This window comes from Nomascus leucogenys, chromosome 6 (genome assembly GCF_006542625.1).
Source record: "Nomascus leucogenys isolate Asia chromosome 6, Asia_NLE_v1, whole genome shotgun sequence".
NCBI lineage: Eukaryota > Metazoa > Chordata > Mammalia > Primates > Hylobatidae > Nomascus > Nomascus leucogenys.
This window is the reverse complement of record NC_044386.1, coordinates 94611122-94680577: the sequence shown is the minus strand read 5'-3', so window position 1 is coordinate 94680577 and position 69456 is coordinate 94611122. Positions and strand designations below refer to the sequence as shown.

Below are 69456 nucleotides of genomic sequence, written 5' to 3'. Positions count from 1 at the left end.
GTGCGCCCGCCATGTCAAGCCATGTTGAGCCGAGACCAGCCAAGCCCCCAAGAGCCATGTCCCTTATGCACAACGTCAACAGGGCAGTTATACCTTTTACAGACAATAGCGGCATAAAGCCAAGTATGAACTTACACAAACAGGTTATATTACAAGTGGAGGTGTGCGTTTGCACACCAAACTCCTGAGTCACGCAGGCCTGGATATCCGCCTCAGCCTATTCCTTGACCAAAGCACATCCATGTACCTTACAATGTGGTTTTGCCATGTTAGCCAGGCTTGTCTCAAACTCCTGGCCTCAAGTGATCTGCCCACCTTAGCCTCCCAAAGTGCTGGGATTACAGGTGTGAGCCACTGCATCTGAACTGAAATGGTCTTTAATGTATTTTTGCTCAATTAGCAACACTTCTGGGTCTTTAATGTCCCTTTAATGGCTATTTGACATTCACTTTTTAGAGAATTAATGCCTGTATTGTTGGACATTTAGGTTGTTTCCAATTTTTCGCCATTATAATGGATAATTATAAAAGCAAATAGTTGGAAACAACCTAGACGTCCAACCCACTATGGGGATTGGTTGATGACATCCTGTTATGAATGCTGGAGACAGATTTTGCAATTCTCAAATTATAAATTGTGAAAATGCAGAGTCTGCCACACCCCAACTCCAAGATCTATTTTGGAAATAACTGTATTTGTGTGTATATATTATGTTATTGTCAGGTTGTAAGCTTTACTAGCAGAGAGCAATTTTTAAAGCTTTAAAAGAAAGGAACACTGAGCTAGATCTAGCTTCTGGCTCTGCGTGTTTATTGATTAGTGGTGTGCCTTGAGCAACCAGAACTCTCTGAATTTCAGTTTTGTCTCTGTGTAAAATGAAGAAGGTTGAAATAAAAAATTCTCAGGTTTCCTTCCAGGCTCTGGTCCTCTCCATGTGATTCTGATAGTTACCTTGTTTGCAGAAAGCCCTTAGGAGACTGAGAATCTCAGGGTTCTGAAAGGGGAGTTCCACGTGCCATCACCATTGATGGTTGTTTTGTGCAAAACATGGTTTGCTTGCCTCTATTGGTGTGTTGCTTTTAAGTATGGAATTTTTTTTAATCACACAAATAATATTAGTGGAAGTCAGAATTTCAGGAACTTCATATACAATTGGTGCCATTATAGCAACACTTTGTTTTGTTTTTGAGACAGGGTCTCACTCTGTTGCCCAGGCTGGAGTGCAGCGGTATGCATGAATGCCATCAGTTTTTAGCTAACACAACAGATCCCTGGAGGTCAAGGCATCCTGGCTACCACTCTAGCCTTCCTACCAATTAAGTTAATTACATCCACCTTGTTGATGACGGTGAAGTGCCACCACCTGGCATCCGCTGTTTTTGCCTTCCACCATTCCCACTGACACCATGAAGCCTGGTCTCATGGCAGCATCTCCTCTTGTCGATCCTGGCCTACCAAGGATAGTGCCACTGGGTCTCTCAAAGATTCAGGTGCCCTTCTCACTAGTGCCTTCCTTGTTTACCTAGAGAGGGGAGTTCCTGTGAGCCCTCCAAGGGCACATAGTCAAGTGGTGGATTCCGAATCTGCTGGCATATAACGAACCATTCCAACATTCCTACCTCCCTGTACTTTCCGGCTTCTTTGATGCTGTGCGAATGCAGTTCTATAATCTCCTCCTAATTCACTGCAGCAACTGTTCCATCCACATTTGAAGGAGCCACTCCAGCAGTGTGTTGGAGCCCCAGGTGTCCTTGCCAAGCCATTAAATCCTGAGAGTGCTCCCAGGTGAGTGTATTCTCGTGTATACAGCCTTTAGTTTCCCCCTGATCCAACACCCTTATGTCCACTCCTCCACCTCCTCTCCCGATTCTGCCAGTACTCACTCGGCAGATCCTGCAACATTTTTGGCAAAAAAAAAAAAAAAATCATTCTCCCAGAGCAGATTGTGCTTGTGACCTTGGGCCATGATGAGGAATGACCATAGCCTGGTGTCAATGCGGGGCAGCAATGATGACACATCTCATCCTGCTGTAAGGCCTTGTTGGAGGCTCTTTGCCCAGTCTCCAGGCAAGGGGCAGCTGCCCTTCTCTTAGCAGGGAAAGGGGGCTACTTCTTTTAGCCCAGAGCAGTTAGTGGAAACTGGTGGTTCAAAGTTCTCAGATGTATCCACTTAAGTTTCTCCATATCAGATATCAGGATCCCTTTTCTTTTCTTTTCTTTATTTTGAGATGGGATCTCACTCTGTCACCCAGGCTGGAGTGCAGTGGCGTGTTCTCAACTGACTACAACCTCCACCTCCCAGACTCAAGCGATCCTCCCACCTCAGCCTCTTGAATAGCTGGGACCACAGGTGCACAACACCATGCCTGGCTAATTTTTTGTATTTTTGGTAGAGATGGGGTTTTGCCATGTTGCCCAGTCTGGCCTCAAACTCCTGAACTCAAGAGATCCACCCACCTTGGCCTCCCAAAGTGTTGGGTTACCAGTGTGAGCCACTGTGCCCAGCCCTTTCTTTGTCTTCTTTTTTTTTTTTTTTTTTTTTTTTTGACATGAGGTCTCTCTCTGTTACCCCGGCTGGAGTGTAGTGGCGTGATCATGGCTTGCTGCAGCCTCAACCTCCTGGGCTCAAGCAATCCTCCCACCTCAGCCTCTTGAGTAGCTGGAACGACAGGCATGTGCCACCACACCTAGCTAATTTTTAAATATTTTGTGGACAGGGTCTACCTATGTTGCCCAGGCTGGTCTCCAACGCCAGGTCTCAAGTGATTCTCCCACCTTGGCATCCTCAAAATGTTGAGATTATAGGCATAAGCCACCATGCCTGGCCCCAGTACTTTTCTATCAGAGGCCCTGAATTTAGCATAAGTGGCCCATTACACTTGACCCTTTGCAGTTCTACCATCCTTACAGTTCAATTCCATGTCTGATTTTCAGCCTGTTCTGCTCTGGGCAGAAGAAGAGCGTTTCTGGCTTCCATAACATGCTCTGAGCTGACGGGTTTAAGCCTGTCATTCCCTTTCTTCAAGGTGTCTAAAGAAATCAACGTAAGTCAACAATTCCACAATCCTTATAATTACAGTTGCCCCCATACTGTTCAAGTGTGAGCACAGTGTTTTTCAAATTTTAGCATGTATAAGAATAATGTTGAGGGCTTGTTAAGACACAAATTGATGGCCTCACTCCTAGAATCTCTGATTGTAAGTCTAAGGTGGTGTTTGAGAATTTGCATTTCTAAGTTGATATGAAGTGCCAGCAGTGCTGCTGCTGATGATCCAGGAACCAGATTTGGAGAACTTTGTTCTAGCACTACTGCATCAGCCATGCCTGCCCTTCCACCTGTACCATATCCCAATCCACAGTAGGTGAGTTTCCTAGTGATGGTATTGCTATAGCACACCAGCACATCACTACCCCACTTACCACCAGCAATGGATCCTGTTGCCACCTGTTTAGTGACTTCCAGAATCCTGTTCTAAAAGTCTACTCTCTAGGGCTACTTTTTAAATTTTTTAAAATTTTTATTTTATTTTTATTATTATTTTTGAGATGGAGTCTCACTCTGTCACCCAGGCTGGAGTACAGTGGCATGATCTCAGCTCACTGCAACCTCCACCTCCCAGGTTCAAGTGATTCTCCTGCCTCAGCCTCCCGAGTAGCTGGGACTACACCACATGCCACCATGGCTGGCTAATTTTTGTATTTTTAGTAGAGATGGGGTTTCACCATATTGGTCAGGCTGGTCTCGAACTCCTGACATCAGGTGATTCACCCACCTCAGCCTCCCAAAGTGCTGGGATTACAGGCATAAGCCACCACACCTAGCCCGAATATCTTTATTTTGTCTTCTTATCTGACAGATGTTTTCACTAAGAATGGAACTTGAGGCTCGCAGTTATTTTCTTTTGGCACATTGAAGGTGTCATTCCATGGTCTTCTGGTTCCTGAGGTTTCTGTTGACTATCAGCCTAATTGTTGCTCCTTTGAAGGTAATCTGAATTTTTTCTCAGATACTTTTTTTTGGTAAGGGACCAAAAAAAGGGGTTATGCACTCCCAAAGTGCTAGATTACAGAGTCTCACTTTGTCAGCCAGGCTGAAGTGCAGTGGTGCAATCTCAGCTCACTGCAGCCCAGACCTCCTGGGCTCAAGCAATCCTTCAACCCCAGCACTTCAAGTAGCTGGGACTCCAGGCATGCACTGCCACACCTGACTAACTTTTTGTACTTTTTGTAGAGACAGGGTTTCACCATGTTGCCTAGGCCGGCCTTTAACTCCTGAGCTGAAGCAAACCACCCACTTCAGCCTCTCAAAGTGCTGGCATTACAGGCATGAGCCAGCATGCCTGTCTCAGATACTTTTAAGATTAAAAAATGTTTTTGCCTTTAGTTTTCTGCAATTCTACCATAATGTGTCTAGGTGTACTATTATTTTTATTGTCCTGCTTGGGGTTCATGAGGCTTCTTAAATCTGTGAACTATTGTTTTTCATAATTTAAAAAGTATTCTCTGTCATTATTTAAAAAAAATATTGCTTCTGCCTCATTATCTTTTCCATTCCTTTTTTTTTTTTTTTTATTTATTTTGAGACAGGGTCTTGCTCTGTTGCCCAGGCTGGAGTGCTCACTGCAGCCTAGAGCTCCCAGGCCCAAGTGATGCTCCCAATCAGCCTCTCTAGTAGCTGGGACCACAGGAGTGCCACACCTGGCTAATTTTCATATTTTTTGTAGAGTCGGGGTTACACCATGTTGCCCAGGCTAGTATTGAACTCCTGTGCTCAGGCGATCTGCCTGCTTTGGGCTCCCAAAGTGCTGGGATTGTGTGAGCCACTGTGCTTGGCCCCTCTTTCCTTTTTTTCTGGGATGCTGATTAAAGATATATTTGGCCTAGTCAAATATGTGGTGGTGTGCACCTGGAGTCCCAGCTACTTGAAGGGCTAAGGTGGAAGCATTGCTTCGGCCCAGGAGATCCAGGCTGCAGTGAGCCGAGATCGCACCACTACACTCCAGCCTGGGTGACAAAGTGAGACCCTGTAATCCAGCACTCTGGGAGTGTATGACCCCTTTTTTGTCCCCCCCCACCCCCACCCAAGAAGTATCTGAGAAAAAATTCAGGTTGCCTTCAAAGGAGCAATAATTAGGCTGACAGTCAACTTCTCAACAGAAACCTCAGGAACCAGAAGACCATGGAATGACACCTTCAATGTACCAAAAGAAAATAACTGCCAGCCTCAAGTTCCATTCTTAGCGAAAATATCTGTCAGATAAAAAGACAAAATAAAGATATTTGGACCATGTGTGATGGCTCATGCCTGTAATCTTAGTACTATTTTTTTTAAAATAATGACAGAATATTTTTTAAATTATGAAAATATACCTATAGAGGATCCCTAGTGTATCCTCTGTATCACTTACTTTCTCTTCTGTGTATTTTATTTTATTTTTTTGTCCCTTCATGTTTCATTCTGAATATTTTCTTCTGAATTACTAGGTTGGTGCAAAAGTAATTGCGGTTTTTGCCATTACTTTTATTCTATTTTTTTTTTTTTTTTTTTTTTGAGATAGAGTTTTACTCTGTTGCCCAGGCTGGAGTGCAGTGGCACAATCTCGGCTCACTGCAACCTCCACCTCCCGGGTTCCAGCGATTCTCCTGCCTCAGTCTCCTGAGTAGCTGTGAGTACAGGCTTGTGCCACCACTCCTGGCTAATTTTTGTATTTTTAGTAGAGATGGGGTTTCACCATGTTGGCCAGGCTGGTCTTGAACTTCCGACCTCAGGTGATCTGCCCACCTCTGTCTCTCAAAGTGCTGGGATTACAGGCATGAGCCACCGCTCCTGGCCAGCCATTACTTTTAATATCTTCCAGTTCATTAATTCTCTCTCAACTGTGTCTAACTGGCTCTGGAAACCATGAATGGAATTATTAATTTTGGTTATTGTATTTTGTCTTTCTTTCTTTTTCTAACAGACAGTCTTCTTCTGCCACCCAGGATGGAGTGTAGTGGTGCGATCATAGCTCAATGTAACCTCAAACTTCTGGTCTTAGGTGATCCTCCCGCCTCACCCTCCTGAGTGTCCAGACCTATAGGCAGACCACCAAACCTGACTAAGTCTTTGACTTTTGTAGAGATGGGGTCTCGCTGTGTTGCCCAGGCTGGTCTCAAATTCCTGGGCCTCAAGCAGTACCCCTGCCTCGGCCTCCCAAAGTATTGGGATTATAGGCATGAGCCACTGCACCCCAACTTAATGCTATTGTACTTTTCAATTTAGAATTTACTTTTTAAATACCTGTGGTGCTATTTTTTTTTTTGTAGTTTTCTAAACTCTTGCATCTTATATTTTACTTCCTTGAACATATTAACTATAGTTATTTTGTAGCCTGTGTCTGATTCCAATATCTGGAATCTCCGAGTATGTTTCTATCATTGCTTCTTTCTCATAGTTCTTGGTTCATGTTGTGTTGTGTCCTACTGAGTCTAGCTACCTTAGTTGTTTGCCAAACATTTTTAAAAAATCAGTTCGTAATGTTTTGAGGCTTACGATAATATCTTCCTCCAGAGACAATTCTGTTTTCCCATTCCACATACCTGAATGCACTAGCAATCCAAAAATTTTAAATTCAATTTTGGGGATTGAGGCCGGGTGCAGTGGCTCACACCTGTAATCTCAGCACTTTGGGAGGCCGAGGCAGGTGGATCACCTGAGGTCAGGAGTTCGAGACCAGTCTGGTCAATATGGTGAAACCCCGTCTCTACTAAAAATACCAAAAAATTAGCTGGGCATGGTGGCAAGTGCCTGTAGTCCCAGCTACTTGGGAGGCTGACGCAGGAGCATCACTTGAACTTGGGAGGTGGAGGTTGCAGTGAGCGGAGATTGTGTCACTACACTCCAGCCTGGGCAATAGAGTGAGACTCTGTCTCAAAAATAATAAAATAAACATAAAAAATTGGGGGAATTGAGACTCAAAGCTGGACTGCAGTCTCTGTGATGTTCAGTTTACTTTCAGAATACCCTAACTCTCAAGGTACAGCCTTTCATTGTCCCCACCTAATGGTCTGTGGGTTTATGAGAGCTACACACAATACCCCACCCCAGGGTTTGGCAGTCCCTGGACTCGAACTTTTGTCCCCGTTGCACCTAGAGGCTGTTCAACGTGTACTGCCCAGCTTCTCAGCCACCTTTTTAGAGGTGGGAAACATCCGCATGTGAAAAGTAGCTCCGAGTGCTGAGTTACCTCTCTGGATTGCTGTCTCTTCCTGTGTCTTAGTCTAGAAATTCTTCACTATTGTGTTAACTCTTTGATGTCTTCAAACAGATTTTGGGGTTTTTTTGTAGCCAGTTTTTATTAAAGGTAAAAATTGCACAGCTTTTCCCATTTTTTTCCTTGGTTAAGTCTATTCATACTGCCTGCTCCTTGAGTCAGAAGCAAAAGCATGGAGGTTGGAATGAGCCTGGGAAGAATGAGGGGTCCCCTCGTCTGGCGTGAAGGGTGTTCACTCCAGACATGGAGAAGGGTAAAGAAAAGAAAATCATGAAAGGCCAAGAAGGCTTGGAAGGGTAGGCTGACTGGAAGGGACTGCCTGCCCACTGACTGCCCTCTGCCTCCACTGAGTGAGTCCTACTTGCGTCGGCTGAGTTGGGTGCTGCCAAGCTGGGGCAGGGGTGTGCGTCAGGCATGACTTCTGCCCTGCATGGATGTATAAATCAGGTGAGGACAGGGAAGAACAGAAAGCCCCAAATAATAGTGGCTCAAATGAGAGAGAAGTTTATTTCTCTCTCACATCAAAACAAGTCTGAAGGTGGCAGTTCACAATTGGTAAGGTGACTTAACAACGATGTCTAGTGCACTTACAGCCTCATGACACTTTATCCTATTGGCCAGAACTGCGTCACACAGGCACACTCACCTACAAGGGAGGCTGGGGGACATAGTCTTTATTCTAGAGCACCATGTGCCCAGTTAAATGCAGGAACACTGTTACTAACTAAGGATGTGTTAAAAGATAAACATGGCCAGACACAGTGGCTCATGCCTATAATCCCAGCACTTTGGGAGGCCAAGGCAGGCAGATCACTTTGAGGTCAGGAGTTCAAGACCAGCCTGGCCAACATGGCGAAACCCCGCCTCTACTGAAAATATAAAAATTAGCTGGGCGTGGTGGCACATGCATGTAATCTCAGCTACTTGGGAGGCTGAGACAGGAGAATCGCTTGAACCCGGGAGGCGGAAGTTGCAGCGAGCCAAGATCGTGCCATTGCACTCCAGCCTGGGGGACAAGAGCGAAATTCTGTCTCAAAAAAAAAAAAAAAAGAAAGAAAGATAAACTTAAGCACTTAGAATTTTAGGAGTTTGAGCAGACAGTGATTCAAGAATCAGGCAGTGCCAGACGGCAAGTGGTTTGGAGCTCAAGGGGAAAGCTTGTCTAAGGTGCACACAAAAGCAAGGCAAAGAAAACATTTGATTAATTAAAGTGGAGCAGTGGCCTTAATGTCCTTAGAAGTCAGTAGGTGGTTTCTGATTGGTGAAGTCCGTAGTGATTAGTGGGTGATTTCTGATTGGTGAACTCCCCAGTTAGATGTTAGTTGGTGGTTTCTGATTGGTAAAATCCCTAGAGGATAGTTGGTGTTTTCTGATTGGTGAAGACCCTAGTGAGAGGTTAGTTGGCAGTTTCTGATTGGTGAAGTCCCTAGTTAGAGGTTAGTTGGTGGTTTCTGATTGGTGAAGTCCCTTGTTAGAGGTTAGTTGGTGGTTTCTGATTGGTGAAGTCCCTAGATAGAGGTTAGTTGGCAGTTTCTGATTTTGTAAAATTTTGTTTCCTAGGATATGGCGTTCATGATGAGTGGGGATTCAGTTTGCCTACAAAAGAACCTAGAGTATGGCCAGGCATGGTGGCTCATACCTGTAATCCTAGCACTTTGGAAAGCTGAGGCAGGAGGATCACTTGAGGCCAGGAGTTCAAGACCAGCCTGGGTGACAGAGTGAGACCCTGTTTCAATTTTTTTTAATAATAAAAAAAAAGAACTCAGAGTACTAGAGCCACCTTAGTCATCCTCCCAATTAATTATTTTAATGAACAAGAGGATTACTTGGGGACAATTAGTGATTCTGCTAGTCCCTCTCCTCTCCTCCCTTATCTTCCCTTCCTCGAGGAAGCCTGCCCTGACATCTCCAATACTAAGTCCCTCTTCCTCTGCCCCACAGCTCAGAGAGACAGACCACTCTAAGAAAATTTGGAATAAGAAAAAAACATTATTGGATGTCTCCAATGGAAAACTGCGTTGTTTTGATTAGAGCACACCCTTCTGACTAATGATTCTAGCCCTTCATTGCCTACAACTCTGTACCTTGCAGATGACAGATTGCAATGCAAAATAATTCATCTCTATAATCATGCAAATAAATGGTCCAGTGGAGGTTAAATTGACTCCCTCCCCCAAGTAAAAAAGCCAGCTTTACATCTATTTGTAAATTTATTTCAACATTTCTTGACTCCATATAAATATATGCTTCTTTGACTTCTCCTTTGAACCTGTTGTAACATCTCCAGGTTCCCTCATTAATAATGAGTTAAATACAATCTTTTACATATGTTCAATTTTTATCTATATGAGAATCAAGATTTTCCTTTCTAAAAAAAATGATCTTTCAACACCGTGCATAGAGGATCCAAGCAGAGGCTCTAGCAGGACAGATACCAGCCTGGCCTGAGAGCCCAGGAGGAGTGAGTGACATTGGGTGTCAGGCCCCTGACCAGGAAGAAGTGCCTTTGGAGATAAAGGGAAAGTCTTACTTTTGAGGCCAGGTTTCCTGCCTGGGACACCATTATTCCCAGGGAGAAGGGACAGGCAGCCAGTGGGACTAAGGCTGGGCAGGGAGGCAGGTCGTCTGCCTAGTTCAGCAGGGACATCCACTCATCTTGCCCCCCACAGCGGCTCACAGAACAATTCTGACCCTGTCAACCTGCCTGGAAGATGTGTGTGACATCCCTTCCGGATATCTGGGTGATGAGGCAGTGAGCAGAGCTGTAAACCCAAGACCCTTCCCAGGCCCTCAGAAGCCTTGGCTGGGTCCCTGGGTTAGGGAGGGAACTGGAGGGTCTGGCATGTGACCAGAGGGATGGGGCAGGGATGGGACTGTGAGCACTTCCTGGTCCACCCAGCCCCAGGACTGAGGTCAGCAAGGCAGGCTGCAGCTGAAGCATCGAGGCCTTGAATGCCACATGGAGAATTCAGAATTTGCAGACGATGTGCAGGGTCCCAGGTTCCCCAACTCTTTCCTCCCTGTTCTTCCTGTGAGCCCCAAGTTCTGTCCTGATCAAGGGAGGGGGGGGCCTGGGCCCCCAGACCTTCACAGCACTTCTTTCTGATGAGTAAGGTAACAGATAGGAGATTAAGGTCTGGATCTGGCAGGCACTTGCCAAGGGCCACACGGGAGAGTAAGATGGCATGCTGCACTGCCTCCACCGGAGCTGGGGCTGGGAGGCAGGAAAGAGCAGGCCAGCTTGGCCCCCCATCCCTGCAGCTAGGGAAGCCTGCCCTGGAAGGTACACAGGCAAAGTGCATCATCCGCTGGCCCCACTGCCTGTTTGTCTAGGCAAATGTCTTCCTGGCTCAGCCCCCGAGTGACCTGCCTCTGTCCTGCCCCTCCCCTTGGGGCCCCACCTTGCCCGCTGCCACCCCACTCTCCAGGACAATTTAGGGTTCCACACAGCCCCTCCTCCGGACCTGGAGGAGGGACACAGGATGACCCTCAGTGCAGCTCCCTCCTCCTGCCCCAGGGAGCCAAGTGGAATGGAGCAGCTGGGAAGCCAAGGCCCTGAACGGTCAGTGGAAGAAGGGTCCCCTCTGTGCTCAGCTGTGCAGGGAGGCACATGGAGGGGTGTGGAGAGGGGCAGGACTCTAGCATGGAACAGCAGGGTGTAACTGCAGCTGGACTGCAGGCCTGGCAAGGCTCTGGAGCTCAGAGGAGAAAGGGAATGCTGTCATGGACTAGAGGGCCAGGGAGGTCCTGGCCCAGGGGGCTGAAGCTGGCTCATGACAGGAGGAATATCACCCAACCCTCGCGGCCCAACCCCCATCCTGTCCTGGACACTGCGGCTGTTTTCAAAGTATTATTGTTGAAACATTTATCGATGTGAGGCCAGAGTTCCCATTCAATTCATTTCAGGTATCAGGATGGGTTATTTCAGGTCTTTAGATGCCCTCTGATGAGAGGCTAGGGCAGGGGAAGAACAGTGTGAGAGAGAGCCTAGGTCTAGCCTGGCACGCATTCAAATTCCAGACTTGCCTACCCCTGACCCCACACTGAGCCCTGACACTTGTCACAGACTCAGCCCTGATCCTGGCCGTTCTCTGAGCCCTGATCTTAGACATAGACTGAACCCTGACCCTGGCCCACAGAGAGCCCGGATCTCCAGTTCTTGGTTGAGTTTTCTCCAAAATTGTCCTTGGTCAGGAGAGGGTGTTGGTGGGGAGAGGGAGCATGTGCCTGGCTTCCTGCATCACCTCCCCACTCCTGGAGCCTGAGCCCTCTGCCTGATGGCATGGAATGGCCTTCAGGTGTGTTTCTGTCCCTTATCGCTCATCATGTCCCAGGGAGCTGCTGCTTTCCCCACTGTTGCCAGGCAGGCCTCAGCACCGACAGACTCTCAGCAGAGGCCCAGCAATGCCAGAGCCCTGCCCCCTAGCTTTGGCTCCAGCCAGCCTGACCTGGAGGGGACAGGAGATGAGGACCCAGTGTCCTAGGGTGTGGGCAGAGCCATCAGAGAGCAGATCTTCCTGGCCCTGAGTGTTCCAGGGAAAGGGGTGGCCTTTCCAGGCCCAGCAGGGGTTGGGCAGAGGGTGCTGATGCTCCTTTCACCCCTCCTCTGTGGGACACCAGCGCCTCCACAGACAGAGGCTTCTCAGCAGCACCAGGTCCACCAGGTGAGACCTGGGCATCCTAGGGGCACAGGGAAGGGAGGCAGAATGGGGGTGCTAGAGTGGGTTGGCTGGCCTGGAGATGGGGTCACGGGCCACTAGATGGGTGGCCCGTGGAAGGGCTTGGGAGAGAATAGGGGCCAATGAAACCAGGACTCGAGGTAGAAGTTGCCAAAGGCCCAAGCCTCCCTCCCTGTCCTTGGGAAGCCATCTGTCCGCACCCCGACCTGGCCAAGCTGGCCCCTTAACAGCTTCTCCCAGAGGAGCCAGGAAACAGCAGAGGATGCAAGGTTTCCAAACAGATGAGTTGTGGTGAACTGGAAGGAAGAAAGGCTGCTTTGGGAGGTGTGTACAGCCTGGGTTACAGGCCTTGCAGTAGAGGGGTGGGTTGTGGAGGATTGCTTTCCCCCATCCTTGGAAAATAGCTCCAACGGGGAGGTGAGACAGCCCTGCCTCCCAGCTTTGGCTCCAGCCAGCCTGATCTGGAGGGGACAGGAGGTGAGGACCCAGGAGATGAGGGAAGGGGTATCCAGGTAGAAGGAGCTGGGTGGGGAGGACGGGAGTCTGGCCAAGGCCCTCTCCAGGTCTGATTTCCTACTGAAGGTTTCCAGCCATTATCTTCCCACCAGAGGAGGCTCTGGTGACCTTGGACAAATCATGGCAGGGTCACACAGACACCAGGAGCCTGGTGGGAGAGGCTTTGGAAACTTCCCAGGACCCCAGCAGGTGGGGTGGGAGGCTAGGTCTGAGACCTGAGCCATCCCACGAGGCGCCAGCCTCCTGCCCTGCCTGTCCTTTGGCAGCTCTCTAAGCCTCTTAGGGCTGCCATGGCCCTCCTGTGTCAGAGGCTGGGGAGGGGGCAGGGGCACGAGAGGAATGTGCAGGGGACCCAGGAAGGATAGTTCTACCCAGGCGCGCCCACCTCCACACTCACCCTGCCCAGTCCAGGGCTCTGATCAGGATTCCACACGGGAAAAGCGCTGTGGGAGGGGGACTGTTCTCTCCTGATCTTCCCCTCTCCAAACCCCCACACAGCCTGATGGAATAGGAGCAGGACCAAACTGGGACAGGAGCTGGCCAGGGCATGGGACATGGACCAACCCCTTCCCAGTGAGCTCCATGCCACCTGGATACAAAGCTCCCACCACAGCCACAATTAGCACCTCCGGCATCCCTGCAGCCACCGTCCTCACAACTACACTCACCACAGTCATTCCACATCACACCCAAACCCACACTCATACCCCCAGCACCGGCATGGTCACCACCTCCATATGAAGACTGGATAGGACTCTGAACTCCTCCTCAATGTGTTTTCAGGCCCATAACCTCCCAGGCTGTGGGGCAGGCACAGGCCGCCCCCATTCAAGACTCTGCAGCCCCAGAGGTCAAGGGCTTTGCTGGAGACCACCTGGCAAGTTAGGGCAGCCAGGCTTGCACCCCCAGCCACAGGGGTGGAAATGTGGAAAAGGCTGGGCAACATCAGTCCTTTCTTGAAGGGAAATTCGAGAGTGTCTTCGTGTTTGCCACCTGCTTCTGAAGCCTTAGAAGCCTAGAGAGCCTTCAGCATGGGTGTGCAGTGGCTTCTGGCTGCTGGGATTCTCCTGGCTGGTAAGGGAGTAGGGTGGGGCGGGCTGGGCCTGGGCCAGGCGTCCTCCTTCTCAATCAATTTCCACATCTGGGTTGACCTTCATTGTCCTCATGTGGGTCTGGCCATGAACAGCCTGGGGGATACCAAGACATGGCCAGGGTCCACTCCTCAGTCCCCCAGGCTTGGAGCTCCCAGAGGGCACTCGGGGTGACCAGCTTTGGGGAGCCTGGCGCAGGGCAGACCCCGCATGGGTCTCAGTGTACACTTGTAGGTAGGTGTGGAATTAGCCCCCAAGACTTTCAGAGATGCCCCCTGCCCTCCCCACAAAATATTTTTAGGTCCAGCTGTCAGCTCCTGTGTTCTGAGGATGTGATAAGGCAACAGCCTTGTCCTATGATGAGGATTGGGCAGCACTTCCTGGCACCCTCAGGCTGGCCTGGACCTCACGGGTCATTCAAACAGAACAGTCCAGGGTCCTCAGCCTGGAGACAGCATCACCCTGGGGAGCTCTTAGGCCCTTGGGAAGGGACCCTGTGATGGGTGGTGTTGGGGTGGGAGGCACAGGGAGGGGTCCTTGAGGAGTGTCAGGCTCCCCTCCTGCATCCCTCAGCTCTGGTGGGTTAGGATCAGCACGTTTTCCTGGGGTAGCTCAGTGGTTTGGGGCTGGAGCTGGGCCAGGGTTTGGATCTCCGCAGGCCACTTCCCAAACGAGGGAGGTGGCAGGGAGGGTGTGGCGTTGGACAGGCTGTGGGCAGTCCCACCCCCCAGCCCCCTGGGTGGCAGGCAGAACAGGCCTCTCCTGTTTGCAGCTCTCTGGATGGTCTCGGCTTCGGCCCTGAACCTTCCTTCTGCTCACAAAGACCCCGGCTGGCCTCCCTCAGCCCCTGGCACATCTGCTTTGCAAGGCAACAGCAAGAAGACACTCCTGTCACTGAACATCCTGCCAGCCATCGTTGATGTAGTCTCTCTCTCAGCGGAGAGGAAAGGGGAGGCTCCTGGCACAAGGGCAGAAGCCCTCTCTCCTGAGGTATCTGGGGACCAGGAAGCTCCTCTCGCCTTGTCTTTGGATTCCTCCTTGGACCAGCCTGTCCCTTCAGGAACTGCTGGGGTCCCAGGCAGCGCCCCACCTGGACCAGCCCCATCAGCACTGGCTTGGCCTACGGCCCACAGAACCCCTGAATCCCAGCCAGTGTCCTCTGTGGCTGGACTCGTGGCTGGACCTGTGGCTGGACCTGCAGAGGAGACATTGGTCCCTGGATCTCCAGAGATTGCTGCCACATTACCACCACCAGCCTCTATTGGCCCAAGGCATCTCGGGTCTGCGCAAAAGTCCAGCGGGGCCCCTGGGTTGTCTGTGACAATTCATGCTCCTGCCCCTGCAACCCTGAGGACCTCTGGCACCCCCAGACCCACCCAGCAGCCAGCTGGAACATCTGCTGCCCCAACAATCTCTGCACCCATATCGGGATCCCCGCCGCGGATGCCCTGGCTCCCAAGCAGGCACACCTTCAGTCCCCATGCCTGGATGCTGTCTGCGTCAGGGGCTAGCAGCTTTGGCCCAGAAGCCTCCTCATCGCTGACATTGGCTCCAGGGACCACGGGGAAGGCTGTGTCCCCAGAACCCCGCAGCCCATTTGTGCTTGTGTCGATCGTTAACACATTGGCTGTCACAGAGCCTCTTACCCCTGTAGGTCCAGGGTGGTCAGGGTTGGCCATGACCTCCCCAGTCCTCATAGGGGATTCAGGGTCACCCAGAGAGACTGTGGCTTCCAGCCGGGGCCCGGGGCCCAGTGTTCCTTTGACGTTCTCCCCACACCTCTCACCTGTGTTGGCCCCGTCCTCATCCCCACTACCCATTGTTCCATCTTTGTCGCTGTCACTGTCACTTTCCCCACCACAATGGCCATTTCAGTCACCAACTGCATCACTATCCCCAATCCTGGCCCCAGTTTCCCCTGTAAGTACTAGAGCCAGAACCTCTGCAGACCCTTCTGTGTCTGTTCCCATGCACAAGCACACATTATCCCACTGATACCTCCAGCCTCCCACCCACCCTACCATCCTTGATGGTTGCAGAGCCAGCCACTCTTCAGGGGACAGTCCAACCTGGGCCAGGGGTCCCTGCCGGCCCAGCCACCACAGCCACCCTCCCTCTCAGATGTTCCTCCAGCCTTCCCTCTGCCCCACCTAGCCCCAGCTCCCCAAGGGTCCCTGGGGGTGCTGACCCCATCCAGTCGTCCGCCCTGCCTCATTGCAGCCAGACCTTCTCATTCCAGGACTCAGTCTCCTCTAGCCCAGGACCCAGTCACATGACCCGCTCCGTGACCTTCACAATCACCAATGAAGCCTTCTCGGCTGCACTCTTGAATCCTGCCTCCTGGAAGCACCAGCTGCTGCGTAAGATCATCTGCCACCAGGTGAGGGCCCCTCCTCCAGAGCGCAGGTGGCCAGTGAGGCAAAGTGAGGCAGAGTTCCTGCAGCCAAAACCAAATCCGTCTCCGCCTTGGTTCTGGAACCATGGGTGCCCTAGCCAGCAAGTACCATTTCTTGCCTGGCATCCAGGGGGAACTCTGAGTCTCTGCCCATTAATTTATTGGTTCATCCCTTCATTTATTCAACTAACTCATTTCTTCCTACCACTAACTGAGCACCTACTGTACCAGGTATGGTGCTAAGTGCTGGGAACACCACAGTAAGCAAAGCAAGCATGGCCCCTGCCCTCAGGGAGCTTGCAGTCTGGAGGAGAGGACAGCCCTACAAGAAGTGATCAAATGAATCCAGATGTCATCGTAGTTGTGATAAGCTATGGAAAGGGGAAGTGCAGACAGGATAGGCAGCGAGAGGGGGCTGCTGGGGAGAGGGGGCTGCCCAGACAACACCTTTCTGAGAACTGGGAATTTTAACTGGGACACAGAAGGTGGCCAGATAAGACACAGAGGGGCTTTCTAGGCAGAGAACAGCACCTGTGATGACCCTGAGGTGAAGAGGTGGTCAGAGGCAGCAGAGGCAGAGGGACACTGGGGACAGGGGCTGTAAGGAGAAGCATTTGGAACAGGGGTGGGAGAGGGAGAAGGAGAGGCCCGTTAGGAGCAGGGCAGTCGTCCAGGTGAGAGAGGTCTGGATGGCAGGCCAACATGGCAGCTGTCCAATGCAGAGCTGAGAATGACTGCATTGGAGCGCGATTTTCAAGAAAACGGCAGAGAGGAAAAAGCCTAGGAAGGCTGGGTGTTTGCTGCAGCCTCTGCCTCCTGGGCTCAAACCATCCTCCCACCTCAGCTTCCTGAGTAGCTGGGACTACAGGCACACACTACCATGCCTGGCTAATTTTGGTATTTTTGGTAGAGAAGGGATTTCGTCATGTTGCCCAGGCTGGTCTTGAACTCCTGGGCTCAAGCAATCCTCCCGCCTCAGCCTCCCAAAGTGTTGGGACTACAGGCATGAGCCACGACACCCAGACAGACCTTGAGGCTTTCAGCGGAGGATGACTGGCAGGTTATCTCTGGCCACTGTGTGAGGAACAGCTTGGGCGGGGCCTGGGAATCCCAGGTGGTCCATAAGGGACCATTGCAGGGACCATGCCAAGATGATGGAGGGTGGAGGAGGGTGGATGGTCGGGTCAGAGAGGGGGTGGGTTAGGGCAGGAGGGAAGGTGGGGGGTGACAAATGCCAGCCTTCCATGCCTCTGCCCATCCTCAGCTCCAGCCCCTCTACCACGAGGCCTTCCCCGGCTTCCAGGGCATCGGTGTCCTGGTCTTCAGGTGAGTGCACGTGGCTCTCAGGGCCCACCCATCACCCACCAGCTGCTCTGACCCTTCTCAGCCACAAGGGCACTGTCCCAGATGCCTAGCTCTGCCTGTCCCACCCCCTGTTCAGGAGCACCTGGGGGCAGAGGCAGGAAGAGCCCTGGACAGGCAGGGAGGAGGCCCACGTCTGATTCTGCCACTGGCTATGCTGTGTGACCTCAGATGCCCTTTGGCCTGCCCTGAGCCCTGATTCCAGCTGCAGGATTTGGGCAGGAACGTCAGGCATTGTCTGAGTGCAGTGGGGAAGGCCGGGGCAGCAAGGGCAGCAGGCGTGTAAATGACATGCAAAGGGATGCAAATCCCTTGGGCAGGGTCCTCCACTCTAAGCCTCTGGGGGAAGAGGATGTTGAGGGAGACCCGAGACCATATTTGCCAGCGGAGACCAGCCTTGCCATGTCATGAGAAAGGCTGAGAAGGTCCAAATCGCTGCACCCCAACTTGAGTGGTGAGCTCAGTGTGGGCTTTGAATCCTGTAAGTAATTTAAAGGCTCAAATGCTTCCAGTGACAGCAAGCTCACTCTCTCTCCAGGCCATGCTCCTGAGCTGCTCAGACAGTTTTCCCTTTTAATAAATGGAAGCCTTCTATGACTTCCCTGCCCTGGGCCTGAAGAGAAGTTTTCTCTCCCCACCCCCAAGATGCACAGCACGCAAGTGCTCAGGGGAAGGACAAAAGTTATTCTGCATTCTTGTTTCCTGCCCTCCCCTCAAAAGCTCCTTCAGCGCCCTACTGAGGCCAGGCTACCTCCTCAGGCCATGGGCAATTGGTCCATCTCCCACTGGCTTTCAGAGATTCTTCAGGCCTGTCACCTCCCTCTCTCCAGAGCCCCTGCTCCTTGTGATACAGCCAAAGATGTTTTTCTCAGTGTGACCCAGATTATCATCCTGAGAGCTCACAGCCAGCTGCAGCCTGGCTGAGTAACCCCGCCCTGGGCGCTCCCTGGGTGGGATTCATGGTATTCCCATGACAGCTGGCTTGTTGGGGTGTCCAAGGGAACTCAGTTTCACTGAGTGCCTGCTTTGGATGCTGGTGGCTGAGTCATTCAGTCCTCACAGCAATCCACTGGGAAAGGGATCATTATCCCCCTTTTACTGAGGAGGCAGCCGAGGCCCAGAGGGGTGAGGTGACTTGCCTTGAGTTACACAGGGAGGCTCTTCTCTGCCTGGCCCATGACTTCCCCTGTGGACTTCCCTCCCTTGGGATGCCAACTCGTGCACCAGTCAGGCCCCCACCGGGTGCACAGGACCCCTCATGCCCCCACTGGCCCTGGCTGAGGACGTGGCTCTGCCCCCACAGGCCTGGCTCTGTAGCAGTGAATGCCTCCCTTGTATTTGGGGGCCATGCCCCAGGCCCCTCTCCCTGTGAAGTTCTCTGGGCTTTGTATCGCAAAGTGAAGACCTCGGGGCACATGCTGGGGAACCTCTCATTGGCTGAGAACAGCCTCACCTCTGATGGTGAGTCCTATCCCCAGCTGCCCCTACCGCAGTGCCTTTTCACCTACCTAGGGGGAGCACTGGGTGGACTTTCTAGAGGGATCCAACTCCTGCCCTGATCCCAAAGCACCTGGTGGTGCGGTGCGTGAGGAGGGTCCTGGCGCCTCTAGAACTCCCACCCATGGCTCTACAGGGGCCGACCTGATCACCCTGGCCTGGGAGACCATCAGCATCCGCTTCACAGCCATGACGCCCTTCCTGCCGCAGCTCCTCGTACCGGGTTCTGTTTCCTTCGTCCTGCTGGAAAGGCAGATCCTCCAACAGGTGAGGTGGCATAGCGAGTGTCCTCACTATGCCTCCCTTGAAAGCAGGCCGCCCAGCATGGAGGCAGCACCCAGCCATGGCACTATAGGGGAAGGCAGTCACAGAGGGCACCACACCCTGGGGGAGAGGGTTCTCTGAAGGAGGAGGTGACTCTGTCCTAATGGGAACACAGCCAGGCTCTGTAAGCAGACACTCCTACCCAGGACGCCGTGTTTAAGGGGTGCGCTCCCTCCCAGGTCCTGCCTCCCACCTCACCTGGTCCCCATCCCACACTGGGTCTCAGGAGAGACAGCCCCCAGGCCCGCCCCAACCTCCAGAGTTTCCCACAGGTCACACAGGTGGTGTCAGGATTCTACAAGGCGAGTCCCCAGGAGAGGCCCCTGCTCCTCTTCAGGTGGGTCGAGTCCCCCTCCCGTCCACCCAGCCGGCCTTGCTGCTCTCTTGGGGGCTGCCCTGGGGCAGAAGGAGGCAGCTGTGTGACCCAGAACCAGGATGTAGGGGTGTAGGTTTGGGGCTAGCTGGGAAAGGACTTTGCCCCAGGTAGCTGTAGCTTGGCTGTGTAAGCTAGCTCTGCCTAGGAGGTAGGGAGCCCCCACGCCAGAGGGTGCGCATTTCGGGGGACTCTACCTGCTTCTAGAAATGTGCTGGCAAAGAGCTTGTGACCCCTGCACTCTCCCCTTGTGCTTCTCTAGCAATGCGGACCAGTGGGTGGGTGTTTATATCGAATACAAGTTCCAGACTCCCATCGCTACCCACCTCCAAGGCCTGGCTAATCACTTGGCCCAAAACATAACAGATCCCATCCTCCAGAAATCCAGCATCGTGGCCAATGGTGAGTCGGGGCTGCAATCCCTGTGTGTCTCTGGGCCAGCAGGCTCTTTCCCTCTCTAAACCTTGGTGTTGCCCTTCTAGAGAATGGGCAGAATTTCCTTCAGACAATACTTGCTCATGTGTTGGGGCCACAGAGAGGAATGGGGCATAGAGCTTTAGCAAGGAGCTGGACAGAGGTGAGAAGCAGTCAAGATCAGAGGGATGAGAGGGTCCCGTCACCTCCCTGATTGCCCAGGATCTCACCGAGTCCTCACATGCATGACAAGATCTGTCCCACCAAGTCAGGGGCAAAAGCCCTCAGCTCTGCCCCAGTGCAGGGCCTGTAAGAAGCCCATATCTCCTCTTGGGGCCTCCTGATAGGATGACTTCTGCAAGCTCGTGCCATTCAAACAGGGAGAGCCGTTCCACACCCAAGTTAGGAGACCACTGGGCCAAATCAGTCCCCTCCGGCCGCACACAGCCCGGAGCTGCTCTCCGAGGACCCCTCAGCCACAGAAGGCGCTGGTCCTCCTACAGTGCTGCCCCACCCCCACCCCCGCAGCCTCCTGGGGGTGCAGTCAGGGGTGCCCTCCTTCGGGCTCTGCCCTCGCACCCACTCCTTCCTACACAGCTACTCTCCCTGCCGGCAGTGCCAGAGACCAGATTGGTTTGAGCCTCTGCCTCCACAGGCCCGAACCACCATCTCTTCTGCTCCCCAGAAAGCCAGCTCCCAGCAGTCAGGCAGCGTTCCCTCTTCATTCCTCAACACAGAGGGCCCATCACAACCCTCTCAGCAGATGGTAGAGCTCCCCACACATCCTCTTAAAGAGGCTTCACCATCGATGGCCGCCAGCCCCACCATGACCTCCTCCCAGGGAGTGAATTTTCTTACATGTCTTCCCCCAGAGCAGGGACAAAATAAAACATAAAAGCAGCAGCTGTTAAATTATCAGCGACATTTCCTACTAGGATCAACTCTCGGAGTGGGCGGTGTATTCCATTAGATGGATCAGTGCAGGGGTTAGCAAGCGTTTTCTGTAAAGGGCCACATGGGAACTCTTTAAGGCTCTGCAGGCCACTGGGTCTCTGTCACCACCGACTCAAACCCTCCCCTGTAGCAAGAAAGCAGCCCTAGGCAACATGTCAACAAATGAGCATGGCCACGTTCCTGGAAACCTTTCTTTATGGACGTGGAAGTTTGCATCTCACATACTTCTCATGTGTCACAAGATACGATTCTACTTTCCATATTTTCAACCATTTAAACATGTAAAAGCCATTCTTAGCTCATGGGCCACACAAAAACAGGCAGCAAGAAATTTGGTTTTTATTTTTTTTTTAATTTATTATTATTATTTTTTTATTTATTTATTTATTTTTTTTTTTTTGAGACGGAGTCTTGCTCTGTCGCCCAGGCTGGAGTGCAGCGGCGCGATCTTGGCTCGCTGCAAGCTCCACCTCCCGGGGTCACGCCATTTTCCTGCCTCAGCCTCTCCAAGTAGCTGGGACTACAGGCGCCCGCCACCACGCCCAACTAATTTTTTTGTATTTTTAGTAGAGACGTGGTTTCACCGTGGTCTCGATCTCCTGACCTCGTGATCCGCCCGCCTCGGCCTCCCAAAGTGCTGGGATTACAAGCGTGAGCCACCGCGCCCGGCCAGAAATTTGGTTTTTAGACCAGCAGTGGCTGACCCCTGGATGGAGCATTAGAGCTTGAGTGTGTGTCCCACTCCAGGGCTTCCAGGAGAGGGGGCACAAGCTGCTGCCACCTCCACCCCCATTGCTCTAGGGGAGAAGCCAGAGCTGGTGCTGTATGAAGTTTGGCTGCAGATCCTGGGCCAGCCCTACACCAAGGCCTTGGAGGACAAAACCAGCCCTGAGTTCTGGGCACTTCAGGGGCAGCTGACGAGATGGGTGAAGTGATGGGACGAAGTGGGGGGTCGGGAAAGAGGCCTCGGGAAGATGGGGGATGACTGGACAAGACTTTGGTAGAGCTGTGACCCTCTTCATCCTCTCCTGACCCCCCAGCTGACCTTCATCCTCAGATCTCTGCAGAACTTTGACCAAGTGGTGGTGGAGGAATTCCGGTGGGTCCAGGGTGGCCCTGGGTGACCCAGGGATCAGACCTGGGTTCTGGGGTTGAGGGCAGGAGGCTGGAAGAGATGACTTCCCCTAGCTTCCAAGGCTGCCCAGGCCCCCTGAAGTCTGTGATGATCCTCCCACCAGGCCGGACCCACTGACCGCCAGAATGGGTGCCACCTTCTTCAGGGCGGCGCCAGCCCAGGCTCTCATGTGGGACCGTTTGCGCCAGGGTCTGCACACCCTGGGGGAGACAGAGGGCCTCTTGATAGAGATGGTCATCCCAGACCTTGGTCAGTACTTCCTTCCCTCTGCAGGCCCCCTCTCTCTGTCAATCTGCCTCCTCCCTTGGGCTTGCTGCCTCCACATGCCCTGATCTGAAACCTGCCTCCCCTCCTCATGGAGCCCTCCAAGGTGCTCCTAGCCCCAGCGCTCTGGTCCCGCAGCACCTTCTGGGCCCAGATTCTGCCTTCTCAGAAGTCTGGGAGGCAGGGCCCCACCTGGCCATGGCCTTCTTGCTCTGCTCCAGGCACCCCCAGCCCCGAAGTCTCCAGCCCACTGGACACCTCCATCCCTGGCTATGCCGTGGCTCTCCTCATCCTGGGCCTACTGCTCGTCACACTGGCCCTTGTCCTGGTGAGTGTCTGACTGGGCCTGGGCACCTTCCTGAGGGGCAGGCTAAATCTTTGACCTCTTGAGACTTTAAGCCAAGCTGAGGGGTGAGCAGGCCCCTTTACACCCCTGATTCCCCCACCCAAGCCCAGCATCTCCTCATCCTCCAGCTGGGGCTGCAGGGTTTGGGGCCAGGGGGCTGGGCCTGATCCCAGTGTCCCTACCCTTCTTGTCAAGGTGCTAAAGTGGAGGGCATGCCTCGGGGTGTTCAGCCTGGGTGTGTAGAAGCACACAGTGTGGTACAGAGGACCCTCTCCAGACAGGTAAGTGGAGGGCGGTTCTCTCTGACCCCACCCCAGGTGTTTGTTCTGGGTGGGGTCCACTGCTCCCCCTGCCAAGGCCTTCTGCAAACAGTCCCTGGGGGCTGTCGTTGGCAGCGCCTGGGTGGTGCAGTCAGTGAGCCAGAAAAGCTCCCCACTACTGTGGGCAGTGGCCCAGGCAGTCAATCAGATTCCCCCAGGCAGGCCCCACCTACCCCTCGCCTGTTCCCAGCTGCCTCCCACCAACCCCAGAAATGATGCTGGGGGCTGACAGAGACTGAACTTAGGAGCACAGGAGGCCAGGAGACCTGGGACAGAGAACAGGAGGTGTGGGGAGGGAGTCTTCCTTCCCCCACTTCCCACTGCATGAGGGCCAGACAGTGGCACCTCCAGGTCCTGGAAGGACATGTGTGGACCCAACTCAGTTGGCCCTTTGTCTCGTGGCCTTTCTTCTCCCTCCCCTGGGGCCAGGTGGATGTGGGAGGAGACGCAGCACCATCCTGGGTGCACTCAGACTCATTCCTCCCTCCTGGCCTTCACTCCCTTTCCTCTGCACACAGGTGACCCCTCACGCTGCTGCTCCCTCTGCTGAAACCCAAACTCCAAACCTCTCCTCTCCCCACCTTCACCTTGCCCCACGGCTTCCACAGACAGTGCCTCAACCCTGAGGAATGAATCCGGAGTTCCAACGACACTGACTTTCCCCGGAACTCAGAGCCAGAGAGGGCCAGGGTCCAGCCCGAGGTCACACAGCCAGGGCTTCTTCCCTCCGAAACCCCCAAGGACTGGACTTGCAGGGCTGGGACAGAGGTGGGGTGGGGGAAAGCAATGCCTTGTCAACCCACGCAGGGAGCCCCGCTCCCATCCCCAAGGTGCATAAAGTCGAGGAACACCCCTGCTCCCACGTCCATGCTCACTCAGGGCCCTGCTCCAAGTGCTTGGCACTCGCACCGGCCTCCCACCCTCCATGCCACAGGTATCGGTCTCGTTTACAGAGGGGGAAATGGTGGCCAAGAGCCTCCCCCAGCACACACAGCTAGACCACACAGAGGACTTAGGCACAGCTGGGGGGTCCGCAGTCTCTGCTGCCCCTCCTGCCACTCGTGCTGCCAGGGACCACACTTTGGAGAGGGAGGAACGAGAGTGAGCTGGGTGCTCACACACAGGGCATGGGGTTGGGGTAGGGAGATAGGGAAGGGTCAGACAGGAGGAAAGGGCAAGGTGTGATCCTGTACATACACGTCACAGAGCCCACGGAGGTGGGCGCACTCAGGCCGGCTCTGGGCATGGCCCAGCACGGCGGGCCTCAGACAGCAGAACACAGCAGCCCAGCAGCCCTCCCGTGGCGCTTTGCAGGGCACCTTCATCCCCACAGAGCTGGATTAAGTTTCTCTCCCTGTGGCAGGAACTCAGCTGCAGAGGCAGCAGGAAGGGAACAGAAGCCCGCCCCAAAGAGAGCTGGGGCAGGGGCACCCTTACGCCCGCCTGGTCTGGCCCAGTAGGGCTGGAGGGACTGTCAGTCCTAAGAGAAACGCTGACCCTTTGGGGGTATGGAAAAGTCAGGAAGCAATCCAAAGTTGGTATTTAAAAAATTGATTTCTAGATACTTAGACGGTCATATGGTATGAGGAGCTGGGAGGGCCCCAGGGTAGAGTCCACAAGAGGAGGAAGACTGAAAAGGGGTCGGAGTGGGAATGGGGGCTGCTGAGGGCAAGGCCCACCCCCCTCCTTGACCCCCCAAAGCCAGTCAGCCTCAGGCCAGAGGGTGTGAACAACGGGGGCCCTGGCTGCTCTACAGTGGATCACAGCCACTGGGTGTGGGGGGTCTTCCAGGGCAGGTGTGGGGCCGCCAGGGCAAGGCAAGGCAAGCTCCCAGGGCAGAGACTGAGGCTGACCCCTGCAGCCCCTCTACTGCAGGGGGGAACACTGGGATAGGCAAGGGTCTTAATCTAGAAAGCCCCAGCAGCTCCTGTGCCCATCAGGACACCACTGAGGCTTGGCGGTGGTGGAACCCAGGAATGGTCTTTGAACCCATGACCTGGAAGGGGGAGCCAAGGATAGTCCTGGCCCGAAGCCTCCTCTACCTGCAGGCAGTGGGCAGGCCCAGTGAGGGGACCCCAGGAGCCCAGATCATAAGCTTACCTGGCCAAAGACAGCAGCCAGCACCAAGACATCAAAGAGGGTGGGTAGAAAGATCATCACATCGGGGTTGACTGCGGCCGGCACCAGGTTCCTCTGTACTTCTGGAACACACAGTCCTCTCCTTCCTATCCCTGAAGCGCCTGTGCCCCCACCCCAGCACCCTAAAAACCAGCCTAATATATGTATTTGTCCTGGGTCAGCCCCACTCTCCAAGCAACTGCAATTTCTGACTAGAGAGCCATGGCAGGGCAGGGTGTAGGAGGGGTCCCTGGAAGACGCCCCCTAGAATGCCCTGATGCCTAAAACGTTCCCCGTTGGGCCTTTTAGGGAGGGAGGGTTATGGCAGCCTTGTTCTCTCCAGCTACCTCCATCACCACTGGAGCCCTTACAGGCGTCAAGGGAGAGAATTAGCTCACTGGAGCCAGGACCAGCATGGACGCAGCCCTGGGGCTGAGGCTAAGTGGACTCTGGGAGACCGTCACTCTGTCTTCAAGCTTTGGTCTCCTGGCCCTCTACAAGCCAGGCTGTTTCAGGCTTTGCATGAGGCCTTGCAGAGAGACAGAGTTCAAACACAGCCAGTGAACACAGCGGGCTTTAGGGAAGGGGCACATAGCTGGGGGTGGGGGCTGGGTAATAGGGAAAGGGGGCCCTGAGGCTATTGTGGTCTGTCTTGTGGTGGCGCAATGGGACCTGCACCACGTGAGGAGAGAGGGTCCACCTGGAAGAGTGGACCAGCCAGATGGCCAACAAGCTGGATGGCCACTGCCAGAGACTGCAGGACAGCAGAGGGGGCTGGAAAGGGACAGAGGACAGCTGGGGGGCAGGGAATGTGGGTTCCTCCATACAGACACGTGAGTCTTCCCTAAGTGGGTCTTCCCCATGGGGGCGAAGGGGCATTCAAGACACACCTCCAGCCCACCTCAAACCATCTCAGGAGGCCACCACCAACTCACACAGGCCAGCTGAATTGTCACAGTGACCCCAGAACAGCACAGCCCTATCCTTCAGATGAATAAATGGAAAGAGTGATGCATATCACAGCCAGGAGCTGGGACTCAGACCCAGGTCCAGCTGCAGTGCTGCCTCGATGGCTCCACCTGCACCTCCTCCGGGACTCAGTTCCTGCTAACAAGTGAGCACTTGAGTACAGGTGAAATAGGTGCTATTATCCCCATCTGGCTGCTGGGGAAAGGGAAGCAAGGCACAGATGACTTGCCCAAGGCCAAAGTGAGAGGGCTGGTTCAACCCCATCTGTTTCAGCCAGCACATCCCCATGGCAGAGGCTTTACTGTGATCCAACCCTGGAAGGTGGAATCCTTCCAATGTCCCACCCAGGGCACAGAGCATGCAGCCCCATGTTTGGGGAGGTGACAGTGTGGGGAGGGAAACAATCTGGCTAGACCAAGGCCTCATGGAGCCCAGGGTTCCCTAGGGCCAGGAGAGCTCTGGAGACCACCCTGACACCCATTGGAAACCTGGAATCCGCACCTGAAGGAGATCAGGAGCGGGGTTTGGCCTCCAACACACCTGCAGCAAGTTGAGACAGGCACACGTGGGCGCCCTGCTTCCAACCAGCTTCAGGTGGGCAGGAAGCAGATCTCCTGCCTGACCTTCCTCTCCTGCCTCCCACAAGCAGAGGGGAAGGGGCAGCCGCCCATCAGGCCATTGCCCAGATTGAAGCCGCTGAAGCCAGGTCCCAACAGGTGAGTGTGACCCCTGACTATCCCAGGCCCGGCCCAAGGCAGTCACGTCTCTGGTGAGGACCTTGTAGACAGATGTGATGTCCCCAAGTGGCTCTATAAACCTCTTATTGAGGATAATCAAGGAAACAGGCAAGACCATCACACTCAGCCAAGAACACGAGGGGGACCAGGGGCAGGCAAAAGTCAGTTTGGGCCTAGGCCTGGCCCCTGGAAGGATGGTGGACGAAGGGCCAGCCACGGTGAAGGGGAATGGATGGCCACGGGCTGGGTCGTCAGGGCTGTCAACTCCTGCAGCCCCTGCGGAACGTCCGCCCAGGCCTGGCTCTGCACTCAGCCTTCTGCCTGGAGCCACAGGTGCCTGGACACCAGCCTCAAGTAGGGATGGTGGTAGGAAAGGCACTTGTGGCCACATGTGGGCACCTAAGCATGGGGCAGAGGGGTATCATGCCCCAAAGAGACCACAGAGGCCAAGAATGTAAGCAGATGTGACACCATCAATAACCCCCCCTGTCCTGGGTCACATCAATTAAGTCAGAGCCTACCCTGACCCTGAAGCTGCAGCTCAGTCTGGTTGAGACTCACAAGATGTTAGTCCTGGGCAGGGGGACTGGCCCAGCCTGCAATGTCCAGCAAAGCTGTAGGCTGAACAAGAATCTCTGAAGCTTAGTCCAGGACAAGGACAGCTGTGTCTGGCAGGGAGTGGGGGCAATGCTCAGGGGGCAGGAGGCCTGAGGACCTTTAACTAGGTAGGGTGCCAGGTCAGGACGTGCAGAAGAGAAGGTGCATGGCAGCATCCTGCCCGAGGCCAGGCTATAAACCTAGGGGCCGCCTTGTCTAGCCTAAACCATGCTGCCACCCAGACGCCATCCTTCAAATGCAAGAGGCAGGGTTGGGAGAGCCCCCAGACCCCTCATCCCTCCCGCCCGAAGCTGGTTCCCGTCCCTCACCAGAAGGAAAGTGAACTCGTCTATGGGGCACAGACTGCCAGGTTCTCTGTCACCTGGTGGAAGGGGCTGTGGGGTGGGCGGGGGGAGCTGCCGCTGGGTGAGAAAGAACTCAGGTCCCACTCTGTTCCTTCCTGTCAGGTGACCTTGGGCAAGCTGCTTTCTTTGCCTGGGGCCAAGGAGAGTCACAGGGGAGGGGCCAGGTTAAGAGGGCTCCACCCTGGAGCCCAGAGCTACCCACAGAGAAAACCCCCCATCCTCTCAGTTCTGCTCCCAGCTCACGCTGCTGGGATAACATCCTCCCCATCAGAGAGGCCGTGGGAGGCAGAGGCTGACCCCTGCTCCTTCAGGCACCTCAGCGGGTTTGGTCCGCCTTCATCATGATCAGGGAGGGGGTCCCTGGGATCACAAAGGTGAGGGGCAGCTTCTCGGGCTCCAGGTGCTCCAAGGTAGACCCTGCAGGGCACCAGAGCTAGAAGGGCATTGGGGAAGATCTTGAACCAGGCCAGGACCTGACCTCTGCCTGGCCATGGTGACTCTGAGCCAGGTAACCCTACGTTAGTCTCAGTCTGTCACTCTGTTTCACGGGGGATGTCAGCATTGCCTTTGGAGTCAAAACTGGTAAGCCAGGGTAACCAGAGTTCCCAGTAGGGACCAAGACCAAAGGATGCAGGGGTTGGGCCTGTCCCAGAAGGTCAGGCCGGACAAGGGGCTGTGTCAAGCTGGGGCAGCCGAGGGCCTGCCCTTCAGGTTACAGGCATGTGGGTCCTGGTCTAGACCCTCATATGCCATCCAGAGACCCAACCCTAGGGACAATTCCTCCCAGGCTGGTAGCAGAGAGTCGATCCTTGTACTCACCTTCCCAAAAGCTGTGAAATAAGGGGGCCTGCCAGTGGGGAAAAGACTCTTCAGGAAAAGGTTCTCAGGGCCAGGGAAGGTTTGAGCTGGGCCTTAGGGTAGCCAGAGAGGTAGGTGAAAGGCCCCCTCACAAAGCCTGCCAGAGAATGCAGGAGGAACACAGGTGTAGTGATGAGAGTGTTCTGGAAGATAGCAGGCAGCCTCCCACTCACTGATGGGGCCAAGTGAGCTCAGGTCCACACACCAGGAGAAGCCGGTATCCACACACTGGTGCACTTTGTTTCTTGTTTCAGAGATAGGGTCTTGCTCTGTTGCCCAGGTTGGAGTGCGGTGGCACAATCCTAGCTCACTGCAGCCTTGACCTCCTAGGTTCATGCGATCTTCCCACCTCAGCCTCCTGAGTAGCTGGTGAGGGAAGAGAGAGACCCTCTCATATTGTTTTATACTCAGTACCTGTTTTAAGAGAAAAACAATGAACTGAAATCAAAGACAGGCAGCCCAGCACCAGGCCCAAAACCTGGCCTGGGCCTGCCTGGCCTAAACCTAGTAGTTAAAAATCAACTCATGATTTAGAAACCGATGTTACCCATAGATTTCAGGCATTGTATGGAAGAACATTGTGAAACTCCCTGCTCTGTTCTGTTTCACTCTGACCACCGGTGCATGCAGCCCCTGTCACGTACCCCTTGCTTGCTCAAATCAATCACGACCCTTTCATGTGAAATCTTTAGTGTTATGAGCCCCTAAAAAGGACAGAAATTGTGCACTCAGAGAGCTTGGATTTTAAGGCAGTAGCTTGCCCATGCTCCCAGCTGAATAAAGCCCTTCCTTCTACAACTCGGTGCTAAGAAGTTTTGTCGGCGGCTCGTCCTGCTACACTGGGACTACAGGCACACGCCACCGTGCCTAATTTTATTTTTTGTAGAGACAGGGTCTGGCTATGTTGCCTAGGCTGGTGTCAAGTGATCTTTCCATCTCAGCCTCCCCAAAACACTGGGATTACAGGGACAAGCCAGCACTCCAGGTCATGCTGGTGCATTTTGGCTGCCATGGTGCACAGGAGGTATGAGCTGGGGGGCAGAATCTGCTCCTGGACCTCTACCCAGGCCTGCACCCAGACCTACCCCTGGGCTACAGGGAGCACGTGTGGAGAGAACGCAGTGAGCAGAGCAGGCTAGCCAGTGATGGAGACCCAGGCTGGGACTAGGAGAGATAGGGCTCCAACCCTCGGCCTAGTGGCCCTGCCCAACCGCATGGGGCCAAGATGACTTCCTAGGAAGCCAGGCATGGAGGCCAGCATGCACCTGAACTGAGGATAGAAGATTCTGATGACAGGGAGGCCTCTGACATAGTTTGGATACTTGTCCCATCCACATCTTGTATTGAAATGTGATCCCCAATGCTGGAGGTGGGGCCTATAGTGTGAGGTGTTTGGGTCATGGTGGGAGATCCCTCATGAATGGCTTAGTGCCCTCCCAATGGTAATGAGTGAGTTTTCTAATTTCTAACTTTTTTTCTCTTTCTTTCTTCCCTTCTTTTTTTTTTTTTTTTGAGACAAGAGTCTCACTCACAGCCCCGGCTGGAGTGCAGTGGCGTGATCTTGGCTGACTGCAACCTCCACCTCCTGGGTTCGAGTGATTCAATGAGTGAGTTTTCTATTAGTTCACAGGAGAGCTTGATGCCTCCTCTCTCTTGCTTCCTCTCTCACCATGCGACGTGCCTGCTCCCTCTTTGCCTCCCGCCAGGAGTAAAAGCTTCCTGAGGCTTCACCAGAAGCCTAGCAGATGCTTGTACAGCCTGCAGAACCGTGAGGGCAAATAAACTTCTTTTATAAATTACCCAGTCTCAGGGCCAGGAGCAGTGCTCACGCCTGTAATCTCAGCACTTTGGGAGGCCAAGGCGAGTGAATTACTTGAGGTCAGGAGTTCAAGACTAGGCTGGCCAACCTGGTAAAACCCTGTCTCCACTAAAAATACAAAATTAGCCAGGCACGGTGGTGCACGCCTATAATCCCAGCTACTTGGGGGGCTGAGGCATGAAAATTGCTTGAACCCGGGAGGTGGAGGTTGCAGTGAGCCGATATTGCACCATTGCACTGTAGCCTGGGCTACAAGAGCGAAACTCTATCTCAAAACCCTGTCTCTACTAAAAATACAAAAAATTAGCCAGGCATGGTGGTCCATGCCTGTAATTCCAGCTACTCGGCAGGCTGAGGCAGGAGAATAGCCTGAACCCAGGAGGCAGAGGTTGCAGCGACCTGAGATCGTACCACTGCACTCCAGCCTGGGCGACAGAGCTAGACTTCGTCTCATAAATAAATAAACGAATAAATAACCCAGTCTCAGGTATTCCTCTAGAGCAACACAAAACGGGCTAATACAGCCTCCACGCTTGGTGTCCAGTGGACCTGGTGGTCCACTAGACACTCAGTGGTCTTGACTCTGCCATTAACAGCCAGACTATGACAGAGTTGTTCCCCTGCTCTGCCTCAGTTTGTCCTCTCTCAGCTGAGCAGAGCAGGGATAACTGCTTCTCATGTGGGCCACAGGACAAAACAAAGCCCTGAGTCCCACAGGAAGGTAGATGGGCTATGTCCAAGGAAAGACAGACCTGGGGCAGTATTTTATGTCTCCGGGGTGGCAGAGGGACATGGAGAAGATGCCTCCTTTGTGGGCCAGGGAGAAGGGAAGATAAGCAGAGAGGCACCAGGCACCTGCCTCACCCCCACCTCCCCCACCCCACACCAGGCCCATTCCCACTTAGCCCCCCACTCAGGCTGCACCGTTCTCCTTACTGTCAGCGTGACTTCCCAGCCAAGCTGATGGAAGCTGACAGCTTGGATTCATTAGGGACAGCACGTAGTGTAGGTGATGTGCAGGACGGAAGTGGAGAGGGGACACGGGAGCCGTGGTGTCAGGTCTGGGGCTGCAAACATGGTACCTGCCCTGGCTGTGGGCAGACCATGCTGGTCCACCCTGCCAGATGTGGCCTCTAATTCTAAGGTCTCCGTGTTCCAGGCCAGGGCTGGAGCCAGACTCCCCATGGGGACAGGGGACATGGTCCACACAGACATCACTTGTGCTTTGGGCAAAGCCAGCGGGACAAATGAATGGCAGAGGCCCTGCTGGAGGGTAAAACTGGGCCTGGACTACTCAGACCTGCCTCTGTGACAGGACGGTCCCATCCTTCCAGTAGACTCCTGAGCTGGAAGCCCACCCAGCCAGGGAGTGGGGAAGGGGTGGCCTGCAGTCTCCCTTGAGTCTGTAGCCCCTCCCACCCAAGGGAGCTCCATAAAAAAAGATGCAGAGGCTGGGCACGGTGGCTCACGCCTGTAATCCCAGCACTTTGGGAGGCCGAGGCAGGCGGATCACGAGGTCAAGAGATCGAGACCATCCTGGCTAACACAGTGAAGCCCCGTCTCTACTAAAAATACAAAAACAAAATTAGCGGGGCATGGTGGCAGGAACCTGTAGTCCCAGCTACTCAGGAGGCCGAGGCGGAGCTTGCAGTGAGCTGAGATCGCGCCACTGCACTCCAGCCTGGGTGACGCAGAAACACCAGGTGCTTCTTCCAGCTGCCGGCTTCTTCCTGGCGTGGCCTCCAGGACCCTGGATGAGTCAAGATGGGGCTGCCAGCAGCTGGGGGCAGGGGAAAAGCTGGGCAGATGTGGGAAAGCTGGGAAAGTGATGGGCCCTCAGGGCTGAGCCCCTTCTGCCCAGGGGGCGTTGGTGACACGCCTGCTGCTGAGCTCAGCCCAAGGAGTCAGGGCCTGGTGCCAAGTAGCCTCTCTGCTTGTGAAGACAGTCCTGGGATCGTTACCCCTCTGCCCAGGGCTCAAGTATCCAGGCTGTGGAAGGGCAAGCAGTCAGAAAGAAAGGGGCCGTGGGTGTGGGTCCCCCAGCAGTCAGGGGCGTTGGTGGACAGGGCCCCCTATGAGTGGTGTGAGGGGGAAGGGAGACTGAGCTGTACTCCCCGCCCTGCCGAAATCTGTGATGCCAGGCTCCAGAAGGGGACCCTGGGGGGAGACCAGCATGACAGGAACCGCTGCAGATGCCTTTGGGCACCTACTCTGCAGGGCTGGGCCAGCTGGAGGTTTAGGGGCCACATCAGAGGGGTGGGCTGGAAGCCACAAAGAATGAGGCTTCCTGCTGGGGTTGCAAGGAAAGCAAGTCTGGTGTGCAGAGGGGCACCCACTGAGCTGGCAGAGGTCTCCCCACCAGTCCCAGGAATGCTGGAAAATAGGCTGCCAGGGAATTAGGGCCAGAAGTGCCCAAGAGGCCAGGGGAGAGGTCTAAGCTAACTCCAGATGGGATCGCATTCACAGGTTTAGAAGAAAGCTCCAAGCTGGCAACACTCAGAAGGGGCTGGGCTACCAAGGGCTGGGGGCTGGGGATGCCCACTGGCCTCTGGGGAAGCACTGGGCAGATCTGGTGGGGACCAGTCCTTTAGTAGCTAGGGACTCTTGTGGCCTGCTGGGCTTAGAGATGCCGGGGTGGCAGCAGATGGCAGGGTGGGGCTGGGGAAGACCTGGCCTCAGGAAGCTGGGGTCCTGGTATGTCCACAGGGCCCGGAAGTGGCAAGCTGAAGGGTGGCAGCAAAGGCTGGACAGGGATGCCCCAGATCTAGCCCAAGGGAGGTACCAAGCCTTGTGGAAAGGCAGGCAGGCTCCCCAGGTCTGTTGGAGAACCCAGGCCTCCTTGAGTAGGGGCTGTCTCCAGGGTCTCTTGCCTACTTAAGGCAGCTGGGAGCCCCGGTTTCACTGAGGAGTCGTCAGGGCCTCAGCAGGAGGCAGAGAAGCCCTAGCTTTCTGGGTAGTAGGGCCCAAACTGAAGCCCCAGCCCCTCTTGAGGGTGTGGCAGGATTGGGTCTAAGAGGTTTACAGGGTTTGAGGAGGTGCAGCCACCAAGCTTGGGACCCCAAGTTCCAAATTATACATAGGAGGGGAGCTGGAGGATACAAGAAGGGCCTGCCTGGTCCCATCCTCCAGACCTGAGGAGGAAAAGGGTCTGCAGATGACTTATCGGAGGCTCTTGGAGAAGCAAGGGATCCCCTGCCAAACCCAGCAATCATAGAAGAGCCCCCTTGAGGTCATTCCAAGGGGCTCAGCACCCCTTCCTAGGACCCTGGGTTCCAATTGTCCCAAGAAATCACAGGGACCCGGAAGCTGGGCTCCTCTTGGACAAAGGCAGGGTGTGGGAGGAACAGTGGCCAGGCAGGCTGAGGCTAGGGGCTGTGGCAGGAGGGGTGGAGGGCTAATCGACACAGGCACCTGTGAGTGGGCCATAGCTAGAACATCCAGAGTTGGAGTCCCCATGGAGGCAGCAGTGTCCTCAAGAAGGCCCCCAGCTTCCCGCCACCCTGGAAAAGGGGTCCATGTGCAGCAGGAAAGAGAGACAGGAGGGGCTCGGCAGCACTCCCCCATTCCCATCTCCGGGGCAGACAGGGCTCCGAAAGAGCTGCACTGGGCGCTCCCCACTGAGGGGGTGTCTGGAGGTGGGGTCTTGGGGAGCTGCCCATGGAGAGAGCACAGCATAGAGCCAGCAGCAAGGCCGTGTCCACAGGCTAAAGCGCCCCCGCGGCCTGCCTCCCGCCACCAGCTGAGGCAGCAGGCTGGGATGGGGGTTCGGCCCTCCCATCTCCAGCACCGGAACTGCAGGGTGAGAAGAGTCACAGCCAGTCAGGTCAGAGTCGGGTCCTGCTCCCAGGATCCCCAAAGGAGGTCTGAGGGAAGACCCAGCTGGCTCAACTCAACCCCCTTAGTGAGAACAAACTCACGGGAAGAGGGACATCAATGAGGCCAGGAGTGACAGAGGGAAGGAGGTGTCTGGAGTCATGAACGGGCTTTGGGGTCTTGATAACACCCCCAGACATGGGCGTTGCCAGCAGTGACAGGGCAGAACGAGGCCTCAGGACAAGCAGGGCTCAGCACCAGGGTCCCTGCCGAGGCCGGGCTGGGGTGGTGTAGTGCTGAGTCTGGTTGGAGGTGCTGTTCCCTATGAGACGACGCTGTCCGGGGAGCCCCTCTCCCCCTCCCAGCTCCTACTCTCCGAGTCCTCCAAGACAGGGCTGTCGTCCTTCCCACTCACTTACCTTGCTGGCTCCACTCCCGTCAGCAAAGCCGGCTGCTCAGGCCCTTTGCCTTTTGTATTGGGCTAGAGTACCAGGTGGGGTGTGGGGAGGCTGGGCCTCACCTGAGCCCCATTCTTAGGTGGACCTGCTCGGGTCTCCTTTGGGGTGGGGGCAGGGCCAGCACACTCCGCTGCCCTCACTCCTTCCTTGCCCTAGGGGTGGCAGCCCTAGGTAGGGCGCTGCCTCCCTCAGACTAGGGAGTCCCGGGCAGAGTCCGGTTCCTGCCCCCACCACCTCAGACCGGGGGTCCCTGGGACATTGTCATATCTCCTCCCTTAGACTAGAACTCCCAAGTCTGGGTTAAGTCTCTCCCCTCAGACTGGAGCCGGAAGGGGAAGAGAGGGCCTCCCTGGATAGAGCTGTGTCGGAGAGCAGCACCTCACTACAGCCAGGCCTGGCTCTACACCACCCCAGCATGGCCTCTGCGGCCACAGGGGAACCCAGGTGCTAAGCCCTGCCTGTCCCGAGCCCTCACTCTGTCTGGTCACCATTGGCAAGATGTGTGTCAGGCATGCAGCAGGGGCACAGGTGTGAAGGGAGGGAGAGGAGAGGATGGAGGGAAGGGAGGACCGAAGGAAAAGGAATAAAGAGCTCACTCCATTAAGGTGCTGACGAGGTGCCCATGGCTGCCCAGGGCCTGGGGGCCCAGAGTTCAGAAAGTTCACCTCCACTGCAATTCTTTCCTCCCTGTACGAGTAGCCTCAAATGACTCCACGTAGCTCACACCCCCCATTCCTCAGGTTGTGGGACTGAGTCCCTGGATTTCTAGCCAGGCTTCCAAGCCCTACCCCTGCCCCTTCTGGTTCTGGGAGCTCCAGCCTCGCCTGGGGATTTTCCTGTTCCAGACTCACCAAGACGCTGCATGTGTGGTTCTCTCTACCCAAACCCCACTTTGCATGTGATTTCGTATTTGTCTTCAAGGTCCAATTCAGGTATCACCTCTTCTGGGACCCAAGCACCCTCTATCCAGGTTGTCACTGCAGCGGCCACAATATCCCAGCCTAGTGTTAAGGCCAGGCTGGCACAGGAGGGACAGCGCAGCTGGGCCCAGTGACCACCACCAGGATGCCACACAGGTCCAGCAAGCCCCAGTGGACTGGCCCCTGGCCCAGGGGGAGTGGGAAGACAGGCCCAGGAAGCTACCTTAGCTGCCCTGAGAACAAGCCTCTGGGGAAGCAGAGCCCAGCAGGGGCAGGGTCTCTAGAGGGTGGGCCCAGCACACTACCCCCCCCCGCCCCCAAGCTAAGGTCAGTGGGATGCATGGTCACTAGCAATGCGGAGGCTGTAACAGTTCTACCCGGACCATGAAAGACATGTTTGGCCCTGGGAGAGGGGAACGTGCTGGGGTCTAATGACCAGCATTTCTCACCAGGCTACTAGTAGCCCACGGACCAACAACCACCAGGACCCACAGGGTCTCAGGAGAGAGCTTTCCTAGAGCAAGCATGTGTGTGAGAGGGGTCCACAGAGTCACAGCCATCTGCATGAGGGTGCAGGAGCACCTTCTGGACTGGGAGCAGGGAGAGCAGCCTGTGAGCAAAGGCCTAGGCACACAGTGATGGAACATGAAACCCACCATCCCCAAACACACGGACAGGCCCCACTTCCAAAAACAAGCCAGACACTTTAATGGGCTGCCTCCAGGGCCCATTGGCTCATCGCAATCCCTTAAATAAGGCCCAGAACTTGCCAGCCTTTGGTTCAGCTCAGCACTCCGTAGGCACGTGGCTCACAGCAGGCCTGGCTGATGGGCTCTGGCTTGGGGAGCAGGAGGGTCCTCAGTCCAGATCTTCAGAGACCTTCTAGGACTGAGCTGCCACTCAGCCTACCTGCACCAGTCCCTGAGTCCCAGCAGCTGCTTAGCTTCTAGAAAACGTAAGTTTCCTGGGATAATGCCAGGGGTGGGGGAGGCAGTTCAGGGAAGCACTGATGTCAATTCAGGACAGGCCTGGGGCCTCCTGGGGTGGCAGCAGCAGGCCCAGAACAAGGACGCCAGCTCCAGGCTGCATCCCTGCACCAATAGCGGGGATTGGGAGCAGGGAGTGCAGGCTCCCTCAGGGAGCTCCAGGCTGGAGTGGGGCCAACCCAACCCCAAGTGCTGGGGGGTGACTCTTGAAAGTGTGAGTCACATCCACTGCCTAAGGTACCACTCTACGATAGCCAAGTCCTAGGACACACAAAGACTTTCTATAGGAAGCTTCTCTGCCTCCAATTCTAGGCCCTGTCCCAGAGAGGAAGCAGAGACCAAATGGTGACAGGGTATGTATCAGGCAGCATCCCCACAACAACCCTGTGAGGTAGGTTGCGTTGTCCCATTTTACACATGGGGAATGAGGGCTCAGCAGAGGTGTAGTTTCTTGCCCAGGTCCTGCAGCAAGAACACAAGTCAGGATTCAAGCCCAAGTCTGTCAGGCTCCAAAGCCCATGTGTGTTCTCTAGGCAAGAAATAGGGAGTAGTCCTATCCAATAAAGACCCTCACGTTAAAAGCTCAGGGGCTCTTCAGCCCACCCTGAGTGGGCCCCAGGGTCAGAGATGGAACCCCTCCAGGGGAGCAGCCACGGCCCCAGCATCCACTCGTGGCCCCGGGGCAGGCAGAAGGGAAGGGTGGAGAGTGACTGCTATACACACAGCACCGGCAACCAGTGCTACAGGTGATGGCTCTGGCTGTCCAGCAGCTGTGGGCAGGGTGAGGGCCGGTCTGGTCTTGAGGACTTGTGGCCCCAGGTGGGCAGAGCCAGGCCATTGAGCCAGGCGGTCTCCAGCAGACTGCGGAAGCGGGCCTTCAGTGTGGGGCCAGGTGGGCTGGCACTGGCAGCAGGGGTAGGGGAGGCACCACAGGACTCTTCCCCAGCAGCTGCCTCTGCTTTCTCCAGGCCAGGGGTTGGTGGCTTCCTGCCTGGCTTCCTGATCTTGGGGGCCGGTGACTTCCGAGCCAGGGCTAGGCTCTCTGGCTCATCTCTGGCCACAGCGGGCTCTGAGGAGGACACAGCTCCAGCCTCAGTGTCAAAGTCACCTGGAAAACGAACACATAGTCAGCCTGTAAATCCCATACCCTCAGGTCCCACCTCCTGGCTTCCAAAGCCATCCAAACAGTGGTTCTGCTCTGCCACAAGTCAGGTTGGCATCACAACTCTTCCCCACACATGCCCACTGGCCAGACCATCCAAGCAAAAAAGATGTGCTTCTCCCCAGGTGACACCAGAACTCTATCTGATGACGGCACCGCTCAGGAGAGGCTGTTTGGGTACAAGGATGAGAGCAAAGGGGCTCAGCAGGTCAGGAACCATTGGCCTGGTCCAATACCCATTGTCCAGATGGAAAACTGAGGCATGGGAACAGAGGACCCTGCCATATATAAGACAGCCATCATGTTTCTGCCATACCAGCCCCAGAGACCAAGCCCAAGCCCGAGGCTGAGCCCAGGTAGGGATTGCCCTAGGAGCCATGCTGGGGGAGCACAGGAACCCACCCACAAGAAAGAAAGGCAGGGATAACTGTCTAGGGGCACACAGAGACAAACGGCCCCCAAGGTGGGAGGGAGTGAGGACAGGGGCAACAAAATTCAGCCAGAGGCCAGAAGCCTGGTCTCAATCACTTCCTTCCCAGGCCCCTCCGATTGTTGCAAGCTCCAGTCAGAGCAGCCTCGGACTGTGTGGAGTGCCCAGACTCCACTGCCGATCAGGCAGCCCAGGAGAAACGGACCTGACCCTCTCTGGGCCCCAGACAGCCCAACTGTATGGGGAGAGGACTGAGCTGGGCAGCCCAGCCCTGAGGGATGTGGGACCCTCACTCAGTAACAGATCGCCTGAGTCTGGATTTCCTTTGCATCTCATTAAGGCATCTGCTCCAATTTTTAAGTATTCAGGGATCAGGGATTGTGGTCAGCCAGCCCCTAAGCTCATCTGCACCTCACTGCCACAGGCAGGTAAGGGCCCGTGGCAAGGCTGCCACTATGGGGATGGAACTAGGAACAGTTTCTACAGGGAAGAGGCTGGGCGGTGGAAATGGGAGAGGGTGGAGTTGGAGGCAGCAGGGAGAGAAAAACTAGAGGGGGCCTCAGGCTGCCATGATGCCAGGTGTACTGACGCAGGAGGGGCAATGACAGAATCTACTTGGTCCCATCACCAGATCCCTAGCCGAAGAAGTGTGGTCATACACGCCACACAACACTTCGGCAGTTGTGTGGTCCTCCAGGACATGAAAAGAAAACAAGCTGGAGAACAGCAGGCATGAGACATCATTTAGTAGAGGAAAAGCAAACCACAAAACAATGCGACGTATGGGCACACTTCTGTCTATGTAAGGGCTGGGGAGGACTGCAAAACTACACGTTCAAAAAAGCAACTGTGGCCCTCACCAGGTCTCCAGCATGAGAAACTCTGTGAAAGGGGGTGCCCTTCACTGACACGGAAAAGAACTGGGGGTGGGAAGTGAGCTGAGGGGAAGGCTCGGGAGTGTGATTTGGGATGAGTTCAGTGTGGGAGACAGACCCAGGGGCTGAGGCCCAGCATGCAGTGGGTTATTTAGGGCTAGAGCTCACAAAGGGGAGGCTAGGCTGGAGATCAGGGAAATGATCTCAGCTAGAAAACAGGGCCTAACCAGAGCGCCGGAAACACTGCACCAAAGATGGAGAAGGCACAGGCAGAGGAGGAGGGAATCCAAGAAGGTGCGGCACCAGGGGAGGCCGAGGAGTTTCCCTGGGGACAGAGCAGCTGGCATGTTCAGAAGCCTACAAAGGAGGCTATGAAGGTGCTCACTGATGTCTGGAGGGTCAAGGGGTGGGGGTACCTAGAGCCCACCCTAAAGCCCCCTACCCGGGCAGGAGTCCTTGGAATCACTCAGCCCCAGCTGTGACGCACTCACACAGCACACACACCTGTCTCTTGCTCACACAGCTCCGGTGGCCACTGGGGCTGCCCCATGCTCACCCAGCTGGCGGCGTACACAGTCGCGCCACTGCAGGCCGAGAAGGTCGGGGTAAATGTCGGGCAGCTGGCGCAGTGCCAGTAACTTCAGCATGCGTGACGTGCAGCCGGGCAGGGCGAGCTCCCGCAGTGCCCGCTCCTCCGATAGCGTGGTGGGCCGCAGCTCCACACGATGCTCCTGCAGCACATGGTCCACAGAAGCGGGTGGCAGCCGAGGGAAGAGCCGCTCCTTCACCAGGTGGATGGGTACGAAGATGGCGCCAGCTCGCACCACATGGGGGAAGGGGCACCGGTGGGTGCGATCGAAGCGCTGCAGCTGGGACAGCAGCTTGGCCAGCATCCCCTGCACACCCTGGCAGTCCTGCCACGCAGCCTGGCCCCAGGGCCCAGCCGTCTCTAGCCACTCACGAAGCTTCTCTGGAGGAGAGTGGGCCACGGAGCCAGAAATAGCATCACACAGGGACGCGTGTAGTCCTGTAAAATGCTGCTCCGGGGAGTCCCCTGGGGCTGAAGTAGATGCCGGAGCAGGGCCTGCAACTGGAGCTGGAGCTGAAGTTGGAGCCGGATCCCGGGCCGAAGCTGGAGCCTGAGCTCCAGGGGCAGGGGAGGCCACAGCTACGGCTGGAGGGCTGGGCAGTGCCAGGCTGAAGCAGGTTACGGACAAGGGCTGTTGAGCGAGAATCCGCAGTCCAATGGGCCCAGATGTGGGGGTGGGTGCAGGCTGTGTGGGAGCAGGAGCTGAGGTGGGCGTGGACGGGACCATGGCTGCAGGCAAAGGTGCCGGACGGAGGATCTTGAACTTTCGGAACATGAAGGCCACAGAGCTGTGGAAGTTGGTCCTTGGCATGGCATCTGTGGTCACTGGCACCCCAGGCAAGCCTGGTGCTTCTGTGTCTATCTTTTTCAGGCCTGGCAGATCTGACACCATGTTGCCCACATCTGGCACATCCATGGCTGCAGTAGGCTTGGCATGCTCCACAGAACGGGATGCCTTGACAGGGGAGGCCTCTGCCGTGGGCTTCCTCACACTCAAATCCAGGGCTACCTCCTCCTTAAGTGAGCCTCTTAGGGGCTTACTCCCTGAGGGGCCCTCCTGGGTGGGCAGGGTCCCCCTGCAGCCTTTGTCCTGACCTTCACTGGTGGCTGGGGCTGAGTCAGGCTCAGCTGTGGCAGAGTCAGGCTCAGTTGTGGCCTCGGGTGCTGGCACATCCAGATAGTCACGGTAGGGGGCCAGGCTGAAGACATTGTCAATGACAGGCATTGGTGGAGAGCTGGGTGGCCTTGTGCCCTCCTTCTGTGGAAGAGACTGGCACTCCCGGGCACAGGGGGGCAATGCTGGGGGGGTACAGGGAACTGGGCTGTCTCGAATGACGATGGGCAGCCCAGAGTGCTCACTGAGCCGGGGCTGGAGCTTCTCTTTCCTGCAGCTGGGCAGCCAGGTCTTCTCTTCGGCTTCCTGTGCAGGCCTCACAGGCTCTGAGCAGGGCTGGCTTGCTGGCAAAGGCTGGCATGCCCTCTGGAAGGCACCAGGCTGTGGTACAGCCCGCACATTGTTCTGGGAAGGTGGTGTCCCTCCAAGCCCAGGGGATGCTCCATAGAGAGAGAGGTCATCCCGGGCATAAGGAAAACTCAGTGTCTGGGGGGCAAAGTCCAATGGGCACCGTGAAGCGAGAGGTGGCTCCAGCTTGAGGCCTGGAGAGGGTGCTGGGAGAGGGGCAGAGGGGTAGGGGTAAGCGTCCAGCCCCAGTGGGGGAATGTAAGGTGCCTGGGCTGCCTGCTGCCTCAGGTAGGGGCTGCCCAGCCCACCAGCCTGGTACCCAGTCCCCTTGTGGCCCCCCAGAGGCTGCAGTGGGAGTGCTGGGCTGTAGCTGCCCTGCTTCTCTGGGTGGCGACAGGCTGGAGGGCAAGGCAGGGCCTGTGGAGGATGGGATGGTGGGTGGTGGGGTGGTGGGTAGTGGGTGGGCCCGGTGTCCTGACAGGGTGGCCCCAGGGGCTGGGCCAGCTGGGTCCAAGGACTTGAGGGCCCCTCAGACATTGCTTGCTTGGAGTTCCTAGGGTAAGGACCTGTGTACCTGGAGGCCAGGAAGCCTGTGCTGTGGATGGTCTGATATTTCTCCAGGAAGGGCTGGCATGGGGAGAAGCTCCCCGAGGAATCTTTACTGGACCCCTCAGCTGGCATCGCCCGCAAGAAGGTGCCATCCAGGGTCTGGCCCTTGCTAGGAGCTGGGGCCAGAGAGCAGGGTGGGTCAGCTGAGGGCAACAGGGGCCCAGTCGCCAGAGTCCAGTCAACATCCAGTGGCCTCTTCACTGCTCCTTCCCCCAGGCAAGTTGAGAGCCCATAGCACAGAGGGTTGCGGTAGACAGGTTTGGGCGCTGCCAGTGGTGGGCCTGGGTAGGAGTGAGCCTGGGGACTGAAGGGCAGGAGCTCAACAGGGCTGGAGTCCTGCATCTTCTCAGGGCCTTCTGCTGGCGAGCGGTAGAACAGGCAGTTGGTCAGCAGGCTGTCCGCCTGAAGTGGGGGTCCTGCCATACCGGTAGAGTACAAGGGTGGGTAGGGGGTCCAGGACACCAACTGCTCAGACTCGGCCTTGGGAGTACCCGCCATGGGGCAGGAGAAGTAGGACCCCTTGTAGGTGCAGGGATCCTGGTTACCAACAGAGTGGGGCAGGCTGTGCTCGGGCCCCGAGTCTGTCTCTAAGCGGGGCAGCTTGCCATACATCACAGGCCCCAGGGTTCTCAGGGGTCGCTTCTCTGCCATTGCTGTGAAGGCTTCGAGCCCTCCTAGGCCCCTGCTACTCAACTTCTGACCTGGGATAGAGGGAGAAAGGCAGGGGCTGTCAGGAAAACAGGCTACAGGCAAAGCAACAGAGGGCTGCTGCTCTCATCAGCTCACTGCTACACCTAAGAACCTGGCACTTAATTGATGCTCAGTTAAGACTGTGAATGCATGAGCCACACAACAGTGGTTTCCAATTCGTGTGTGTATTTTTTTTTTTTTTTTTTTTTTTTTTGAGACGGAGTCTTGCTCTGTCACCCAGGCTGGAGTGCAGTGGCGCGATCTCGGCTCACTGCAAGCTCCGCCTCCCGGGTTCACGCCATTCTTCTGCCTCAGCCTCCCCGAGTAGCTGGGACTACAGGCACCCGCCACCACGCCCGGCTAATTTTTTGTATTTTTGGTAGAGACGGGGTTTCACCGTGGTCTCGATCTCCTGACCTCGTGATCCGCCGGCCTCGGCCTCCCAAAGTGCTGGGATTACAAGCGTGAGCCACCGCGCCCGGCCATATGTATTTTTTTGAGGCAGGATCTCACTCTGTTGCCCGGGCTGGAGTACAATGACATGAACTTGGCTCACCGCAGTCTCAACCTCCTGGGCTCAAGTGATTCTCCCAGCTCCCAAGGAGCTGGGACCACAGTCGCCTGCTACCACGCCCAGCTAATTTTAGTATTTTCTGTAGAAACAGGGTCTTACTATGTTGCCCAGGCTGGTCTTGAACTCCTGGACTCAAGTGATCCTCCCATCTTGGCCTCCCAAAGTGCTGAGATCACAGGCATGAACCACCTACTGCACCTGACCCCAACTCGTATATTTTAAGCTGCAGAACCCTTTGTTTAATGAATTATTCTACACAGAACCCCCACCCACCCCCACTCCAGGAGCCCCTTCTGTTCGATTTTCCTCCATACAACTCCCAAGACCCCCTCCTTCTTGGGATTTCAGAATTTGTAGGGGCACTGGGTCTGAGGGTCACTTGACATACCCTGCCGCCACCCCCTCATATACAGATGAGGAGATCCATTCATCCCAAAGTCACCAATGAAATAGACACAACGAGAAGCAGGCCTCCTGCCTCCCACCACAGGGTCCTATTCCAAGATGCCACAGTGATGCCCACTGCAGCCAAAACATGGAATCTGAGTATTGTCTACAAATTCACAGATTTCTTGTGACACTCCTCTGACCTGCTGATCTTGTCAAAAATGGCAGAGTCGGGCCTCCAGCCCAGGTCCCTAGGCCCAAAGCCAATGCTGAGATACTAGACTTGGCTCTGGAGAGCAGTCCCCTAGGAGAGGTAACTGGGGACATCAGTCTGTACAAGCCACACCCCTCTCGCCCCACTCCTCCCCCTCCGCAGGAGTCAGGGCAGCCCAGCAGATGGTGCTGCAGCACCAGTAGGAAGGTCCCAGAGCATGAGGAGCCCGGATCCACCCCCAGCCCCCAAGCTGCAGATGGTGATTCCTAGGCACATGGCGGGGCAGGGGCAAGACAGCGTCAGGGGCGTGTGTGAAAGTCCAGGGAGGTGGCTAGGTGCTGTGGCTCACACCTGTAATCCCAGCACTTTGGGAGGCCGAGGTGGGTGGATCATTTTGAGGTCAGGAGTTCAAGACCAACCTGACCAACATGGTGAAACGCTGTCTCTACTAAAAATACAAAAAAATTAGCCAGGCATGGTTGTGCATGCCTGTAATCCCAGCTACGCAGAAGGCTGAGGCAGAAGAATTGCTTGAACTTAGGAGGCAGAGGTTGCAGTGAGCCAAGATTGTGCTACTGCACTTCCAGCCTGGGCAACAGAGCAAGACTCCACCTCAAAAAAAAAAAAAAGAAAAAAGAAAAGAAAAAAGTCCAGGGAGGGAGGCCCCAGGGGCCACAGAGTGCTACTTAGCCACTACTCCCATTGTATTGATGGAAAAACTACGTGCTGAAAAAAAGACAAAGCTCTAAGACAAGACCAAGGAAGGATGGGGACTGAGGCCCCTCAGGGCAGCAGGCACCCAGTAACCCGTGAGGGGCTCATCTGAAGCCCATCTGCTGGGGCCACACTGACCTACCTCTACCTCCCCCAGCCAGCACCCTGCTCCTGGAAACTCTCAGTAGCTTAGAAAGGACCACCTAGCTCAATCTTGCTATGATTAGGGCAAAGTGTCACAGGTTTCAGTGACTGGCAAGCAAGGACCAGCCCTCTCCTTGCCTCTTCTGGTTGGAGCCAATGACAGCCACAGGCTGAGTTAGACCGGCACAATTTGGGGCTAGGAAAGGCAAGGCTAGTGTGGGGGCCAATGCCCACTTCCACCAAGGCAGACTCAGCAAGCAAAAGCTGGTTCATCTCCTGGACAGAACCCCACACCTCAGGCCAGCCTAGAGAAGACATGGAGGGGCCATTAGGACACAGGTGACAGTGCCAACAGCAGTGTCCTATGGTAGAAACCTGCTGTCGAGGGGTGAAAGCCCCCATCTCACTCCACAGCAATGCTGTGAGAAGGAACTGTAGGGTTTTGAAGTGTGGATCCTCCCCACCCCCTCCCTTGGGACACTCTGGGTTAAGTACTGACTTTGGTCTCACCTCCCCCACATGCTCCTTGGGGTCTGCTGGGTCCCCACTCCCACCCCAGGAGTCCCTCTCTCCTGGGTCTCAGCCCATGGAATACCCTTCGCTCTGGAGACTTCTTGAGGCCCCTATCTGGGACCCAGCCAATAGACAGGAGACCATCTGGGACCCTCAGGAGTCTTTGTGGGAGGGGTGGTGGCTTCAGGGAGCCAATAGAGAACTCTTAGGGGTGTGGGAATGACCTGATCTCCTGCCAGTAGGAGGTGGAAAGCCCAGGATACACTCCCTCAAGGGAGACTCCTCCTCCACTCAAGACAGTTGCCAAAATGTAGGTGCCTCCTTCCCTGACCCATACTGAGGCAAGCAAGCTCTCGGACAGGGCAGGTGCCCAGGGAGCAGGCTCAGGTCATCCTTGAGAGGCAGCTCTGTTGATCCTCTGCCAAGCTCCAACTTCACTCAACCAGCACCCAGGCCAGGGTCCCGGAGAAGAGCCCACCACCGCAGCACCGCCCCTGCCTTACGCAGTGGGAAAGGAAACAGCTCTCTGTTCCCACTTTCACCTTCTAGGAGCCTCGGTATGGCCGATGGCAAAGACAAGGAAGAAGAGCGCGATTCCTGCCCAATTGTGGCCAGCATCTGGATTCTCCTGGAGGGATGGATCGGGCCTCGCCGAGTGTTCTCCCATCTCCCACCTTCCCTACCTGAGGCTCTGGGCCCTCCAGACGCTACAACCCAACCTGGGGCAGCCCAAAGTCTCCGGTGGAGGGGAAAGCGAACGGGATCGGACTCTATCCCCTTTCCCCTACCCGCCCTGAGCATAACTGTGGTGCCTAGGGCCCACAGCCGACTTCGCTTTGAGGCTGCCGCTGCACTCGACCTGGCGGGCTTCCGGGTGTCCCTAAGCCCCTCCCGGCGGCGCCGAGACGCACATGCATCCAGCAGGCTGACACACAGGCCGCCGCCACGCACACAAACCCGTGCCTGCACGTACGTGCATGGCCCACATCTGCACACACGCCATTCCAGAACTGCGCTCTCCCCTCGCTCGGGCCCCGGGCACACGTGTGCACGCAGGCAGGCCCGCGCACCCAGCCCCACACCGACGCCCGCAGACCGGCGGGAGGTCCCGGAACAGGGGCGGCCCGGCCGCAGGGTCCGGGCAGCCTCCGCCTCAGGGCGATCCCGCCAGCCTGAGCTGAGGCCAGAGGGGTGAGTCAAGAGGTGGCGAGAAAACCGCAGGGCCGTCCCATCCCAGCAGGGCGCGTCCAGGGCCCCGCGGCGCCTCAGCGCCCGGCGCCCCCAGGCCGAGCCCTCCAGTGCCCCCTTGTCCCCATACCTCCCCCTCAACGCCCTCCCCCAGCAATCCACGTGAGCAGGGCCCTGCGGGAGGCCCGAGGGCTCGGCCTGAGTTCCTTCTCGCCAGATTAGGCGCCTGTTCTCCGCCGGAGACCCAGAGCGCTACCAGGCCCCGGGAGCCTCGAAGTCCGGGGAAAGTCGGAGCAGCAGCGCCACCCCTGCCCCGCAGCCCGTTCGCGGGGGGCCGGCGGCAGCCAGAAGCCGCAGCCCCTCGGCCCAGGCGCGGCGCGCTCCGTCCCAGGGCCGGCCGGTAGGGGCGCCCTGGGGCAGCGCCACCCGCCCCTTCCCCACGCGCCGCCCGCAAACTCGGCCCAAGTTTCCGCGCCCGCGGAGCGGGCGAGCTCCTACCTGCAGAGCGCCAGGACTCCCGCCGCCGCTACCCCAGGCCGCCTCCGCGTCCGCATCCTCCAGCGTCTCTCAGGCCGCGGGTCCTAGGCCAACCGGGCCCTGCGCGGGAAGTCGCACTGAGCACCAAGACCGGAGCAACCCTCCTCGCTGCCGTTCGCGCCGCCGCCGGGCGCCGTCTGCGGTCCCGGGCGGGGCGGGCTGGGGGCGGGGCGGGGGCGGGGCGGCTCGCAGGGTGGGGGCAGAGCCCGGCCCCGCCTCTGGGAGCCTGCGCTCCTGTGGGCAGCGGGTGCGGAGGGCCCGCGTGGGGCCAGCTCGCCAGGAGCGGGCCGCGGGCGCTGTGCACCGCCCGTACCCGCCGCGCTCCACGAACTAGTGCCCGGCGGGCCCGTCACGCGCCCTCAGTCGCTCCCTTAGATCATTCATTCACTGCCACTTGCTGCGATGTGACCTTGCGCCTGCCACTTGACCTCGCTGAGCTTCAGTTTCCTTATTTGCAAAAGTGGAATTCTGTCTTCCTCATAGCGGTGGCGGTGTAAGCTCGGAAAAGGGTGTTTGCAAATATCTGGCACACAGTAGGTGCCGGCATTCCCCTGTCCAGCACTAGTGTATTAGGGGGCTGGAGAAGGGCTCCTTGATCTGTCCCCTCATTTCGGTGTATTCAGTGAGGGCAATTTCCAGACTCCTGCTAGGGCAGGGCAACTGTCTGAGGAAGCGGCGATCTCCCCATCCCTGGAAGGGCCAGGAATGAGGGTGCTGGGGGATGTGCAAAGTAGCCTGGGTGAGGCTCCCTCCATGAGGCAGACCGGCGCGCAGCCTGTGAGGCGGGTGGAGTGAAGCACGCCCAGCCAGGAATGGTGTGTTGCAAAGAGAGGCTGGAGAGGGGGAAGGGGTGCCTCTCCCTGGGCCATCTGACTGTGGATGAGAGCCCCTCAGTGCTGCTACTTTATCTGAAGGAATCTGGTCCCTCGAAGCTCCTGGGCTGCCCGAGGACTGGGAACAGGTATGCGCAGTGGGGGAGGGGAGGGCAGGTGGACATGCCAAAGGTCAGAGTCAGTTCATGAAGCAAAACTATCCCCTCAGATCCCAAAGGTAAGTTCTGCCTGAGTCAGAGCAGAGCAGGCCTGAGGCTGCAGGTTCCAAGAATCACCAAGCAGCTGGAGCAGCTGGAGCTGAGGAGGAGGGGCTGGGTGCTGCAGGTAGGAAGAGGAAGAGGAAGTGAGGTAACCTGGGGAACGGGGGCGAGGGGTGGGGGGAGAGTGTCACTTCATTTAGAGCTGGAAGGACCTTAGAAATATAGTCTGGAACCATATAGGGAGGAGACACTCAGAGAGGGTTGGGGCTTTCCCCAGGTCACACAGCAGGCTGGGACAAAATCCCAGATCTCCTGGTTCCCAGCCTGGGGCTCTTCCTGCAGCCACACTTTAGCGACAGGAAAACACATCTGTGTGCGGACAGCTAGGGGTCACACAAAACATCATTCCCTTAACCCCAGCCTGCAGCCCCGCGGGTCACAGGCTATTCACTGCTCTTGCCCCTTACCAACTCTGCTCGCCCCTCCTCCTCCAGCACCGTGCCAGCGACCCTGTCCCTGCCCTACTAGCGGGGTGGAAGGAGGGCTGTGTTCTTAGCCCTTGGGGTCTAGGACGCTCAGGTTGTGTGCTCAGATGTGCCCAGTGGTCTCTTCAATTTCCCTGAGTTGGAATGGGACCCAACCAGGCCACGATGAGCAGCCATCTGAGACAATAGGGGCTAGTTAAGATTTGCAGCACTGCTGAGCCTTGTGTTAATTCAGGGACACCTCACACAGACAGCAGCCCCACTCAACAGTATGTCTATTCCTTTTGGGCATCACTTAAACACCCTGGACTGCCAAAGAAAGGACGCAACACTGGGGGACTTGGGAGCTACTTTGTAACTTTCTGAGCCTCAAATTTCCTCATTGCCAAAAGGGAGCAGTGAGAGACCTGCCTTAGCAACTGTGGTGTCGGCCAACATCAGTGTGGGAAATTGCTTGTAAACTCTAGGAAGCTCATAGAGTGTCCCCAGACTATGAGCTCCTGAAGGCTCTGACCTTGCCATTTTCCTCCCTGTACCAATGGTCGTGTGTGGAGCCTATAGAGAATGAAGGCAATCGATACAAGATAACTGCCTTGGGAGCTCCACATGTTTTTAACAGGACTGTGGTCTTGCAGAGATGTGATATTCTAATCAGAAGGAATCGTGTGAATAAAATCAGAGAAGAGAACAGTCTGTCCTTATATGGCCTTCCTGGGTGGAGTTAACACAGAAAGTAGTGTAGAAAAGGAGGTTTCTTCTCACCCCACCCTACCCCCACCACCACCAGGTCTGCCCAGGTTCCACATGCGACACACACACTCCTCTTCCATCCCACCCCAGACACTGGTTACTTCTCCTGGCTCCCTGGGAATGCAAGGTAAAAGGTCAGCTCCTGAGCCTTGGCTCATTATGTTGTGGTTATTAGTAACAATGGTTCTCCCTCTAATGAGGCCACACCTGCTATTTACAAATCTCCTTCCTTGGAGGAGCTCCCTTACCCCAGAGGAGGGTGAGGTGGAGCTGGCAGCTACTCTACAGGCAGAGAAACAGAGAAGTGTGGCAGCTTTCCCTAAGACACACAGCAATGCCCCCTTCCATCCTTGCAGACCCAGCTATAGACACTGCCTCCTCCAGAGAGGCCCCTCAGACTGCTTTTGCTGCCCTGTCTGCCCTCTACTTCCTCGTTGCTCCCTCTCCCCTCCCAGAAGAGGAATATCTCAGTGTCAGTGGTTGGGCATGGAGCTCCTACGTCTATCTATGAGATAATTGATATCTCATTTAATTCTTACAACCATATGAAGCAGGAGTTTGAAAAACAAGCACGCTGAGGTTTGATCTACTGACCTGTGTGGCTTAGGCAAGCCCCTTAGCTCTCAGCTCACTCATCGTTACAGGGACATGACTTGCTACAGGGCTCCAGTGAGTTCACAGCTTGATTTGTAGTAAGCTTTCAACCAGTGGTAATGTTGCAGGAGAATAGGGTCTGGAGGCAGGGAACCTAAGGCCAACTGGTGCTGGATATCGGAGACTACTCTTCAACCCCTCCTTTTTCTAGGTGGCAGTTGCTGCATGGTAGTTGGAATCCCTCCTTTTGCTGTATGGCAGTTGCTGAGTGGCAGCTGGAAAGCGAAAGTGCCTCTGATTGGTCCCCTCCAGCAACCCATCAGACTGGTCGTGGGCCTACTCTTCAACCAATCAGACTGGTTGCGGGCCAATCAGAAAGTTGCAGGGTGAAACAGTGGGAAACCTCTAAAGGGTATATAAACCCCAGAAAATTCTGTAACCAGTGCTCCTGAGCCTCTTGCTGGAGGTTTTGCTGCCTTGCTTGTGCCTTTTGTCCAATTCTTTGTTCAAAACACCAGGAACCTGGGCAACTACCCTCAACCAGTAACAGTAGCTCTAGAGGAGGAGGGGGAGGCCACTTATCCACATAGCCAAGAAATGGAGAGCTAGGATTGTCCCTGGAGGACTGTGTGACTCCAGTGCCTTCTGAGGGAGGGCTCAGACACAATTGTTGTTCAGGAACCCGCTGCCACTAAAGCAAGCAGAGCCTGAAGCTGGGCTGTGTCGGTGGCCATCAGCATGGACTCAGAGCATCGTAGGGATCTGGGTTGGATAGGACCTGGGCAGGAGGACAGAGCCATGGGGTCTTATTGGGGTGAGGTGAGCCACTTTCCAAAAGTGTACTGGGAAATCAGGGCATCCTTCTGCATGGGAGGCTGGGGGTGGGGGCAGCCTGCTGCTTTGCCACAGTGAGCAGGGAGTGGGAGCCTCTCAGACTCCAAAGGAGCCCCCCCACTACCTCCAGAGAAAATCAGAGTTGCTCAGAGGGGAGGCCCTAAGACTGAGAAGTGGGGCAGGCTTTCACTGGGCCCCTTTGGAAAACTGTATCTGCTGGCCTGTTGGCTAGAAAAACAACAGCAACAACAAAAAACCATGCACAATAATTTAGGGACCCTGGCCAGGTGCGGTGGCTCATGGCTTTAATCCCAGCACTTGGGAAGGCTGAGGCAGACAGATCACTTAAGGTCAGGAGTTTGAGATCAGCCTGGCCAACGTGGGGAAACCCCATCTCTACTGAAAAACAAAAATTAGCCGGCGTGGTGCACAAGCCTGTAATCCCAGCTACTCAGGAGGCAGAGGCACTTGAACCCGGGAGGCAGAGGTTGCAGTGAGCTGAGGTCATGCCTCTGCACTCTAGCCTGGGCAACAGAGTGAGACTGTATCTCAAAAAAAAAAAAAAAAAAAAAAAAAAAAAAAAAAAAAAAAAAAAAAAAAGATTTAGGGACTCCTGCAGAGGAGAGGAACATTCTTTAATTAACTAACAGCTAGGATGGGCTGATTTTCCTTCTCTCCTTCCCATCCTTCCTTCTGTCACATATTGAAGATCTCTAGGTTTTATGCTGGCATTGAGGGTACAGCAGTAGATGGGTCCCAGTGCTGTCTCCCAGACTTCAAACAGACCATTGCCCTCCAGTGAGATGGGTGCTTGTGTGGAGGTGGGTCTGCCACAGTGGGAGAGAGGCCTCAGGAACAGGACTGCTGGGCCTTGGACTCGGGGAGGGTGGGACTGTGATGTCTCACTCTGGCTGTGCCAAAGCCCAGCCATTGGAGGCTTGGTGCTGGAGGCAGCAGGAAATATTCCCTGCCTGCCTCCACAGAGAGCTTTCTAATGCCTGTGTCTAACCGGTTACTCCTAGCTTGGAGTCTCCTGTGGTTCCTCAGTGCCCTCAGGTTCCAGTTCCCCACTCTTGCTTTGGCATGTCTCCTGATTGTCCCGATTGTCTCCCTAGCCAGCCAAGGTTCCTTTCAGGTCACACCTCCACGCTTTGGAATATGCGCTCCGTCTGCCTTGGCTGCTTGTCTGGCTTTCCTTGCTAATTCCTGTTGGCCTTTCAGACTCAGCTCAGAGGCTGGGCACGGTCGCTTATGCCTGAAATCCTCCCACACTTTGGAAGGCAGAGGCTGGAGGATCACTTGAGCCCAGGAGTTCAAGACTGACCTGGGCAACAGAGCAGGACAAATAAAAAAAATTTTCCAGGCATGGTGGCACGCACCTGTGTTCCCACCTACTCAGGAGGCTGAGGTGGGAGGATGACTTGAGCCCAGGAGGTTCAGGCTGCACTAAGCTGTGATCAGGCCACTGCACTTCAGGCTGGGCAACAAACCAAGACCCTACACAGCCCCTGTCAAAAAAAATCAGCTTGGGACCCCTCCTCCAGGAAGCCTTCCCTGAGCTCCAGGCTGGGTTTGGTCATCTCTTCGGAGGTCCCAGAGCGTTTTGAACTCACCTCCATTTTAGCCTCAGCTCCCTGTGCTGAAATTGCCTGGCTGTAAGCCTGGCTTCTCTCTTATACTGGGGAGGGACCTCCTCCAGGATGGGGCCTGGGTCTGCCCTTGGGCTGTGACTCTAGTGCCCACCACAGGGCTGAGTCAGGCTGTAGTTATGGAGTGAAGGTTTAATGGTGAAGGAGGGCTATGCACATCTGAAAGGGAAGAAAGGCAGAAAAACCTACCCAGGCCCACAGATGAGAGCCTGAAGGAACCTCTGCTGCCCAAAGCTCCCCTAAAGCCCCTGGACTCCCCCTCTCAGCCACTTAGGACCCATGACACCAGCAGTAGCCTGTTTCTAGCCCCTATTTCAACATGGGGCAAATGAGACGCAGAGAGGGCCAGCTACCTACCTGGGGTCTCAGGCAGGCAGCTCCAGAACCCAGGTCTCCTGAAGGCCTGTCCAGTCCATACACCAGGCCTCCTCCTGGTTCTGCCACTGCCTCTCCATCCCCTCCTCCCCTCTCAGACCTAGGATGGAGAAACACCTGGCCGAGCTCCACCTGCCTGCCTCATGCTGCCTGCAGCCCCCTCCTTGGAGGCCATAAGCCTAGGGTAGGGGTGTGAGAAGAGGAGGGGGACCCCTGCAAAGAGGGGAGGGGCTGATGCATTTCCCCCTGTGCTGCAGGAGCTGCTCCCCTACCCAGAGCCTGGACTCCTGCCAGCTGCCCTCATCACCTCTTCTCCCCATCCAGGGCCTCTCCCTGGGGATCCCCTCCCCCGGCCTCGGCGCCCTGGGCAGAGCCATCACAGCTGTTTCCAGGGTGGAGGTTGGGGCCTGGGCCTGGGCCTGGGCGGGCCCTACCCACAGCCCTGACTCCAGCCCAGTGCCCGCCCCTCGCTTTGGTCAAGCCTTGGCGTTCATCAGGAATCACCTTCCCCCAGATCCCCAGTTCAAATGTTTTGGGGGGCCGCCAACCCAGCTCCTCCTTGCCCCACCATGCCCCCTCCCCCAGTGCTGGGGCACCCTCCCCTCCTACCGTGGGCAGGCCAGGTGGACTATCATGGAAGCCTTTCTAAGGCTGGCTGGGGCGGCTGGGTCTGGCCAGCTGGTTGGCTGCTGCCCCCTCATTAGCGGCCCACTGGGGTTTCCGTCACTTAGGGCTGGTTACCAGGCAACCGCGTCCAAGGAGGGCTTGGCTCTGGCTCAGGGCCGGCACAGCGGCGCTGCTGCTGAGACGGGAGGTGAGCAGCCAAGCAGGGAAGGAGACTGGGGTCACGGTCAGGAGGCCTCCGGCTCCCCAGAGTAGGGGGGCAGTGCTTCAGAAACTCCATGTTATCATCTCACCTTAGACTCACAGCCTGGCCCCAGAAAAGGGGTTTTGGGTCCTCAACACAGCCATACTCAGAGCCCTCAGGTTTCCTGGAGGTTGAGGGGAAGCTGAGTGGGAGCAGAGAAGGGCACCCTTCTCCCTTTTGCATCTGGGGGTGTGGCCCTGTGGCCTTCTTGCCCTGAGTAGAGGTGGGAGGGGTGCAAGGAGTCGGATTTTCCAGTGTGCAGGGCTTAGGCTTTGGATCTAAATCCTGCCCTAAACAAAAACAAATAAACAGAAAGAAATCTAAAAATAATAATGATAATAAATAATAAATCCTGCCCTGCCTCTCATGCTTGTGCTTTCTTGGGCATGGTTTTCTTTGTTTTGTTTTTTTGTTTTTTGAGATGGAGTCTGGCTCTGTCACTCAGGCTGGAGTGCAATGGTGCGATCTCAGTTCACTGCAACCTCCACCTCCTGGGCTCAAGTGATCTTCCCATCTCAGCCTCCCAAGTAGCTGGAACTACAGGTGTGCATCACCACGCCCACCTAATTTTTCTATTTTTTTGTAGAGATGGGGTTTTGCTATGTTGACCAGGCCGGTCTCAAATTCCTGGCCTCAAGCAAACCTCCTGACTTGGCCTCCCATAGTGCTAGGATTACAGGCATGAGCCACCGTGCCAGCTGTGGACATGTTGATTGCTTCTGTGAACCTTGACCACCTCCTCTGAAAAATGGGATGGTAACCCATCTCTTAAGACGGCTTGCAGGGCATGAATGCTCAGTGCAATGCCTGGCACATACCCATCCGTTCCCTCCCTCCACACCCCAAGCTTCCCACATTGCAGGGGGCAGGATTACAGATGCTGACCGCCCACACATGGGCCACCCACCATTGCCAAGTGACCCAGGAATATGCCATCTTTATGTCCAAGAATAGTTCTGGGCCCTATGTGGTACATTGTTCCCCTCATCCCTGCTGACTTGTTTCTTTAATTTAACAAACACTCCTAGTCTTTACTATGTACCAGGCACTGTTTAAAATGCTTCACAAATATTAGCTCATTTAATGTATTTAATCTATTTAATGGATGAAGTCACTTAGTCCATTTATTTTGTAATCCATTTACCGGACTAAATGAGGTGATGCCGAGGTGGATGCAGAGAGCTGTGTGGGAGGGAAGCCTGGCCACATCTCTTTGCTCTGCCGGGGCAGCTTCTGCTGCGCAGCTGGGTTGAACGCCAGTCCTGCCTCCTGCCTTCTGCCACAAGGCCAGCCTGGGATGGTGGAGCCATGGGCAGGTCAGAGTTTCAGGAAGAGCAGTGATGGCTAATTAAAACTTCAGCTCAGGGAGGCCCCCTTGGGGCAGGGATTGCCTCAGTCAGCTTCCCTGGGGGAAGTTCCCTAATTGGACCCCTGGGCTCTAGGAGTGATGCAAACTCACCAAACAGATGGGGGCAGGCAGGGAGGGAGGGGAAAGGGGGAAGTAAACAGGCTGGCCAAAAAATAACAACAACCCTCTTCCCATTGTGAGAGATGGTGACTTTGGAGTCCCCAGACTGTCACTTAGGAACTGTGTGACTTTGAATCAGTTGCTTGGCCTCTCTGAACCTCAGTTTCCTCATTGAGAAGTGGGGATAGGAAAACTTTCAGCCCTGGAGGGTTGCTATGAGGAGACCTGTGCAGAAAGTACATAGCACCATGGCTGGCTCAGAAATAGGCACTCATACAATTGGAGCAACTGTCACAGTTACTGCCATGGTCCTCTCTTATCCATCATTTCATTCAGTTCTCAGAGCATTCTGGGAGAGAGGAGAACAAGCCTTCAGAGCAGGTAGGGGGTTGGCTTCCCAGCTTTCATAACCAACAGTCTGGGTCCTGGGCCACGTGTGGAGTGTGGAGGGGCGGGGGCAGGGGATGCTGCAGAAGATCAGGCAGAAGGTCACTGAGCAGCCTGCGATGCAGATGGACCCAGAGCCTGCCTGTGGAGTGGAGAGGACTTGACTAGGCAGAAAGCAGCCCACGGGGCAGAGCCGGAGGCAGCCAGACAAAGGTCTGAAGACCAGAGAAAGTGCAGAGTGTGCCAGGAGCCCTGGGGAGCCAATGGGGCTAGAGATGGGTGAGTGACAGCCACATGCTACCCTGCTGAGAGTTGGAGTCTGGCCCAATGTGGCCAAAGTCTTCCCTGGGTCCAGGGTGCTGAGAATGACTTGTGCCAGAAGGGTGGGCCGTGAAGAAGGGAGTCTCGGGGAGGGGAGAGGGTGCTAGGCTTTTCCTTTCTGGATGCAGCAAGGTAGACTCCCTAGCTCCCCTGTCCTCATTCCAGGGAGCAGACAGTGTCATCTCCAATTTGTGAGGCCTCTAGAGTCACTGGCCCCTTACCAGCTATTCACAGAGGGGCAGGAGCAGGCCAAGGTCCAAAAGAGCCAGGTGTGGGGTGAGCCCCAGAACCCTCCAAGGTGACCCAGCTCAGTGGTGTCACTCTGTTCTCACAGGCCCTCTCCAAGACCACCCAGTGCCACGTCTGCTGGCTGCAGCAGGCCTGGAATCCTCAGGACAGGCCGTGGGCCTCCCTCCGGCTCGGTCACTCCCCAGAGCAGAACATTCTGCCCCCAAGTTCTTGATGAAACCCTCCCAACAAGCAGTGGCTTCAGAACACCGATCTCTTCCCAGAGAGAAACCCAGGGCCAGATGAGATATGGAGGAGACCAGAACGCATTTCAAAGAGCTGATCATTGCTAATAAATCAACAATTCCTGAACAAACACAGCCCACCCTGCACCAGCTCTGGGCTCCCTCAACCTCCCTCCAGACCCTATTCTGCAGCCCCCTTTGCTCCAGCAGTCCCCACCTCCTGTCAACCAGGCCATCTGTAGCTCAGGCTTCAATTAGTTCAGTAATTAGCACCTCATTGGGCCTGTCTGCCTGTGAACAGCTCCCCTGTGGAGGGTTTCAGGAGGTCTCCATGACCTCAGGGCCCAGAGCTGGGGCAAGTCCAGGCTGGCAAGGCCCCAGGTGGCCTCCCTGCACCTCAGCATAGGGAAGGGGAACCAAAGAATCCCCCAGGGAATTGGGTAAGGGGCAGGGAGAAGAGTGTCCACACCCAGAACAAGGCTTCTCCGGTAGTTCCGGGGCCCCTGTGTCAGCTCCACACACACCTCCCTCAGCCATCTCTGTCTAGTCAGTGTGTCCCCTGGCTGGGGAAGCCAGGAGGATGCCGGAATCCAGTCGAGGTCAGGTCAGTAAGGGAAAGTCTCCATGGGTGGCTTTGGCACAGCCAGGGATTTAGAAAGAAGCTTGGCTTATCCCTTCAGGCCTCCATCCAGGGCCTCCTGGCTCTCTCTGGCGTCACCGCCTGATGACCCCTCAGTCCCTGGCATCCATCTTTCACCTGACAGTCCTTCAGCTCTTGAAGAGAGTAGAATGCCCCCCAGCCCAGCCCATGGTTAGGCTGCAAGTGGCTGGATTATGGGCTCTGGCTGGAAAGGCTGCCAGAGCTGAGAGCGGGGCATAGGGGACAGCCTGTGTGGTGGAGTCAGAGAGAGCCTCCAGCCAAGAAAGGAAAGGAGAGGTGAGGTGCTGCCAGGGGACGTGTGGGCACCGTGTCACAGTGGAGTGGCTCAGGGGTAAGGGGAGGTCGAGGCTTCCTCTTGTTGAGCTCAGATTCCCCATCTTTAACATTGGAACAAGAATGGTCACAGCCCCCACCTTCCGGAGATGATGGCAAGAGGTGGGTGGTGTGGTGAGCAACGGAGCAACGTAGTGGGAAGCCAGCAGCAGTGGCACAGGGCAGAAGGTGAGCATTCCAGGGAAGCCCCCTGTTGTCTCCTTCCCTGACACAGAGCAGCACTGGCCAGGGAGAGAGGTCTTGATGGGGGGTGGGAGCCCACAGTGTATAGCTGGGGCTTGGTGAAGGGAACACAGATCAGGCCCAGGGAACCAGTGTGAACAGCGCAGGTGAGAGGTGCAGGTTACCCACACAGGCTGGAAGTCAGCCTTGACCTCAGCCCCCAGACTGAGAGGCGTCCTTGGGCTGACCCTGAGCCAAGGCCAGTCATGAGATTAGAACCCCAGCAGCAGGAGCCAGGCAAATGCCCTGCAGCTGTGGAGGAGGCTTGGCTGCAGCAGCGTTTGACCCCAGAATGGGCCTCCAGCTCCTTCCAGCAAAGTCCCACTGCTGGGAAACTGCTGCATCACTCTCCTGGTGCTGACACCCCCTGTTAGTGTCTCCTTGCTTAGATTAGTATTGCCTTCTTAGGGATACCCTGGTGACAAAACCAGCACCAGCCACCTAATCCAGGCCCAGATATCAACTTGCCACTCTTGGCTGTGGGACTTGAAGCAAGCTTCTTAACCTCTCTGAGCTCCAGGGTCTTTGACTGTGGGATGATGAATTGTGCCCCCAGATTTGTGGTGGGGTCAGGTGCCCAGTGTTCTAATGCCACTGGATCAGGCCCAGCAGGCAGTGAGCCTCAGTGAACCCGTGTTCCTCCTTCCTCAGGCCAATTCCTAGGAAGCAGGCAGGACTCTGAGAAGATGTGATGCCAAGACCAGCTTGGTCGTGGAGACCCTAACCCAGCGGCGCTAGAGGAATTAAAGACTCACACAAAAATATATAGAGTACAGAGTGGGAAATCAGGGGACTCACAGCCTTCAGAGCTGAGAGCCATGAACAGAGATTTACCCACATAGTTATTGACAGCAAGCCAGTGATAAGCATTGTTTCTATAGATTATAGATTAACTAAAAGTATTCCATATGGGAAACAAAGGGATGGCCCGTAATAAAAGGATAAGTCTGGCTAGTTATCTGCAGCAGGAGCGTGTCCTTAAGGCACTGATGGCTCATGCTATTGTTTGTGGTTCAGGAATGCTTTAAGCGGTTTTCCGCTCTGGGTGGGCCAGATATTCCTTGCCCTCATTCCGGTAAACCAATAACCTTCAAGATGGGCATCGTGGCCCATCATGAGCATGTCACAGTGCTGCAGATATTTTGTTTATGGCCAGTTTTGGGGCCTGTTTATGGCCAGATTTGGGGGCCTATTCCCAACAATGTGGGGCTGAAATCTGCTTTCCCTTCTCTAGGAAGAAGTTCTGTGAAGGCCAGAAAGCCAAAACCACCTCCTCAGTCTGCCATTTTTCCACAGGCTTGTGAAAGGAACTGGATCATCTGTTTGGGGCTTCTAAAAGTTATTAGGGGCCAGGTGCAGTGGCTCACACCTGTAATCCTAGCACTTTGGGAGACCAAACCTAGAGGATTGCTCAGGCCCAGAAGTTTGAGACCAGCCTGGGTAACATAATGAGACCTTATCTATACCAAAAAAAGAAAGAAAGAAAAAAAAGCCAGGCGTGGTGATGCACACCTGTAGTTCCAGCTACTCAGGAGGCTGAGGTGGGAGGATTGCTTGAGCCCAGGCCAGGAGGTTGGGGTTTCAGTGAGCCGTGATTGCGCCACTGCACCCCAGCCTGGGAGACAGAGCAAGGCCCTGTCTCAAAAACAAAAACAAAACAAACAAAACAACAAGAACAAAAATAACAGTTACTAGGCTCTGAGGAAGGTTGCCTTTGGAGACTGAGTCACAGAACTTGACCTCTTAATTACTGACCTTTTGTTATAAATTAATTTCCTTCCTTGTTCCTGGCTTAGACCAGATGGCCCTAAGATAGAAGACCCCTTGACTGAGATGAAAGACCCCTTAACTATTACATCCTTAATGTGGAATGTCAAATATACTCTTCCCAGAAAAGAAACACTGTCTTTAACCAACCAATTGCTGTAACTATGTATGAAAAATGATGTAATCCTGTTTACATCCTTGCCTATATAAATGACCCTCAAATCTCTCCACTTCAGAGCACCTTGGACCCCATTTTTTTGGAGCCTGTGCCTTCCTCAAACTTTGCACTCCAATAAACTCAGTATTTAATCATATTGCCTGAATCTCATCATTCAGGTTGACAGGCTCAATGCAGAGGGGGCAGGGGATAGACAGTCATTCCAATAAAGCCCTCTGCTTTCAAGCCTCCCACCCCCATCGCAAGCTGTGCTCAGCCCAGACTAGCCCATCTTCGTCCCAATCCCAGCCCATTCTAATCCCAGCTCCCAGGCCCAGTTCTGTCCCCATTCCTAACCTAATTCTGGGGCAGTAGCCAGGGAACACAACAGGACACTCCTAATGGGAACAAAAGGCCTGGAAAGGGGTTGTTCAATTTTTTTTTTTTTTTTTTTTGAGAGAGTCTCACTCTGTCTCCCAGCTTGGAGTGCAGTGGTGAGATCTCGGCTCACTGCAACCTCCGTCTCCCAGGTTCAAGCAATTCTCCTGTCTCAGCCTCCCAAGTAGCTGCCCGGCTAATTTTTTTTATTTTTAGTAGAGACAGGGTTTCACCATATTGGTCAGGCTTGCCTCGAACTCCTGATCTCAGGTGATCCACCCGCCTTGGCCTCCCAAAGTACTGGGATTACAGGTGTGAGCCACCGTGTCCAGCTGAGGTTGTTCAGTTAAAAGGAAGGGACACAGAAACCTCCACAGCTCCCCATTTGTAACAGGCAATCGGAGGCGCGACTGCGGCCCCTGCAGCCCCTGCACAGACCTCCTTGCCCATGATGTTTCTTCTGAGCAGAACCCTCCAGAGGCCCACAGGGCCTTCCTGTGACCCACACCCCCAGCGCTGTGTGCTGACATCTGACTGCAGCCAGTGGGAGGGCAGGAGTGGCAGCCTAACCCCGCCTGGTATCATGGTCCCTGTTTGTTTCCAGAAGGTGCAGCATGCAACTCCTGAAGGCAAGAGGCCTGCGAAGGCATTCAGGGCAACTTGAGAGACTGCGCCCACTGCTCGGCCAGGCTGTGGGACTGAGGGTGGTGGTAGGGAATGCTGACGAACCCAAGAAGTAGATCTGGGTTCAGACAAGAAAGGCCTGCTCAGGCTCTCTGGGGCCCAGCCGACCAGAACCATGTCTGCGCTCATGAACAGCCTCTTTATTTCTCAGCCAGGGCCTACCGAAGGCTGAGCCACCTCTCATCCACTCCTACAAGCCCTCTGGCCCCCAGTGCACCAATGGATTGAGGGGCTCCATGACTGGCTGGCCCTGTGCTGCAGGTTCAGTGGGGTAGAGTGCTATCCCAGCCCCCAGAGCTGTAGCTGGGAGTCAGTCCCTGGGAAGCCAGGACTCTGTCACTATGACCTGATGTGATTCCACCAGGGAGCTGGGCTCCCCACCCCATGACAAATTGATACAGTCCTCACAGAACAGAAGAGGGGCCCTCCCTGTACTTGTGAATGTGCTCCTGAGGCTGGGAGGGTAGGGTGGAGTAAAAGGCAGGGGACCCTCACTCTATGCTGAAGGGGCTGGGGGCTGAGATTGGTGCCCTGTCTTCCTGGGTTCAAATCCTGCTTCTGCTACTTCTTAGCTGTGCTGCCATAGGCAAGTCACTTCATCTCTCTGGGGCTCAGTTTACACAGATATAAAAAATGAGGGCCGGGCACGGTGGCTCACACCTATAATCCTAGCACTTTGGGAGGCCGAGGCGGGCAGATCAGGTGAGGTCAGGAGATGAAGACCATCCTGGCTAACACAGTGAAACCCTGTCTCTACTAAAAATACAAAAAATTAGCCAGGCATGTTGGCTCATGCCTGTAGTCCCAGCACTTTGGGAGGCCAAAGTGGGTGGATTACCCGAGGTAGGAGTTCGAGACCAGCCTGGCCAACATGGTGAGTGCCCGTCTCTACTAAAAATATAAAAATTAGCCGGGCATGATGGTGAGTGCCTGTAGTCCCAGCTACTCCGGAGGCTAAGGCAGGAGAATCACTTGAAGCCAGGAAGTGGACGTTGCAGTGAGCTGAGATTGTGCCACTGCACTCCAGCCTGGGTAACAGAGGGAGACTCTGTCTCAAAAAAAAAAAAAAAAAAAGAGGGCCCTTTCCTGTTAGGGGAGAGCTGTCTGAGGTAAGGGTCTTGGACACCGTTTCTTGTTTTCATCATATGCACAGAACAGCCGTGCTGCAAAGATGGTCAATGTACCTAAACCGAAGAGCCTTCTGTAAGAAGTGTGGCAAGCATCAGCCTCACAAAGTGACACAGTATAAGAAGAGCAAGGATTCCTTGTATGCCCAGGGAAAGAGGCGCTATGATCGGAAGCAGAGTGGCTATGGTGGGCAGACAAAGCCAATTTTCTGGAAGAAGGCTAAGACCACAAAGAGGATTGTGCTAAGGCTGGAATGTGTTGAGCCTAACTGCAGATCCAAGAAGATGCTGGCCATTAAGAGACACAAGCATTTTGAACTGGAAGGAGATAAGAGAAAGGGCCAAGTGATCCAGTTCTAAACTTTGGGAAATTTTTCTTTCGATTTGAAGAGAAAATGTTGAAGCCATAGAAAAATTACCTGTAGGAAAATAAATACAGTGATATTCTTTAAAAAAAAAATGAGGATAACCATTAACCACATCCTGGGATAATCAGGCAGATCAACTGACTGTGAATATGAAGAAGCCAGTGCAGAATGGGCACAGCAATGCCCAGTGCTTCTAGAGAAAGTAAGCCTAAGGGGTGGGGAAGGATCCCAGCTGGGCTGTGCAGCCTGGAGTACACATGCGTGTTGGGGACTGTCTGGCCAGGAACAACCAAGAGAGCCCCCCAGAGTATAGGCCTGCCTGGGGCATTCCCTGCCCCTCCCAGCCACCCCAAGCCTGAAGGCTTCACCGCTCCTACCCCTCCCCATTGCCTTTCCAACCCTCCTGCCCACCCCCAATGCCTGTGGACAAGTCTAGGGCTGTTGACTGGGATCCCAGTGCCATGCCTCAAATGGAGACTTCCTGGCCTGGCAGGACTCACAGGAGCTTAGAGGACCAAGGAGAAAAAACGTGCACTCATGCACACATGCACATGCGAACACATGCGTGCACACACACAGAGGGACACAGAACCAGCCAGGCACACACATGCAACCATGGCCGGCAACCAACCTTCCCTCCCTCCCTCCCTCCTCCCCACTTCCTTCCTTCCCTCCCTCCCTCTTTCTTTCCTTCCTTACCTCCCCTCCCCCTCCCACCCCCTCCCCTTCTCCCTCCCTCCCTTCCTTCCCTCCTTCCCCCTCCCTTTCTCCATCTCCCCCTCAGTCCCTCCTCACACTTCCTTCCCCACCTTCTCTTCTACCCCCTCCCCACCTTCTCTTCTACCCCCTCCCCCATCCCCACTCCCTTCCCTCAGACCACTCTGCCTGGCCCACTATGCCAGAGTGTGCATAGCCTCTGTGCTATCCACAGGATACCTAGAAACGCCCCCAGCCTCTCGTTCTGGGTCCAGAATAAGCAGATGCCTTGGGGGTAGTATTGGGGTGGGGGTATTCAATCACCCCTGCTCCCCTCATAGCCTTCAGTCCTGTGCCTGGCACCCACTGCTTTGGGGTTTCTATTTATACCTAGTTCTTTTACCAGACTAGCAAAGGCAAGTTTGCATCCTGGCCGCACTCCAGCCTAACTCTGTGACCTCAGGCAAGTCATTGGACATGGCTGGCCCCAGTTTTCTCAACTCAAAATGGGGCTGTCATGCCTTTTTTTTTTCTTTGGAGACAGGGTCTCATTCTGTCACCCAGGCTGGAGTGTGGTGGTGCCATCATGGCTCACTGCAGCCTTCAACTACTGAGCTCAAGTGATCCTCCCACTTCAGCCTCCCAAGTAACTGAAACTATAGGCATTGGCCAGGCGCGGTGGCTCACGCCTGTAATCCCAGCACTTTGGGAGGCCGAGGTGGGCAGGTCACGAGGTCAGGAGATCAAGACCATCCTGGCTAACACGGTGAAACCCCGTCTCTACCAAAAAGACAAAAAATTAGCCGGCTGTGGTCACGGGTGCCTGTAGTCCCAGCTACTCGGGAGGCTGAAGTGGAAGAATGGGGTGAACCCTGGAGGCGGAGCTTGCAGTGAGCCGAGATTGCGCCACTGCACTCCAGCCTGGGCGACAGAGCGAGACTCTGTCTCAAAAAAAAAAAAAAAAAAAGAAACTATAGGCATGTGCCACCACACCTGGCTAATTTTTAAAAATTTTTTGTAGAGACAAGGTCTCGCTCTGTTGCCCAGGCTGGTTTCAAACTCCTAGTGTCATGCCTTACTGGGTGTGGAGGGAAGATCTTGAATGAAACACAACTAGTACGGTGCTTGTCTGCTTACTCACTCTCATCCTCCAAGGTCAGAACTGGCCTTCCTCTCTGGGGACAAGTGCCCCTGGACAGCCCCTAGGGATGGCTGAATGCACAGATCGCCCAGCTAGTTCCCCTCCTTCCTCTTTAGCCCAGAGGAGGAGGTATTGGGTGGGCCACCCCCACTCAAAGTAGTTTCATCACTTACTGCCCGGGACCTCACCTGCAGGGTCATCCCTGTTGGGCACCCACCTCCCTTCCACCCCATCTATCCTCTACCTGCTCAACTCCTGCATCTGCAAGGCCTGGAGGGTCTCTTGCTCCTGCCCCCATTTTCCTATCTTTGTCCTGAACCCCACCTGCCTTCTCTTTCACAATCCCCTCTCTTGCCAGGGTGTGGCTCCCATGGGGGCCTGGGGTCCACAAGCCTACCCAGTTCCCTTCATCCCCTCTTCTGCTTTCAGGTCTCCAGCCCAGGCTGCCTCCATCCCACCCCCACCAAGCTGGAAGACCAACACAATTTAGACAGGACTTGTGTCCCAGCTGCCTCTGGCCCCTCAGTTTCCTCATCTGTAATTTAAGAATAAAAATACCGGCTGGGCGAGGTGGCTCACGCCTGTAATCCCAGCACTTTGGGAGGCTGAGGCGGGTGGATCACGAGGTCAGGAGATCAAGATCATCCTGGCTAACACGGTGAAACCCCATCTCTACTAGAAAAAAATACAAAAAAATTAGCTGGGCGTGGTGGCAGGCGCCTGTAGTCCCAGCTACTCCGGAGGCTAAGGCGAGAGAATGGCATGAACCCAGGAGGTAGAGGTTGCAGTGGGCTGAGATCATGCCACTGCACTCCAGCCTGGGCGACAGAGCAAGACTCTGTCTCAAAAAAAAAAAAAAAGAATAAAAATACCATTCGGGTGATTTGGTTCATGCCTATAATTCCAGCACTTTGGGAGGCAGGAGGACTTCTTGAGCCCAGGAGTTTGAGACCAGCCTGGGCAATATAGTGAGGCCCTATCTGTACAAAAATTTTAAAAATTACCTGGGTGTGGTGGCACACACCTGTGGTCCCAGCTATTCAGGAGGCTGAGGTTGGAGGATCACTTGAGCCTGGGAGGTCAAGGCTACAGTGAGCTGTAATCATGCTACTGCACTCCAGTCTAAGCGACAGGGCAAGACCCTGTCTCAAAAAAACAAAAACAAAACCTATGTTTTGGTATATTGTAAGACTAAATTAGAAAACCTATGTATCAGTCGGGTGCAGTGGTTCTTACCTATAATCTCAGCACTTTGGGAGGCCAAGGTGAGTGGATTACCTGAGGTCAGGAGATTGAGACCAGCCTGACCAATGTGGTGAAACCCCCTCTCTACTAAAAATACAAAAATTAGCTGGGTGTGGTGGCAGGCGCTTGTAATCCCAGCTACTCAGGAGGCTGAGGCAGGAGAATCTCTTGAACCCAGGAGGCGGAGGTTGCAGTGAGCCAAGATCATGCCATTGCACTCCAGCCTGAGTGCAGTGAAAAAAAAAAGAAAAAGAAAACCTATGTATCTGGCATACAGGTCAATATAAACAACAGGAAAGGATGGATAAATAAATGAACTAGACCTGGAGTCTGCTCCCCCATTACAATGTCCCTATGAAGCCCCACTTTTAGAGGCAGTCTAGCTGGGGGAGGTCAGCCGAGGGTGGCTCAGAAAGAGGGAGAAGGCTGACTCAGGTGTCAGGATGAGGCCTTGGGAGGCCCAGCGGGGCTTTCTCTGACTCAGGAAGTCTAGAGCAGTAGCCCAGGGCCTGCCCTGTGCCTGGGACCCAAGGTCCTTAGCTTTCAGCAGAGGATCCACGCAGGGCCACTGCCAGCCCAAAGGCACCACTTTCTGCAGACAGAGCCCTGGGCCAGGACACCTGACTTGGGAGGGGAGCATGTGCTGGATTTCAGGAGCTAGATGCTACTCTGGCTGGACATCCTGTGCCTGGCAGGAACCTGGTGCCCTTAGTGACTCTGAGGATGGCAAAGGGGCTTACGTTTCTCCAGGCCAACTCCCCACTCAGCAACTTGCCCAGTGCCCATGGCCTCCAGGCCCGCTCCTCCCCAGGCTTCATGCCCCCTCACCCCTTAGTACTGACTGTCTCAGCATGGATGGTCATAAAGCAGGGTTGATGTTAGGCTTTGACCAAAGGTCAGGAGATTGAGAAGAATGACATCCCAGCTCAGCACAAGCAACGGGGACAATTAAACAGTAGCCGTCCTTGTTTGAAAACCCATCAGAGCCGTTTCCTGTGCTGCTACACCCCACTCAGGTCACAGCTTGCTGACGCCTTCTTGGGTTTCTACCCACCCCCATCCCTGTTTGAAACGCCTGTTCTTTTATTCTTATTTGTGGCAGTTTAGCCCTCCTCCCCTGCCTCTGCAAATCAGATATGTCTCCATTTCGGAGCCCACTCAGGCAGCTTGCTAAACTAGGGGCAACTATCAATGCAGGCTGCAACTTTCAGCTACAGTTTATCTTTGAAAAAGCTGCACCCATTCTTACATAGTATTCCCTTGTCCACCCACACAGACACATAGACAAAGGATGGTAGAAAGAATTTTTTTCTTCTTCCTCATGCATTTGGTCACTTTCCCATCTCATGTTTAATTTGTTAAAGCCAATCTCAGACACATTTTGGATCATGAACACCTGTCACAGGTTTATCATAAGTTGGGAACAAGTTTAGGAAAACAAAACACAATCGAGTCCTCCAGCATTGCGGGAAAAGCCGTGTCATGCAGTGATTTGGAGCACGGATACTGAGCCAGATGGCCTGGGTTGCAGTCCCAGTTTTGCCTCTTTGTAGCTGTGTGACCTTGAGCAAGTTTACTTAACCTCTCCGTGCCTCAGCTTCTCACTTGTGAACAGCAGATAATAATAGCACTCACTTCATGGGTTTGTTGTACCTGAAATCCAATTTAATCCAAATTACATGTATCAATTTTAATTTTAATTTTTGTAGGGGGAGTGTCTTGCTGTGTTGCCCAGGCTGGTCTTAAACTCCCAGCCTCAAAAGATCCTCCCACCTCAGCCTCCCAAGTAGCTGGGATTACAGATGCACGCAACCACACCCAGGTAAATGTTTTATGTTTTGTAGAGACAGGGTCTCACTATGTTGCCCAGGCTGGTCTCAAACTCCTGGGCTCAAGCAATTCTTCCACCCTCACCCTCCTGAGTAGCTGGGATTACAGACGTGAGCCACTGCACCCAGCCTTAAATGAATTAATACATATAAGATCCCGGCCAGGCGCGGTGGCTCATGCCTGTAATCCCAGCACTTTGGGAGGCCGAGACAGGCAGATCATGAGGCCAGGAGATGGAGACCATCCTGGCTAACACGGTGAAACCCCCTCTCTACTAAAAATACAAAAAATTAGCCTGGCGTGGTGGCGGGCGCCTGTAGTCCCAGCTACTTGGGAGGCTGAGGCAGGAGAATGGCGTGAACCTGGGAGGTGGAGCTTGCAGTGAGCCGAGATCGGGCCACTGCACTCCAGCCTGGGGGACAGAGCGAGACTCCGTCTCAAAAACAAACAAACAAAAAATCAAAAAACAAACAAAAAAACACAAAAAAGCATCTAAGATCCCAAAGCAGTGGCTAGCACACAATAAGCATGATCTGAGTGTTGGCTGTTATGAGCAAGTTTATATAGGAGAAGAAGGAGGAATGTTAGATAAGGTTGTTTAACTATGTACAGGTCTGGTTAGCTTTACAGGGCTGTAAAGCTGTCACATTCGTATCAGCTGCAGGGGTTAAACCTGGGTCACACCAACTGGGACCATCCCTCTAAATTGCCAGGTGTGGGCTGTTCATCAGAAATACCAACTAACGTTTGTTATTTTGTTTTATTTTTTCAGGGGCCTTAGGGTAGCTTGCTTTCTCAGACCTCAGCCTATATCCCTGAATGATTATCAGGAAAATGTTTTAATCCAGCAAGCCCTGGGGAATGGGAGATGGCAGAGAGGATGGGAGAGCAGGGGAGCCTGTTCCACCACAGCCAGATGGTGCTTGGCCGAGCAGGAAGAGGACTGTGTGGCCACTAAGCTGGGAGGTGCTGGGCAGTGAGGCCTGGGATGCATCTGTGGTCCTAGGCATGGGAACAGCATTCGGTGCAGTCATAGTTCCTGGCTGCAGGCCACACTGTCTTCTGAATCCTTGGCCCACACAGAGCTCCCTCCTTGAGTTCTCAGAGCCCTGGCCAGCCCCAGAACCCTCTGCCCAGCTTTCTGCTGGCCTGACTGTGCTGTGGAGGAGGGAAAGCAGGACTGCAGGAGGATGTGGCCAGACCAAGTTGGAAGCCAAGAGGGGCTTGGCAGCTCCCCGAGGGCTGGCACTGTGCCCCCTCCTCTTCCACTCCCCACTGCCCACGCTGCTCAGGACTTGACACAACAGCATTCAGTTAATAGAGATGTGGTGGTGTTGCTTGGGAAAAGCCAACCCAAAGATACAAGGTCACCTGACATTTAGCAGTGCTGTTCAATGGAAATAAAATAGGAGCCACATGTTATCTGAAATTTTCTAGCAGACAGTAAGGAGAAACAGATGAAATCAATTTTAGCAATATATTTAAGAGAACCCAATTTATCTAATGGAACCCTATGTTACCATTTCAATATGTAATCATATACAAAATTATTAAGATATTTCACATTCTTTTGTTTCATGCTAAGTCTCCTAAATCCTGTGTATATGTTACACTTACCACCCATATCAATGTGTACTAGCCCCTGCAGGAGAGGAAAAAACTTTTCCTCTACATTCTCTTGTTCTGTGATTGGAGCTTTCGAATTAAACTGACAAAAGACAGATTAACAGGAGAAGAAGTTTATTATGTCTGCATACCATACCAACAAAGGACGTAGCTGGCTAGTTAAATAGAGCTGAAGGCTTATATACCTAACTCAGTAGGGAAAAGGGAGGGGAAAGAAAGGGCTTCTATGGGAAAAACAAATAGGTTTCTTTAGCAAAGACAAATGGGGTTTTAAGAGAACCGACAGGTGATAAAGTTTGTGAAATATTTGTCTATATAGGTATGAGTGGTCGCTTTGTCTTGTTGGGGCCATGAAACTCCCCCTATGACAGAGTTTATGGTAGCCTTACTTCCCAGAAGTTACTGCTTTTTGTCAGTAAAGGAAGCTCCTAGGAGGCTTTTTTCTGCATCTGTTGAATCTCAAATGTCTTCAGCTTAAAATAATGTTTATGCCAACTCTGGGGCTCCTAGTGGGTTCCCACACATTTCAAGTGCTCAACAGTCATATGCGGCTACCTTATCAGATGGTGCAGGTGCAGAATCATTAAATCATGGAACCCCAGGGCAAGACAGTTCCTGGAGACGCTGGCAAGCATGCCCTCTGCCACCTTCTTCCCCGTGCCTGGCCCGTACTCTGCTTGAGTGTCTCCCAAGCTGGGTGCCCACGACCCCTGCCTCCCCGGCAGCTTCCTCCAGACCAGTGGCTCAGGCTCCGTGGTAGATTGAGTTGTTGATGTTGAGCAGAAATCTCCCTCCCACCTAAATGGGCAACCCAACATCTTTCCCAAAGCACTGGCACAAACCCGCCGTGAGGGTGGCTGGCAGGAACTATTGTTGAATTTTACCTAGAGGGTCCGTGTCCAGCAGCAAGTGGGGACAGGGGGATGCTAGGATACAAGGTCATCCTTGCTGTGCCTTGGCCCAGCGAGTGGTCTCCATGGCCCCTCAGAGGGAGGGTGCATTCTAGCACCGTGGCTGAGCGGGCACTCACCAAAACCCTAACGTAGAAAGCCCGGCTCCAGTCACAGCCTGCCTGGGGCTGGCCCTGCCCCTGGCTGCCGCTCTCCTTCCCGCAGCTGAATCCTAATAGGAGGCGCAGAATCCTAATACAGCCTCCAGGTTTCACAGATCGGGAAACCGAGGCGCGGTTCTCGCGCGTCCACTTTCAGCCCATGCCCGGGCTGCAACCAATTGCAACAAAGTCCCAGGGGCCTCCGGAGAAAACGTGGGAGCCTTCCCGCCCTGGCGGGCCCTTGCCAGCTCTCTGCTCCTCGGACACAGGCGGCGGGCGGGC

The 69456-nt window shown here is 54.9% G+C and overlaps 2 protein-coding genes and 1 pseudogene across 2 annotated transcripts; 2 read left to right on the top strand and 1 right to left on the bottom strand.

Annotated features, from left to right (window-relative positions):
* The first annotated feature begins 18711 nt into the window (after nt 1–18711).
* LOC100599021 (taste receptor cell protein 1) lies at nt 18712–21793 on the top strand. Its single transcript, XM_012507573.2, has 5 exons — nt 18712–18757; nt 18930–19060; nt 19390–19454; nt 19753–19892; nt 21660–21793. The coding sequence occupies exons 1-5, from the start codon at nt 18712–18714 to the stop codon at nt 21791–21793; spliced, it is 516 nt and encodes a 171-aa protein (XP_012363027.1).
* Nucleotides 21794–36261: 14468 nt separating this feature from the next.
* On the bottom strand, nt 36262–46792 carry C6H15orf39 (chromosome 6 C15orf39 homolog). The gene is made up of 3 exons (XM_030814786.1): nt 46613–46792; nt 39587–42391; nt 36262–37671 (listed from the first exon to the last, which is right to left on the bottom strand). The coding sequence occupies exons 2-3, from the start codon at nt 42339–42341 to the stop codon at nt 37304–37306; spliced, it is 3123 nt and encodes a 1040-aa protein (XP_030670646.1). The 5' UTR covers nt 42342–42391; nt 46613–46792; the 3' UTR covers nt 36262–37303.
* A 14469-nt stretch (nt 46793–61261) lies between these two features.
* LOC101179127 lies at nt 61262–61577 on the top strand (annotated as a pseudogene).
* The last annotated feature ends 7879 nt before the right edge of the window (nt 61578–69456 follow it).

Excerpts from the sequence above, each read along its gene's own strand:
- LOC100599021 (XM_012507573.2), top strand. The coding sequence starts at position 18,712 with ATGCTGGGGAACCTCTCATTGGCTGAGAACAGCCTCACCTCTGATG. Across the intron at positions 19,455-19,752 it reads AGGCCCCTGCTCCTCTTCAG|CAATGCGGACCAGTGGGTGG; the intron begins GTGGGTCGAGTC and ends GTGCTTCTCTAG. Across the intron at positions 19,893-21,659 it reads ATCCAGCATCGTGGCCAATG|GGGAGAAGCCAGAGCTGGTG; the intron begins GTGAGTCGGGGC and ends CCATTGCTCTAG.
- C6H15orf39 (XM_030814786.1), bottom strand. The coding sequence starts at position 42,341 with ATGGCAGAGAAGCGACCCCTGAGAACCCTGGGGCCTGTGATGTATGGC. Across the intron at positions 37,672-39,586 it reads CTGTGTACGCCGCCAGCTGG|GTGACTTTGACACTGAGGCT; the intron begins GTGAGCATGGGG and ends TTCGTTTTCCAG.